Below are 72,089 nucleotides of genomic sequence, written 5' to 3' on the forward strand. Positions count from 1 at the left end.
GTTTGGATGATGCTGTGATGCATGGAAGGGAGTGGGTTGGGGATGGGGCGGTGAAGGAGTATGTGTGAATGATATTTTGATGCAGCCCAAAGGGATTTCTCCCTGTCTTCTCCTTTTCTGCATGAGGTAACAGAGAGGTGGAGTCACTGATTAAATGAAGGGGCCTTGATGTGGATGCGCTGTGTCTTGCTGCATTGCTTCTGACCCAGTGCAGTGGTCGAGAAGCAGGGATGACCCATCATCCAGGAGGAGTCAAGAAAAGAGGAAGGGAGGGATGGTGAATGGGAATGGAGTATGTGGAGATGAAATGGGTAGGAGTGGATTTATGCCTTTGACTTTGGATACCTCCCTTGTTAGGGGGAAAAAGCAGTTGGTATATGTATGTGTATAACTTCATACACAGTCCTCAAATACTAGAGTATCCACTGTCTTCATGTGACTTCTAATTCTTTCATTCATCACCAAGTTCTCACTCCCATGTATAACAATCAATACAACTATTGTTTCATACATTCCTTTAATTATGTCCATTGACATTCTCATCTTTCTCCATAATGCTGTTAGGGTACTGTATCTCTTTCCATCTCTACCTCCCTGATTTTATGATGTATATGTATGCAGATGTATGATATATATTGAATCAGATGTAAAACCTGTTAGATTATTGTATATTTATTTTATTTTATATTTTTTATTTTTTATTTATTGATCTATTTCAATCCTAATTGAATCATTGTCTGTCTTAAAGATTGCCTGCAGGTGTCTTCAATGTCATCACTGGTGGTGGTGCCATGGGCTCCATGCTAGCAACTCATGCTGATGTAGACAAGGTTGCATTCACAGGCTCAACTGAAGTTGGACAAATTCTTCGTCGAGCTACTGCAGGAACAGGAAAAAAATTGTCTCTTGGTAATACATAATTTTTTTTTGTAGTGTTAGGGTTTTACTTTTTATGTGTATACCTGTATTGGGTATTCCCTGCAGGTTTACATGCAGTCAATACTTGAGGGTACTATTTTAAGGCACCCCTCTGGACCAGAGTCACATTTCATGTCTGTGATAGAATAGGATCTCTTCATATAAATTGCAAATCTGTTGCCCCAGATCTCTCTTGCAAGAAAGCCATGATTGTTAACCAACAACAACCATTGGATTACCCTACAAGTAATGTAGTGAAGAGATGTTATTTTGTTGCATTGGTAAAGTGAGAGTAGGGTATTGTAATACGAGATATTTACCCAATTGTAGTGTATAGAAAAGGAGCAATGCTTTGTGGGTCCCATCTTTTACTCTCCAATTGATTATCATACCTAGCTTTAGATTCATGTATGGTGCTAACTTGGGGTATATTGTCCAATTATAATTGTTAGATTTGAATTCATGTATTGTTCCAGCTTGAGCTATTGCCTTCTAAGCTATTCCAGGTATTTGCACATCTGTATAGAAAGCTGTATTTCTTCACTTTCTATAGATATTTAGTCATCTTCAGTTTGTTATCATGGTATCTCAAAGCCCTTCTATCCCTAATCAAAAGATCTCTTCTGTCACTGTAGTCTTTCCCCATTAGCAACCTGAATATGAAGAGGTCACCTCTTTCTCTTCAATCTTTCATTATTGGCAGATCTAATGCTTCAGTTCCTCCTTGTATGGTTTATCTGCTAAACTGGAAACCACTTCGGTTGCTGCCCTTTGATCTTGTTTATGTCTTTCACTCTGTGTAAGGACTTTACCACTGATGTACCAGTTTTGGACAGATGAGGGTTACTATAAGTTTTTTCATAATTTACAGATGAGGGTTACTATAAGTTTTTTCATAATTTCTCTATCCATATAGTGAAAAGATGCCTTAATGTTCTACAGCAATCCATACATCTATCCCACAGTCTTACTGATATGTCTGTCAGGTGACAGGTTGTCTTTTATCAGCACTCCTAAATCTTTCTTCCCTTATGCTTTAGAAAATGGATTACTTTCCCAAAGAATAGTTCATTGATGGTCTCTCAGAGCTGTTGCCCATTTCCAATACATAACATTTTTGGTATTGAACAAAACAGGAAAACAATAGACAGACTATGGTAATGGCCAGTGTTTACCTAGTTGTATTATACGGGAAGGGAGATATGTTCGTGGTGACCCGTCTTTGTATCTTTTAGCATCAAGTTTTTTCTTAAAATCTTGAATAGTATTTGCACACACTGTTTCTTTATCTAAGTTATTCCATATATCCAGCATTGTGTTATGAGATGGGTGCACTGGAGATAAATCAGTACCAATGCTAGGAATGTGACCAAGTACAATTTTTGCATGATTTCAGCAAAAATTTCTTAATCTTTTCTTTTTCTGCATGAGGGAACGGAGAAGGGGAGATGCCTATTAAATGAAATGGCCTTGCTGTGGATGTGCTGTGTCTTGCTGCATTGCTTCCAATCCAGGGCAGTGGGAGAGATGCAGGGATAACTTGTCATCCAGTGGAGCCAAGAAAAGAGGGAGGGAGGAAGGGTTGGTGAATGGGAGTGGAGTGGGTGGGGATGAAATGGGTAGGAGTAGATTTATGCCTTTTGACTTTGGCTATCTCCCTTATAAGGGGGAAAAAGCCTTTGGTATATGTATGTATACATGCTAAGCAAGAGAGGCAAAAGGGTTAAGGATTTTCCTCTTTTAAGCCTAGTAACAGACCTTGGAATGTCTGAACAACATTAAGCAACTGTGTTCCATTCCTCACCTTGATAGAATTATTGCTAGCTGATTGTCATTTTGAAAGGTATGCCCATAAATCCTGAAACTTGTTCATTACGGATTACAGAGTTGGGAGGGAAGAGCCCTGTGATTATATTTGAGAATGCAGATCTGGACTCAGCAGTAGAAGGAGTTATTGATGCAATATGGTTCAACCAAGGACAAGTGAGTTACTCATCTGTAATTGTGTTGTCTTTTTCAGATTGATGCTAATTTTGGGTCTTGTAGAATTAGACTGTAGTTTACAAGAAATTACATTATTTGTTTCAATATATTTTATATATTTGATTCTTTTTAGGTTTGCTCTGCAGGGTCAAGATTATTGGTGCAACAGTCTGTATATGAGCGCTTTATAGAAAAGATAAAGTTGAGAATGAAGACATTACGAGTTGGTTCTTCACTTGATAAGGTAGTTTTTGTTTTTTAACTTTTGAATATGGTGTGTCAGGTCTCTTCTGTAAGGTCTTTGAAGCTTATGAGGCATATTAGCCTGCTTGTTGCATTTTACTGTATTCAGTTTTAATTTGTTTTTTCTCAAGTTTTTCTTGTTCAAGTTTCTTATCAATCATCAATCATGTCTTTACTAGTGACATTATTGGAAATTGAATGTAATAATTTCTATTTTTGATAGGTTTATACATATTTCTAATAATTTGTAACTAACTGTGTTTGCTCTTTATGACATTCTCAGGTGATGGATATGGGAGCTATTGTTGATGATTCTCAGAAGAAGTCTGTTGCAGAATATGTGGAAGAGGCAAGGCAAGAAGGTGCAGAGGTTAGTTGGCAACTTTCCTTGAGTCTTATGTAAATTGAATGCATGTGGCACAGTCATGAAGAGATTAATGGCTGTTCAGATCTTGAGAAAATTACTTAGATACAATAAGCAAAAAACTGCTAGGATTAGGCAAGAGGTTACGGATAGTTTTTCCCAGTGAATGTGAGAAGTACCACAAATGTGGGAATTTTACTCATTTCCTTCCCATACTCTCCCTCTCTCTCTCTCTCTCTCTCTCTCTCTCTCTCTCTCTCTCTCTCTCTCTCTCTCTCTCTCTCTCTCTCTCTCTCTCTCTCTCTCTCTCTCTCTCTCTCTCTCTCTCTCCTCTCTCTCTCCTCTCTCTCTCTCTCTCTCTCTCTCTCTCTCTCTCTCTCTCTCTCTCTCTTCTCTCTCTCTCTCTCTCTCTCTCTCTCTCTCTCTCTCTCTCCTCTCAGTCTCTCTCTCTCCTCTCTCTCCTCTCTCTCTTCTCTCTATCCTCTCTCTCTCTCCTCTCTCTCTCTTTCTCTTTCTCTCTCTCTCTCTCCTCTCTCTCTTCCCCGATCTCTCTCTCCTCTCTCTCTCTTCATCTCTCTCTATTCTCTCTCTCTCTCTCTCTCTCTCTCTCTCTCTCTCTCTCTCTCTCTCTCTCTCTCTCTCTCTCTCTCTCTCTCTCTCTCTCTCTCTCTCTCTCTCTCTCTCTCTCTCTCTCTCTCTCTCTCTCTCTCTTTGTAGTACATTTTATATAATGCAAAGTGAGCAAAGTTGTAGGCAAATTCACAGTTCTATTGATAAATTCATCATGTTGATACTTTTTCAATGATACTTCTGATATTTTCCAATGTATTAACAAAAATTTATATTCTATAGAATTAAATACTTACTCTTACAAGAGGTAGCCAAAGTCAAAGGCATAAATCCACTTCCAGTCATTTCATCCCCACATACTCCACTCCCATTCACCATCCCTCCCTCCCTCTTTTCTTGGGTCCTCCTGGATGACAGGTCATCCCTGCATCTTGTCCACTGCCCTGGGTCAGAAGCAATGCAGCAAGACACAGCACATCCACAGCAAGACTGCTTCATTTAATTGGTGACCCCTCTCTCTGTGTCCTCTCATGCAGAAAAAGAGAAGACGGGGAGATATCCCTTCCAGGTTGCATCAAAATATGATTCACACATACTCTCTCACCCCCCATCCCCCACCCACTCCCTTCCATGCATCACAACATCATACAAACACAACCATTCACCACTCCCTTCTTGAAACATCCCTATTCCTCCTCCATTACTAGTTCTACTCTGTCCTTAACCTCTTCACTCCGGGGCACATCGCATGTCTGGCAGCATTAGCTGCCCGACATGCGATGTTGCGTCATAATAATCCATACCATACCATATACCAAGGCTTTTTTCCCCCTTACCAGGGGGGTAGCCAAAAAGGACAAGGCACAAAAACATTCCCACCCATTTCATCCCCGACAATACTCCACACCCCTCCACCCTCCCTCCCATCTTAGCACCTCCTAGATGACGGGTCATCCCTGCACCCTGTCCACTGCCCTGGGTCAGAAGCAGTGTCACAGGACACAGCACATCCACAGCAAGGCCGCTTCATTAAATCGGCGACCCCCCCTCTCCGTCCCCCCATATAAAGGAGAGGACGGGGAGAAATCCCTTCGGGCTGCGTCAAAAATTTTGAAGGCAGCAGTTAAGATGATGAAAGCAGGTAAGGCACCTGGTCTGGATGGATGCCATGCAGAATGTCTTAAAAAAGGAGGTATAGTGATGGTGGACTGGTTGGTGAGGTTATTTAATGTTTGCTGGAGAGTCATAATAATCGCATTATAAAAAATTAAGTCAGTGCTCAATTGTTCGTTCTCTTTCACCAGTGAATATTGATAACCATAGAAAATATGATGAAACCAGTTTAGAGAGAATGGAGGTTACGTAGGTACGGTTACAATAAATATAATCAAGACACCGACGTCGGCATCATCGTGTACCCACTTGCTCCTCATGACGCCTACGTAGGCGTCACCGTATGGAAGTGGTTAACTCCCTCCCACTCTTCTCTCAGTTTCTTCTTGTACTCCTTTCTCATTTAAGCATTTTACTATAACCACTTCCCCACCTTCTGTCTTTTTCCTCTTTCTCCACTTATCCTCTACTTGCAACTTACCCTCCACCAAAAAATGATCTGATATTCCCCCACTTTCTCCCCTTAGAACATGTACATCTAAAACTCTTCCAACTCTTCTCCTGGTTACCACTATATAATCCATTAAAGTCCCATCTACCACCCTTCTATCCACCACCCTCTCCCATGTGTACTTATGCTTGACTTTCTTCCTAAACACTGTATTTGCTATCATGAACTCTCTAGACACATCTCCACCATCAACTCTCCACTACAATTTTTTCCTGACACTCCACACTTCCCAACAGTTTCATCTATTGGTTCATCTCTTACCCTAACATTGAGATCTTTCAATACTACTACTTTGACATTTTTTCCTAAACCCTCCATGCTCTTGTTTAAATCTATCCAAAAAGTCTCCCTTTCCTCTACACTGCTCTTACTACCCCATATTCACTTACAAAGACCCACATCTCCCTGCCCAGTTTTACCATCATCCACATTAACCTTGAAGAAACCTCCTTCCACTCCACCACATGCTTACCTATCTCTTCATTTGTATAGCCATCCTTTCTCTCCCTCAACCTCTCTTCACTCCTGACACCCTCCAAACTACACTCCGAAATTCAAACTCACCCTTACCTTTCAACTTTGTTTCACTTAATGCCACACATCCATCTTTCTTTTCACAAACATTTTGCCTATCTCTTCCTTTTTACTCTCATCTGTACCACATCCATGTACATTAAAAGACCCAAACCTTAGGGTTCTGGTTGAAAAACTCCCAGACCCTCTTATGCCTTTGATTTTTTAGGAATGTCTCCTTTTGGGCTACAGAGAGTAGGATGCGTAGTCCTATCCCCACCCTGTTTTTGTTGCCTTTTATGACTGAAGTGGGAACACTCTGTGGCAGTATTCTCCTTCTCCTTCCACAGGGTTTGGCAAAAAAGGAAATATATATTCAGAGAAATGGTACAGGACAGTATTAAGAGTGGGGGGACAGCATGACATAGGGACAGTTGCAGTATGATAAAGAAGCATCATTTCTCTATGAATAGAGATTTCCTCTATCACAGACAAAATGATGTGTGGCTCAGGTCCATAGGGATGCCCCATATATACCCTAAAGTATCAGTTGCATGCTACTGAGTAATTTCAACATTGCAATAACATGCAATTAATACCTCAGATGGGTTATAGAATGATGAAGCTTTAGAATTACAAAGCATATAATTAGATGACTGGTTAACCATAGGTCAGGAATTGTTCAAGTTTAAAGTTCATACTGAATTGAGACATGAAATGTTTTAGTATTATTTGGTTTACAGGTTTATCAGATTGAAGCTCCCTCGGGTTGCTTCTACCCACCTACCCTGATCACAGGGGTGGGCACAGTCTCCAGGGTAGTGGTTGAAGAAATCTTTGGGCCTGTCCTGGTGGCCATGCCTTTCAGGTGAGTAAATGTTTGAAGAGGTGCACTGTGCCTGTTCTTCTAGTTTCATTTCTATCATCCAAAAGAAATTAAGATTGTTTTAGACTGAGCTGATTTCAAACCTTATTGATATGGGATATCCCCATTGATAAACTGTATAGTACATCTTTACACTTGGGTCCAGTGATGGGTTCCCATATGTGGTGCCTCTTCCATCTCAGCACTGCTTGGTCTAAGGCAACTCAGCAAGCCATAGCATGTCCACAGCAGGGCCTCACAGCCAGAACAGCCTAACTACCCCAACTTCTTCATTATACAGCAACTCTTTCTTAATCCACTCTAAAAAAATTACTGAGATGATAATATCCCTTTGGCCAATGTCATTTCTTCCATTTACTCCACCTTATGCACTCCCTCTTCCATGGTTGACAGACATTCCTCATGCATCCAGTGCCCCTGTCCATCTGCTTCATGCTTAGTCTTCCACTCAGGTTCACTCCATTAATTGAGTTTTCCACACTTTCTTTCCTCGTTTATTATTTCCATGTACCCACACCACCTGGGCACTCTTTGATTTGCTGCTGGGCTGGTTCTGCCCATGAATGCATCACAAGATTGAGAGGGGATGCAAACGATAGAAGAAAATTCCAAGACATCAAAGATCGTCAATCACCTGGGTCACCATGCTTATCCCCAAATCCTGCACACTACTGCCCACCTCCACAAGGAGGTGTGGCCCCAAGGGGCCAGTACCTGGTATTTGGTTTGGGCCCAAAAACTCACTTAGCTTTCCCCAGTATTCAAACATATACAACAATTTACCACCTGTACCACACAGTACATCCACACTAAAGCACTTTCACATCCAGGTCACAAAACAAGTCCCAAAACAATCCACCAAATTCATTACTCCCCCACCCCCACCACAAAATTTTTTAAATTACCCCCACAGAAAAACTCCTTCTTAGAGAAACAAGAACCAGACTAGCATGCTTGCATTCACTGTACCATCCAACACTAAGACTGTACAACACAGAATATACCTGCCCACAGAATCAAATTGCCCTAGATACAACTGTCACACAGAAGACACAAAGTATCTCATCCTACACAGCTCCTTACAAACTGGTCCTAGACAACAACATAATACTGCTTCCTTGAGTGACCTATGGGCTTATCTGGTGGCTGCTGCTGGTTACTTGGGAGCTGTGGGTCTCCTGGATGAGAGACCTGGAACAACATATTGATTGATACATTTCTTTATATTGAAGTTCATCTTTTACTCTTGGCTCCATTCATATACCTCACATATGACTTCCTTTAACAGTTTACAGTCCTTATTGTTTTTTCACAATATGACCTTTGCTGCATTGCTTCTAACTCAGGGCAGTGGGTGAGATGCAAGGATGACCTGTCATCCAGAAGGAGCCAAGAAAAGAGGGAGAGAGGGATGGTGATTGAGAGTAGAGTATGTAGGGATGAAATGGGTGGGAGTGGATTTATTCCTTTGGTTTTGGCTGTCTTCCTTGTAAGTAGGAAAAAGCCCTTGGTATATGTATGTATATATGTGTGTATATATATATATATATATATATATATATGTATGTATATATATATATATATATATCATTATTGTATAGAATGGTAATATGGATAATTATATTGTGTTCTCTTTTTAAACAACAGGACAGCCAAGGAAGCTATAGCTTTAGCCAATAACACTATTTATGGCCTGGGATCTTCAGTATTCACTGAGCAAATGACATTAGCCATAGAAACAGCAAAAATGTTAAAGGTAATTTCTAATTGGAAATTATTTAAATATAAAGATGGAAGATATACATATGAAGAGTTTCTTGACAAGTACAGTCATAGTGAGTGATGATATACCATAAATTGTAATGTATAAATCAACTTTAAAAAAATCTAAGTTTAAATTTAGCTTTAGGTCTATATCATTAGTGTAAATGGTAAGTAGTATTAGAAACCACCATGTACTTTTACCAAAATTATGTTTGTTAACCTTCGTCCATGAGGAGGGAGGAAAGGATGGTGGATGGGGGTGGAATGGGTGGGAAAGTAATGCATAGGAGTTGGTATGTGCCTTTTGACTTTGGCTATCTTCCTGGTAAGGGGGGAAAAAGCCCTTGATATATAAATAGACTCTTAATCAATCTATATGTATACCAAGATCTTTTTTTCCCTTTTACAAGGTAGTTAGCCAAGTCAGAGGCATGTACCTATTTTCACCCATTTCACTCCCTTCCACCACCCCCTCCACCCCTCCCATCTCAGCTCCTCATGAATAACAGCTCATCCCTGTATCTGACAACTCCTCTGGGTCAAATGCAATGGAGCAAGACACAGTATATCCCCATCAAGGCCGCTGCTTTTAATTGGTGACACCCCCCCCCCCTCACTCTGGTCCCTCATGCAGAAAAAAGAAGACTGAGAGAAATCCCTTCAGGCTGTGTCAAAATATCATTCACACATAAGCACCCCCTGAGCCCCCACCCCTTATCCTTCCCTTCCATGCATAATAGTATCATCTATACACATTCTCCACTCATCCCTATCTCCTGCTTAACAGACATTCCCCTTGCTCAGTGCCCCCTTCACCCCATCCATCCATCTCATCCTCGGTTGTCCCCTCAAGTTCAGTCCATCCACCTTTGCCTTGTACACCTCTTTTACCAATCTTTCATCACTCATTCTTTCCATGTGTCCAAACCATCCCAATAATCTTTTGTCAGCTCTATCTGCCATCTCCTTTTCCACTCCTGTTCTGTTCCTTACCTTGTTTTTCACTCTATCCAACCTAGTAACCCCTACCATACTTTTCAGACATTTCATCTCAGACACATTAAAACTTTTCCTCTCTGCTTCTCTTAAATTCCAAGTCTCTACTCCATACAGTGCTGTCAGCACAATCATCTCTTCATACAATCTCCTGTTTGCATCCATCCCCAGTTGCCTATTTCTGAATGCTTTTTAATCCCCCTAGGCATTTACTTGCTTCTCTCAATCTACAATTTACCTCCATCTCTACTACTCCCTTACCTGCCACATGACCACAAATACCTAAAGTTATCCACTTCATCCAGCCTCTCTCCTTTTAGACTTACTTCCAACTCACTGCCACCCTCTACCCTTGTACATTTCATCACCTTACTTTTACCCACATTTACCTTCAACTTTCTCCTATCGCATACCTTCCCAAACTCTGTCACTAACTCCCTTAATCCTTCCTCTGATCCTGCCACAAGTGCAGTGTCGTCAACAAACAACTGGCTCACCTCCCACTTTTCTCCATTTTCTTTAACCATTTCCAGTCCCCTGTCCATTACCCTTGCCTTTACCTCATGCACCACCCTATCCATGTACACATTGAACAGCCATGGCAACATGGCACATCCCTGACACAGTCCAAATTTTACCTCAAACCACTCGCTTTCTCCATTTCCGATTCTAACACAGGCTCTGCTACTGTTGTAAAAACTCTTGACTGCCCTTAACAGCTTTCCTCTAATCCTGTATATTTGCAAGACCTCCCACAGTGCCTTCCTCTCTACCCTATCATAAGCCTTTTCCAAATCCATAAAAGCCCCAAAAATATCTTTACCTTTTCCTAAAGCTTTCTCAAATATATGCCTTACCACAGAAATCTGATCCACACAACCCCTACATTTCCTAAACCCACACTGTTCCTCACCAATTACTCCCTCTGTTCCTCTCCTAATCCTCTCAATCAAAGGTCTCCCATAAACTTTCCCAGCTACTCTCAACAAATTGATCCCTTAGAGACTACTACACTCACATTTATCCCCTTTTCCCATGTAAAGTGGAACTATACAGGCATTCCTCCAGTCCTCCAGCTACTCTCCCTTAGACATACATTAAAAAATCTCACTAGCCAGTCCATTATTACTGTACCTCCCCTCTTCAGACACAGTATGACACCCATATAACTCAGGTGCCTTACCTGTTCTCATAATTTCCAGAGCTACTCGCACCTCATCCCCTCTTTTTTCTCCTCTATTCACCTCTCCCATCGCCGTCATTTTCTTAGTGACTCCCACTGCTACCACCAGTCCCTCCCTGTCCTCTACATTCAACAACTCTCTTAAATACTCTGCCCATCTTCCCCTTACTCCTCCTCTTCTGTTAAGATCTGTCCATCTGCACCTTTTACCTTTTCTTCTTTACTTGACTCACCTTCCTCTCTTCTTTTGATTTCCTTCCAAAATATATTTTTATTGCCTTCAAAATTTTCTGTCATACTCCTCCCCCATTTTGTATCTGCTCTCCTTTTTGTCTCCTTTATCTTTTGTTTTGCTTCTCTTCTTTTTTCTTTATATCTCTCATATTTTTCTCTCATCCTACTTTGCAACTAGCCCCTGAAAGCTCGATTCCTCTCTTCTACTACCTTCTTCACTCCATCATTCCACCATTCACTACCCTTCCTTCTATTCCGTCTCATCCTTCTTGCCCCACATGCCATCCTTTCACACCTTGTCACTTCCTCCTTGAAACACCCCCATTCCACTTCCACACCTACTTCCACTCTATCCTTAACCTCCCACACTTCTCTCAGTTTCTTGTATTCCTTCTCCTTTTCCTTCTCATTTAAACAGTTTGTTCTAAGCACCTCCCTACTTTCCACCCTTATCCTCTTTCTCCACCTATCCTTCACTCTCAACTTACCTTCCAAAACATTATCTGATATTCCCCTACTCTATCCACGAAGAACATGGACATGCAAAACTCTTCCTACGCTTTTCCTAGATGCCACTACATAGTCTATTAATGCCTTATCAACCACCCTTTCATCCACCACCCTTCCATGTGTACTTATGCTTGATTTTCTTCCTAAACACTGTGTTAGCTATCATCAACTCTTTCTAAACACATCTCCACCATTAACTTTCCATTGTGATTTTCACCAGGAACTCCATCTATTAGCTCATCCCCTACTCTTGCATTGAGATCTCCCAATACCACTACATAGACATTCCTCCCAGAACTTTGTACCCATTAATTTAAATCTGTCCAAAAAGCCTCCCTTTCTTCTATACTCTTCTCACTACCAGGCCCATATGCGCTTACAAAGACCCACATCTCGTTTCCCAGTTTCACCTTCCACTCCACTTGCTTACTTACCTCCTCACTTACTAGTAGAGCCACCCCTTCCCTTCCTCTTCCTCTTCCTCTCCTCACTCCTGACACCCTCCCCACTACACTCCCATTATTATTAATATGATTTTTTTTAAATACTAGTAATAAAGATGGTTTAGAAGGAAGTGATAAAGGTAAGGGTAGAGTGAGTCAGGTAGAGAGAAGGTGAAGGATACTGCTGAATGAAAATACCTGGTGGTGGCCAGAACAAATGTATGTCATCAGCAGGAGTGAAAGGGTGAAGTGAACCAACATCCCTCCTCTTGTCCATTGCAGTCATTTCAGGGGTCATCTCAAGAGTTAAATGAAATCATCTCTCATTTACCAGAACAAAATAAATGAAGAATACTGTATATTGAAAAGTTTAGAGAATATGCTCATACCATTGGATGGTGATGGCAGTTTCAGGTAGTTTTGGTCGAAAATTAGAAATTATTTTCATCTGTTATTACTGTGGTTTCATTACAACTTGCCCTGTTTCTCTGAGGAAGGCTGGAGCTGTTTGGATCAACTGCCACAACATGTTCGATGCTGCAGCAGGATTTGGAGGCTACAAGCAGAGTGGTTATGGAAGGGATGGTGGCAAAGAAGGTGGGTTTCATTTTATTCTTTGTTCCTTTCAGTCACCACAGAAAAGACGTGGAGCACATTATACTAGAAAAGTAAGAGATGAATTGATAGTGAAGTTCAGGACATGAAAGGGAGTAGATAAAAGTAGATCTTAAGGTCAAGGATGAGAGTCATGTGATTAGGAGAACAAGTAAAAAGAAAGAAAAAAAATGGAGAAAACATGTGGATGAGGAGGGAGGATTTGACATATTTACTTAATTTTAGTATACAGGAAAGGAGCATATCAGAGGTACAAAAAGAAAAGAGGTGAAACAAAATGTAAGGTGAGGAAAGCCAAGAGGAATGTGGATGAGGGGGAGTGGGTGGGGGATGGGGGGGTGAGGAAGTATGTATGAGAAAAAAATTTGACGCAGCTCGAAGGGATTTCTCCCCGTCTTCTCCTTTTCTGCATGGGGGGATGGAGAGTGGGGGTCGCTGAAGTTATGAAGCGGCCTTGCTGTGGATGTGCTGTGTCTTGTGACACTGCTTCTGACCCAGGGTAGTGGACAGGATGCAGGGATGACCCGTCATCCAGGAGGTGCCAAGATAAGAGGGAGGGTGGAGAGGAGTGGAATATATAGGAAATGGAATGGGTGGGAGTGGTTTCTATGCCTTTTTCTTTTTGGCTACCCCCCATGTAGGGGGAAAAAGCCTTTGGTGTATGTATGTATGTATGTATGTATATATTGCAGCTATTGAATTAGAGCACAGTACTACATTTTTTCTAAAGAGTAAATCAACTTGAAAATCTTGGTATGATATAAATTCTTTTATCATATGTTAATACATCTTTGGTAGTGTAGTCACACTTGCACATAATAACAGGATATATTTATTTTCCCACAGGATTATTTGAGTATGTAAAACCATTATGGCAGGAACGATTGAGCTTCAAGGTGCCACAGTTTGACTTGTCCAAGTTTGGTGCTGGATACATGGCTGACCGTCCAGCTCTCAATCCATCACAGCATGTATGTTCTTCTGCACTTGGTTTTGTTATATAATTGTCTATATACCAAAGGCTTCTTCCCCCTTGTAGAGCAACCCTGGACCCACCACAAACTACACGTCTGTCTTGCTTCAAATCCATCATCATGAGCCATCAGATAAAGGTCTCAGTTCAATGTATCTTATACAAAAACTGGGCCCACCTTGCACAACACTTGCTGACATAAAACACTACACAAACACCTTGACCAGTTCTTCATTCCCACCCCTGACATCACCCTCATCTCCCCACCCTCAGCGTGCATCTCCACCCACACCTCTACCTGTACCCTCCCCTCTACCCCCCCCTTCCCCCCACCCACTCCCCCTTTTTAATTCTGATCCTAATCCTTCCCTACCTGTACCCCAACCCCATGGAGCAATCTCCAACACCTATAGAACACACAATGTCAGCATATTACAATTAAACAATGGCATCAACATGAAAAAAACATGAACTCAAACACTTTCTCAAACAACACAACGTACACATTGCTATCATTCAAGAAACAAAACTCTGACACTCACAAAAAAACACCCTCATTTCACAATATCACCACCATCAGTCAAGACCAGACCAATGGCAACAGCGGATGACTTGTCATCCTAGTCCACCAATCCATTTGCTTCATGGACACAAGTTCCCTCACCAGAACTCTCCTCACCTCCCACCAACAGCACCACCAAAACCCAATCAATCCAAATCCAAACAGGTAACAAATCCATAATTACAATAGTCAACATTTACATCCCCCCCAGTCTTCCCCCATAGTTCCTGATAACTTCAAGCCCATTCTCAACCAACTCACCACCATCCCCAACCAAATTCTGGGTGGCGACTTCAGTGCCAAGTTGTTGGCCTGATATGTCAACAACTCCAACACGGACAGCTTGGCTTGTTAATAATCATGAACAACACCCATAATGACACACATATCCCTCATCAAGTCCTCTACACCCCCTCCTCTCCTGACATTACCTTTTGTTCCCCCTATTTAACCTCATCTCAAATACATTCAAACTCCTCTTCTCTTCCTCTCTTATGTTCCATGTTTCTGTCCCATACAGTGCTGTCGGCACAATCACTCCTTGATACAATCTCCTCTTAGCATCCATTCCCAAATGTCTATTTCTCATTACACTTTTCAATCCCCCAAGGCATTTACTCAGTTCTCTCAATCAACATTTTACCTCCACCTCCACTCCTCCCCTTCGTGCCATATTCACACCCAAGTACCTAAAACTATCCACTTCCTCCAGTTCCTCTACCTTAACACTCACTTCCAGTTTGATGCCACTTTCTCCTCCTGTACATCTTATCACCTTACTTTTACCCACATTTATCTTCAACTTCCTTCTTTTGCACACCTTCCCAAACTGTCACTAACTTCCTCAATCCCTCCTCTGATCCTGCTACAAGCACAGTGTCATCAGCAAACAACAACTGGCTTATCTCCCACTTTTCTCCATTTTCTTTAACCATCTCCAATCCCCAGCTCACTACCCTTGCATTTACTTCTTGCACCACCCCATCTATATATAAATTGAACAGCGAGGGTAACATAACACATCCCTGACGAATTCCCACCTTTACCTCAAACCACTCACTCTCTCCATTTAACCCCTTCCATACGGTGCCGCACACGTAGGCGTCATGAGGAGCAAGTGGATTCGCGACGCTGCCATATCGGCGTCTTGATTATATTTATTGTAGTCGCCCCTGTGTTTTTACATTCTCCCAAATGCGCCCTTAATCCCATTCTCTGTGGTTTTCAAAATTCGCGGGTGAAAGAGAGAACGATCGATATAAGCGGCGACTATATTTTATGATGCGAATATTATTTCGTTACGTCGTACGGCTGGCATTGGCTGCTGCCCGCGAGATTTAAGTCCCGTATTGAAGTGGTTAACACATGCTCTAATACTCTCGTAAAAACTCTTGACAGCTCCTAAAAGCTTTACTCTTATCCCATATATTTGCAATACCTCCCACAGTGCATTCCTGTCGACCTTGTCATAAGCCTTTTCCAGAGCCATAAAAACCCATAAACATCTTTACCTTTTCCTATAGCTTTCTTACATATCTGTCTTACCACAAAAATCTGATGTACACAACCCTTACCTGTCCTAAACCCACACTATTCCTCACCAATTACTCCCTCTGTTCCTCTCCTAATCCTCTCAAACAAAACCCCCCCATAAGCCTTCCCAATTACACTTAACAAGCTGATCCCTCTGAAACTACTACACTTACCATCCAGATCATTAATAAATGTTATATCACTTTCCACCTTTTTCATTTTAATACACTATTTTTAATAATACTACATTATATTACTTGTCATAGGTCGGGACCCCATGTTTCTCTTTCAACTCCAATATTTTGACAAGTTGCACCTGCTCTTTCCAACTGCCAACACACAAATGTTGTGTCAAGTGACACAAATATGTGTGACACAAGTATGTGTCATAAGTACATGAAGTGGCAGGGGTAGATTCCTCTTTTACCTTAGCCTCAGTTTCATGAAGCAAAAATGATAAAAATTGGGTATTCACTCTTGATGGATATTGTAAGGACAGAATGCAAATGTCAAGGATTGTAATATTTTAACTTTTTACAGCAGATTGTTGGTAGTCCAGGAGATCTTCCAAAGGTAGATCGAACCTACAAGTTGTACTATGGAGGAGCACAGAAGAGGCCAGATGGTAACTATTCCAGAGTGGTCAAGGATGCAAAAGGCGAAGCATATGCACTTGTTGGAGAATCAAACAGGTTGGTAAATATTACTTGATTGAAAATGTCTCATTCAGATGATTTCATGTCAGCATTTGTAACTGAATATTATTTTTCTTCTACAGTGTTGGCATGGATTTTTTTTTTTTTTTTTTTTTTAAATAGTTATGGGAGGTATTGCAGATATCTGGGATAAGGGGAAAGCTGTCAAGGGCAGTCAGAAGTTTTTATGTGGATATTAGAGCTTGTGTGACAGGAATGACCCGTCATCCAGGAGGTGCTAAGATAAGAGGGAGGGTGGAGGGGTGTGGAGTGTATTCAGGGATGGAATGGGTGGAAATGATTTTTTGCCTTTTTCTTTTTGGCTACCTCCCTTGTAAGGGGGAAAAAGCCTTGGTATATGTATGTATGTGTAACAGGTAATGTGAGAGTGAGTGGTTTGAAGTGAAGGTGGGCCTGCACCAGGGTTGTATTATGTCACCATGGTTGTTCAGTGTGTGCATGGATTGCAGTGGCATGCAGAGGTCTGGTGATACCCGGGGCCAACTCCTTGATTGTATGCCCCAAAGATTAAAGTATAAGGCATAGTACTAAGGAATATTATGAGAAAGGAAGATATTTTGAATATATAAATACAGATGAAACATAAAATAAACACTATTTGATTTGAATATAAATCAACCAAATATGTTAAGTTATTTTCCCCAAATGATCTGATTGGATGCCCCTCCCCATTTGGGTACCAACATTTTGCCTCATTTTCCTGTCATTTTCCTAGCACCTGTCATTTTCTTAGCACCTGTCCATCCTCCTTCACATTTAGCTACTCCCTAAAATACTCTGCCCATCTTCCTCTTACCACTGCCTCTTCCATTATCATCTATCCATCAGCATCTTTTACCTTTTCTTTTCTACTTGATTTGCCTCCTGTTCCTCTCTTGATTTCCTTTCTAAACATCTTTTTATTACTTTCAAGGTTTTTTTGTCATACTTTTCCCCCCATTTAACATCTGTTCTCCTCTTTGCCTCCTTTATCTTATGTTTTACTTCTCTTCTTTATTCTTTGTACTTCTCATGTTTCTCAACCTATTTTGTAACTAGTCTGTGAATGCTTTTTTTTTCCTCTTGTGCAACCTTCTTTACTTATCATCCCACCACTTGCTACCCTTTCTATTTCCTCCCATCCTCCTTGTTCCACACACCATCTTCGCACACCTTGTGACTCCCTATTTGAAACATCCCCACTAAAGATGTACCATAAAGAAAACACACATAGAAAATATAAAGCCACCCATTTTAGACATATGTGTTACTGAATGCTTCACCATATAAACCAGCCCTCAGTTGACTTTTAAAGTGCTATTCTGACCATCTTATAAACCAAATTTTCTGAAAAATTGTCAGGAATTTCCCCCCAATTAGATTGGTTTTTCGATGTTTAACTATACTGTTATTGAAACTTTAAAACACCAATTGTTAGTATTATATTATTTTTTTATTCCTTAGTTATATATAGTTGTTATGTTTTGATAATTGCAGGAAGGATGTTCGTAATGCTGTGGAGGTAGCAGGCAAAGCACAGCCAGGCTGGGACAAGCGTAGTGGATTCAATCGTTCACAAATTCTCTTCTACCTTGCTGAAAACCTGGAACAGAGGCTTGACGAATTTGTCCAACAATTGGTGGATGTAATGGGGACAACAGAGGAGGAAGCCAAGGAAGAAGTAATGGCAGCCATTGCAAGGCTTTTCTACTGGGCATCATACTGTGATAAACATGGTGGTGCTGTACAAGAGACACAGTTGTATGGGACAGTCCTGCGTATCCATGAGCCAGTTGGTGTCATTGGGATTGCATGCCCAGATGAATCTCCACTGCTTGCATTTGTGTCACTTGTGGCACCAGCTATTGCAAGAGGAAATTCTGTGGTGGCCATCCCAAGTGAGAAGCATCCAACCCCTGCACTTGCTCTCTACCAGGTGAGTCTGTTCATGAAAGTTTGAGAAAGTAATGAGCCATTGAATGAAGATGGCATAAGTATAATTATATAGTATTTATTTTTTATAGTGGGTGTTGACTACATAGATGTTTTGGGGTACAACAAAATTCATCTTGAGGTCAAGCCTTAGAGAAGGCTTTTGAAAAAGTACCTCATAATCAACTTATGTGGAAATTGGAGCATGTTGGATGGAAGATTTTTTTTAAGGGAAAGATAATGAGGACAGAAGTAAAGGATAAGATATTAGGATCTAGAACAGTAACCAGCAGAGTTCCACAAGGTTCAGTGGTTGCACTAATGTTTCTTATCTATGGCAGTGACCCCAAAACGGATTTTGACAAAAATTGTCAGGTCACCATCTTGGCCCAAACTTATTCCAGAAGGGGAGAGTCGTGCACAAAAATTGCCAGATCACCAGTTTGGCCCAAACTTACCCCAGAGTGGGAGAGTTGTGCACAGTGCACTGTATGCTAGAAGGGAGGAATGTGGACCCAAGGGTGTATATGTGTGGTGACCTGTCAAATTTGATTTTAATGATTTTTCACATTTCCACCTGTGGCACCCGTACCTTTGGCCTGAGTGGTGTCCAAGTGCAATTGGCAGCAGGCCTGGTGGCCCTCCACCTTTGGGTGAGATAGCAGGGGCCAATGGAATTGGTTGAATGTTTAATTTATTTGTCTTTATCAATATGTTAAAATGAAAGGGGGGTGTCACTGATTGAATGAAGCAGCCTTGCTGTGGATGTGCTGCATCTTGCTGCATTGCTTCTGACCCAGGGCAATGGGCGGTATGCAGGCATGACTCTTCATCCAGGAGGAGCTAAGAAAAGAGGGAGGGGTGTTGAATGGGAGTGGAGTGGGTGGAAGTGGAATTATACCTTTTGACTTTGGCTACCTCCCTTGTAAGGAGGAAAAAGCCCTTGGTGTATGTAAGTATGCATGTATCAATAAGTAAAAATTTCTTTTTCATTTCAAGGTGTTGGAAACTTCTGATCTTCCCGGTGGTGTGTTAAACATTCTTACAGGCAGCCGAGACCACATTAGTAAATACTTGACTGAACATCAAGATATCCAAGCTATGTGGTATGTATTTTTTCCTCACTTTTCTATCTTGTTATTGGTTCATGTTTATGATGCATATCTGAATCAGCTGAGAAATGATCTCAGAAGTATGATGTTTTATGGAGGGCAGATGTGGAGGGAGTGAACATGAAGGGACGTCCTAGGATGAGGTGGATGGATGGGGTGAAGGGGGCTTTAGGGAAGAGGGGAATGTCTGTTGAGGAAGGACGGGAGAGGACAGAAGACAGGGGTAAATGGAGAATGGTTGTATATGGATGATGTTGTGATGCATGAGGTGGAATGGGTGGGGGGATGGGGGTGAGGTAGTATGTGTGAGCAAAATTTTATGCAGCCTGAAGGGATTTCTCCCCGTCTTCTCCTTTTATGCATGGGGAGACGCCGATTTAATGAAGCGGCCTTGCTGTGGATGTGCTGTGTCTTGCGACACTGCTTCTGACCCAGGGCAGTGGACAAGGTGCAGGGATGACCCGTCATCCAGGAGGTGCTAAGATAAGAGGGAGGGTGGAGGGGTGTGGAGTGTATTCAGGGGTGGAATGGGTAGGAATGATTTTATGCCTTTTCCTTTTTGGCTACCTCCCTTGTAAGGGGGAAAAAGCCTTGGTATATGTATGTATGTATGTATGATGTTTTAAGTATTCTTACCACCTATGTCAACTGTGGTGATTATGTTAGAGTTTTTTTGCTCATTGTCATGCCAAAAACTTTTGTATAGATTTTGCTTTAATGATGCTGTAAAACATGAATTTTTCTGCAAAAATGTGTCAACTCATGGATTATCCCTAATAGATGTCAATCAGCTGTTTTGAATCTACTACTGAACAGAGGCCTCTCAGACCATTCTGAGTCATATAACTGTGCCAACATTTGTGTATCACTCCTGCAAACTTCCCTATCATGGCTCTCCACTTATCTGGTCTCCCTCTTCCATGTTTCTCATCTTGCACATCTAGTGACAATTACTTCATTGCTCTTCATTCTTTCATGCTTAATTCCCTGTCCAGTTCCATTTCCTTTTTCTTACTGTCTCCACAGCATCTTTTACTCTAATCTTCTCTTTCACTCGGCATGCCCTCTTCCTGTCTTTCAGCATTATTCCCAGGATTGGTCTTTCCATTTTCCTCCGTGCATTCCTTAGTGAATCACTTTTGTCAATTTCCAAGTATCACATCCTTAGATTATAACTGGCATTTTACACTGTAAACTTTGCATTTCAGAAATATAAGTAGAAAGTCTCTCACGATCCTATATTTAACATTTTCCAACCAGCTGTGATTTGTGATGTATATATGGATATATATATATAATATATTTATATATATATATATATATATATATATATATATATATATATAGACACATATATATATACATACATACATATACCAAGGCTTTTTCCCCCTTACAAGGGAGGTAGCCAAAAAGAAAAAGGCACAAAATCACTCCCACCCATTCCATCCCTGAATACACTCCACACCCCTCCACCCTCCCTCTTATCTTAGCACCTCTTGAATGACATATATATATACATACATACATATACCAAGGCCTTTTCCCCCTTCCAAGGGAGGTAGCCAAAAAGGGAAAGGCACAAAAACACTCCCACCCATTTCATCCCTAAATACACTCCACACCCCTCCCACCCTTCCTCTCATCTGAGCACCTCCTGGATGACAGGTCATCGCTGCACCCTGCCCACCGCCCTGGGTCAGAAGCAGTGTCGCAAGACACAGTACATCCACAGCAAGGCCGCTTCATTTAATCGGCGACCCCTCCTCTCCGTCCCCCTTTGCATATAAGGCGAGGACGGGGAGAAATCCCTTCGGGCTGCGTCAAAAATTACTCACACATACTACCCCCCCCCCCCCACCCCCCCGCCCATTCCTCCTCATGCAGTCACAACATCATCCATATACAACCATTCTCCACTCACCTCTGTCTTCCGTCCTCTCCCTTCCTTCCTCAACAGACATTCCCCTCTTCCCCAAAGCCCCCTTCACCCCATCCATCCACCTCATCCTAGGACGTCCCCTCATGTTCACTCCCTCCACATCTGCCTTCCATACCTCTTTTACTAGTCTTTCTTCACTCATTCTTTCCATGTGTCCAAACCATCCTAATATTCTTTCATCAACCCTATCTCCCAGCTCCTTTTTCACCCCTGTTCTCCTCCTCACCTCCTCATTTCTCACTCTATCTAGCCTAGTAACCCCCACCATACTTCTCAGACACCTCATCTCAAACACATTCAAACTCCTTCTCTCTTCTTCTCTTATGTTCCATGTTTCTGCCCCATACAGTGCTGTTGGCACAATCACTCCTTCATACAGTCTCCTCTTTGCATCCATTCCCAAATGTCTATTCCTCATTACACTCTTTAAACCACCAAGGCATTTACTCGCTTCTCTCAATCTACATTCTACCTCCACCTTCACTCCACCTTTTCCTGCTACACTTGCACCCAAGTATCTAAAACTATCCACTTCCTCCAGTCGCTCTCCCTTAATGCTCACTTCCAGTCTACTGCCACTTTCACCCCTTGTACATCTCATCACCTTACTTTTACCCACATTTATCTTTAGCTTTCTTCTATCACATACTCTCCCAAACTCTGCCACCAGCTTCCTCAATCCCTCCTCTGACCCTGCCACAAGCGCAGTGTCGTCCGCAAACAACAGCTGGCTCACCTCCCACTTTTCTCCATTTTCTTTAACCATCTCCAATCCCTGACTCACTACCCTAGCATTCACCTCTCGCACCACCCCATCCATGTATAAGTTGAAAAGCCAGGGTGACATAACGCATCCTTGACGAAGTCCCACCTTTACTTCAAACCACTCACTCTCTCCATTTCTAATCCTAACACATGCTCTACTACTCTCATAAAAACTCTTGACAGCTCCCAAAAGCTTTCCTCCTATCCCATAAATCTGCATAACCTCCCACAGTGCCTTTCTGTCTACCCTATCATAAGCCTTTTCCAGATCCATAAAAGCCAAAAAAACATCCTTCCCCTTTCCTATAGCTTTCTCACATATCTGTCTTACCACAAAGATCTGATCTACACAACCTCTACCCGTCCTAAATCCACACTGTTCCTCACCAATTACTCCTTCTGTTCCTCTCCTAATCCTCTCAATTAAGATCCTCCCATACGCCTTCCCTACTACACTCAACAGGCTAATCCCTCTGAAATTACTACATTCACACTTGTCCCCTTTTCCCTTGTAAAGAGGAACTATACAGGCACTACTCCAGTCCTCCGGCACTCTACCCTCTCTCCAGCAAACATTAAATAACCTCACCAACCAGTCCACCATCACTGAACCTCCCTTTTTCAGACATTCTGCATGACATCCATCCAGACCAGGTGCCTTACCTGCTTTCATCATCTTTACAACTGCCTTCACCTCATCCTTCCTTATTTCTCCTCCATTCTCCTCACTCATCACTCTCATTTTCTTCTCATTTCCCACTGCAGCTATCTTTCCTTCCCTATCCTCCTTCACATTCAGCAACTCCCTAAAATATTCTGCCCATCTTCCCCTCACTGCCATCTCTTCCATTATCAACTCTCCATCTGTACCTTTTACCTTTTCTTCCCTACTTGATTCGCCTCCTCTTCCTCTCTTAATTTCTTTCCAAAACATCTTTTTATTACTTTCAAAATTTTCTGTCATACTCCTACCCCATTTCACATCTGCTCTCCTCTTTGCCTCCTTTACCTTTTGCTTTACTTCTCTTTTCTTTTCTTTGTACGTCTCATATGACTCCCCTGTCCTCTTTTGTAACCAATCTGTGAATGCTCGCTTCTTCTCTTCTACAACCTTCTTTGTTTCCTCATCCCACCATTCACTACCCTTTCTTCTATTTCCCCCTGTCCTTCTTGTTCCACACACCATCCTTGCACACTTTAAGACTCCCTCCTTGAACCATCCCCATTCCTCCTCCACACCCATCTCTGCTCTATCCTTTACTCCCTCCCACTCCTCCTTCAGCTTCTTTTCGTACTCCTTCTCCTTTTCCTTTTCATTCAAGGAGTTCACTCTAAGAACCTCCCTACCTTTTGTCCCTTTCCTCCTCCATCTATCCTCCACTCTCAGCTTACCTTCCACCAAAAAATGATCTGATATTCCCCCACCCTCTCCCCTTAGCACATGTACATCCTTAACTCATCCTATCATAATCCTATTTACCACTACATAATCCATTAGCGCTCTATCTACCACCCTTCCCTCCACCACCCTCTCCCATGTGTACTTATGCTTGACTTTCTTCCGAAACACTGTATTTGCTATCATCAACTCTCTTTCTAGACACATTTCCACCATCAACTCTCCACTACGATTCTTTCCTGGAACTCCACACTTCCCAACCACTCCATCGATTGGACCATTTCCCACCCTAGCATTAAGGTCTCCCAGTACTATTACATTGACATTTCTTCCTAAACCCTCTATGCACTCATTTAAATCTATCCAAAAGGCCTCCCTTTCTTCCATGTTCTTCTCACTGCCCGGCCCATATGCACTTACAAAGACCCACATCTCCTTTCCCAGTTTCACCTTCATCCACATTATCCTTGAGGAAACCTCCTTCCACTCCACTACCCCTTTACCTATCTCCTCACTTACTAGAATAGCCACCCCTTCCCTCCCTCGCCCTCTCTTCACTCCTGATAACCTCCCACTTACACTCCCAAACTTACACTCACCCTTCCCTTTCAACTTAGTTTCACTCAAAGCCAACACATCCAACTTTCTTCTCACAAACATACTACCTATCTCTTCCCTTTTACTCTCATCTGTACCACATCCACGCACATTAAAAGACCCAAACCTTAGGGTGCTGGCCCGAGGCCCTCCAGCACCCCTTATGCCTTTCCTTTGCTTTTTAGGATATTGCCCCTTGGGGCTACAGGGAGAAGGATGCCTAGTCCCTCTCCCCGTCCCTTTCTTCTCGCCTCTTACGATCCAAGTGGGAAACTTGGTGGCAGTATTCTTTTCCCCCACCACAGGGACTTCCCCCAATCAGAAAGAGAATACTCAGAGAAATGGTACAGGACAGCAACAAGGGGTTGGGGGACAGCATAACGGAGGGACAGTCGTAGTATAAAAGTGTCATCATTACTCTATGAACAGAATTTCTTCTATCATAGACAAAATGATGTGTGGCTCTGGTCCGTAGGAGCGCCCCATATATAGACCCAAAACTATCGACTGCCTGCGACTTTGCCACAATAACAAGCACCCACAATACCCCAGACGGGGTATATATGTATATATATATATATATATATATATATATGTATATATATGTATACATATATATATTTAATTTTCATGATCTTTAGTTTTAGCATCTGTCCCCTCATGTGGAAAATAGAGAAGATGGGGAGAAATCCCTTCAGGCTGCATCAAAGTATCATCCATACACAGCTATTCTCCACTCACCCCTATCCCTTGCCTTCTCCCTTCCTTGTTCAACTGTCATTTCCCTCTTGCTCAAAGCTCCTTTCACCCCATCCATCCATCTCATCCTCTATTGTCCCATCAAGTTCACTCCACCCCTGCCTTCCAATCCACATCTTTCTTCACTTATTGTTTCCATGTATCCAGACCATCCTAATGCTCTCATTAGCCCTATCTGCAATCTCCTTTTCTACCCCTGCTCTTTACATCATATACTGTATATCATACTTTGCCTAGCCTATTTATATAGATATTGGAAAATACTACTTACATACACATACATATACCAAGGCTTTTTCCTCCTTACAGGGAAGGTAGCCAAAAAGAAAAAGGCATAAAATCATTCCCAACCATTCCATCCCTAAATACACTCCACTCCCCTCCACCCTCCCTCCCTTCTTAGCACCTCCTGGATGATGGGTCATCCCTGCACCTTGTCCACTGCCCTGAGGCAGTGTCACAAGTTGCAGCACATCCACAGCAAGGCTGCTTCATTAAATCGGTGACCCCCCTCTCCGTCCCCCCATGCATAAAAGGAGAAGACGAGGAGAAATCCCTTCGGGCTGCGTCAAATTTTGCTCACATATATTACCTCACCCCCCATCCCCCACCCATTCCACCTCATACATTACAACATCATCCATAACCATTCTCCATTCACCCCTGTCTTCTGTTCCATCCCGTCCTTCCTCAACAGACATTCCCCTCTTCCCCAAAGCCCCCTTCACCCCATCCATCCATCTCATCCTAGGACGTCCCCTCATGTTCACTCCCTCCACATCTGCCTTCCATACCTCTTTTACCAGTCTTCACTCATTCTTTCCATGTGTTCAAACTCTTTCATCAACCCTATCTCCCAACTGCATTATACACAATCATGCACACAAACAATACAACATACACTCTATAAAGGATTTGTGGGAAAACCCAGTTTCGGCTGTGGCATTCCTTGGGGAGACGGGACTGCTCGGACAGACAGTCTAGGGAACGACAACAACAACAGCTCCCTTTCCACCCCTGTTCTCCTCCTCACCTCCTCATTTCTCACTCTATCCAGCCTAGTAACCCCCATCATACTTCTCAGACACCTCATCTCAAACACATTCAAACTCCTTCTCTCTTCCTCTCTTATGTTCCATGTTTCTGCTCCATATAGTGCTGTCAGCACAATTACTCCTTCATACAGTCTCCTCTTAGCATCCATTCCCAAATGTCTATTCCTCATTACACTTTTTAATCCACCAAGGCCTTTACTCGCTTCTCTCAATCTACACACTACCTCCACCCCCACTCCACCTTTTCCTGCCACATTTGCACCCAAGTATCTAAAACTATCCACTTCCTCCAGTCGCTTTCCCTTAATGCTCACTTCCAGTCTACTGCCACTTTTACCCCTTGTACATTTCATCACCTTACTTTTACCTACATTTATCTTCAGCTTGCTTATTTCACACACACTCCCAAACTCTGTCACCAACTTCCTCAATCCCTCCTCTGATCCTGCCACAAGCGCAGTGTCGTCCGCAAACAACAGCTGGCTCACCTCCCACTTTTCTTCATTTTCTTTAACCATCTCCAATCCCTGACCCACCACCCTTGCATTTACCTCTCGCACCACCCCATCCATGTACAAGTTGAACAGCCAGGGCTACATAACATCCCTGACGAAGTCCCACCTTTACCTCGAACCACTCACTCTCTCCATTTCATATCCCGACACATGCTCTACTACTCTCGTAAAAACTCTTGACAGCTCCTAGAAGCTTTCCTCCTATCCCGTATATCTGCAAAACCTCCCATAGTGCCTTCCTGTCTACCCTATCATAAGCCTTTTCCAGATCCATGAAAGCCCAAAAAACATCCTTCCCCTTTCCTATAGATTTCTCACATATCTGTCTTACCACAAAAATCTGATCTACACAACCTCTACCCGTCCTAAATCCACACTGTTCCTCACCAATTACTCCCTCTGTTCCTCTCCTAATCCTCTCAATCAAGATTCTCCCATAAGTCTTCCCAACTACACTTAACAAGCTAATCCCTCTGAAACTACTACACTCACACTTATCCCCTTTTCTCTTGTAAAGTGGGATTATACAGGCACTCCTCCAGTCCTCCGGCACTCTACCCTCTCTCTAGCAAACATTGAATAACCTCACCAGCCAGTCCACCACCACTGTACCTCCTTTTTTTAGACATTCTGCATGGCATCCATCCAGACCAGGTGCCTTACCTGCTTTCATCATCTTAACAACTGCCTTCACTTCATCCTTCCTTGTTTCCCCTCCATTTTCCTCACTCATCATGGTAATTTTCTTAGCATTTCCCACTGCAACTATCTTTCCCTCCCTATCCTCCTTTACATTAAGCAACTCCCTAAAATATTCTGCCCATCTTCCCCTTACTGCCTTCTCTTCCATTATCAACTCTCCATCTGCACCTTTTACCTTTTCTTCTCTACTTGATTCGCCTCCACTTCCTCTCTTAATTTCTTTCCAAAACATCTTTTTATTACTTTCAAAATTTTCTGTCATACTCTTACCCTGTTTCACATCTGCTCTCCTCTTTGCCTCCTTTACCTTTTGCTTTACTTCTCTTTTCTTTTCTTTGTACCTCTCATATGACTCCCTCGTCCTATTTTGTAACCAATCTGTGAAAGCTCCTTTTTTCTCTTCTACAACCTTCTTTGTTTCCTCATCCCACCATTCACTACCCGTCCTTCTGTTTCCTCTTGTCCTTCTTGTTCCACACACCATCTTTGCACACTTTGTGACTCTTTCCTTGAACCATCCCCATTCCTCCTCCACTCCTAGCTCTACTCTATCCTTCACTCCTTCCCACTCCTCTCTCAGCTTCTTCTTGTACTCCTTCTCCTCTTCCTTTTCATTTAAAGTGTTCACTCTAAGCACCTCCCTATTTTTTGTCCTTTTCCTCTTTCTCCATCTATCCTCCACTCTCAACTTACCTTCCACCAAAAAATGATCTGATATTCCCCCTCCCTCTCCCCTTAGCACATGTACATCCTTAATTCTTCCTATTATACTCCTATCTACCACTACATAGTCCATTAATGCTCTATCTACCACCCTTCCATCCACCACCCTCTCCCATGTGTACTTATGCTTGACTTTCTTCTGAAACACTGTAAGGTTTTTCTGGTCCCCTTTCTTTTGAAGTAAAGTTCAGGATTGGTGTTTTCATGATATTGCATATTTGTTTTGGTTATATTATTTTTACTTTTATGGAGCTCAAAGCGATTTCTCCCTGTCTACTCTATTTTCTGCATGAGGGGATGGAGAGGAGGGTTGCTGATTAAGTGAAGCAGCCTTACTGTGGATGTACTGTCTTGCTGCATTGCTTCTGACCTGAGCAGAGGGCAAGCAACAGGAATGACTCTTCATCCACAAGGAGCTAAGATCAGAGGGAAACCAGGGTGGTGGATGGGAGTGGGTGCATGTCTTTGACTTGGCTACCTCCCTTATAAGTGGGAAGAAGCCCTTGGTATGTAGGTAGAAATTTTTACTTGGATTGATCTCAAGAGAAGGGAAGAAATGGTGAGAGTGAAGTTTAAGGTGAAGTTGGGGCTTCATCAGAGCTGTCATGTTGCCATGGCTATTCATTGTGTACATAGGGTGGTACTAGAGGTAAATGTGAGGGTGATGGGCAGGGGATTGGAGATGGTGGTAGTGGTGGTGATAGTGGAGATACTGGAGGGTAGGTGAGCCAGTTGTTGTTTGTGGATAACACTGCTCTTGTGGCTGGGTCAGGAGGGTCTAAAGCAGAACTGTACAGGCACTTATCCAGTCCTTAGGCTTTCTCCCCTCCCTTACACACATATTGAACAACCTCATTAGCCACTCCGCTAGTGAGGTTAGGTATGATAGATTAGAGAGTATGAGACAGTATTCTGCTAGGATTGCTACTTTCCTGTATACTACAGTTAGGTAAATTCACATGTGATTATTATAGCACTGTTTAAGGCAGATACTTGAACGAGGGATAAGTTTGAAATGAAGTGTTTAAGAATCATGGATGGGGTTACAAGGATGGATAGAGTGACAATGTCGAGATGTGGTGGAAAGAGCTGGGAGATTGTGTTGAGCAATTAGCTGAGATGTTTTGGGTCTATGTAAAGAATAAGTGATGGAAGCTTAGCAAAAAGAGTGGAAAGCAGAATTGGATGGAAAGTGCTTGAGGGTAAGACCAAAAGTAAGGTGGATGGACAGGGTGACTAACTTGCCTGATTGATTGACAGGTAACAGGTATTTGTAGTTGGGATTTTCAAAGGCAGTGGTAATATCACAGTAATCAATTTTTTTTTCTGTCTTCATGACTCTGGTGAAAAGGATGAAAATATTTTTTAATTTATTTTTATTATTATTTTTATTATTTTTTTAGAATGCTTGTTCTCTCTCTCTCTCTCTCTCTCTCTCTCTCTCTCTCTCTCTCTCTCTCTCTCTCTCTCTCTCTCTCTCTCTATATATATATATATATATATATGTATGTATGTGTGTGTGTGTGTGTGTATGTATGTAATTATTATTCATTTTTTTCAGGTACTTTGGTTCCCTGGAAGGATCTGCATTTGTGGAACATACCTCTGCAGTGAATGTGAAGAGAACTTGGGTCAATTATGGAAAGACAAGGGACTGGCTCAACAAACAACAAAGTCAAGGAGAAGAATTCCTCTATCAAGCAGTACAAGTTAAAAATGTTTGGCTTACTATGGGAGATATCTTTGCCAATTAAGGGGTGCAGAATGATGAATTGATCAGTTTATGATGGAGTTGAAAATTCTTGTGGTAATGAGTAAAGTAAAAATGTCACAAAGCTGTTATACCACTGTGCCAAATTTAATTATTGTGGTGCTAGAATTCTCTTGTTGGTGAATCAGTGATAGTCAAATTGAACTTAGAGGATATGTAGTTCTTATCAGAATAAATTTAAAGAATTTTGGTTTTGATGCTGGCTCATAAAACAAAGCAATAGTGCCTTAACAGTTATATATGTAACTTATCAAACTAGGAAGTTTAGAATTTTTATTCAGCATAGTTTTCAATATTTTTGTAGAAATCAGTCCACTAGAATTTTTTTTTTGTGAATCTTACTTCCTATTTTACAAAAAATGGTATAAAACACTATGCACTACTTAGTGATGTAAAGAAATGTACAGTAGTGTGCCTGACATCATGAAGTATTTGAAACTAAGGGGACCAATGATGTGTACCTGTTGGTAGTGCAAGATTGATGGCAGAGAGAATCATAATCTTTATGCCCAGTTTCAAAACTGTAAAGATGCTCATCTCCATCCATCTAGAGGTGAAGCACAAATGTATAAAGATCTTCTTCCCACTTATAAGGGAGGTAGCCAGCCAAGGTATGCACCCACCCCCACCCATTCCATTTATAATGATATGTTATAATAATAAGGAATGATTATCTGTAGACCAAGGGGCTCTTCCCCATTATAAGGGAGGTAGCCAACCACTGTATCGTCTAGCACATATTGTCTTTCTTATCTTAGCTCCTCATGGATGAAGGGTCATCCTTGTCTCCTGCCCACTGCCTGGGTAGGAAACAGGGATGAGTGGAAAACGTGCAGCTCATAACAGGTTGCACTGTACCTCAGGCCCACCCACAAATCTCTCTGGGAAGAAACTTGTGTCAGTTTGTGTTTTATTGGTGTGGAATAGTTTTTGTGCCACCAGCTGAAACAAAGAAGAGTGGACCAGTTACGGGTTTTCAGCTCTGTGTGTGAAAAGGTGCAAGATATACAGTAGAGATTTTGAGCCCAGTCTGGAGATCAAGTATCAGCCCCTTGGATTGCACCTCCTGATGGAGGTGAAGGATTGACAGGATTTGAAAATGGGCCGGTACACATTCCATCTTGCAGGACCACTATATGTAGGTACAGTACCTGTCATTGCTTCCTCAGTCTCAGTATTGGGTCTAAGATCTCTATGAACTTCAATTGTATTTCTTCCATCTTATCACTCAAGAAAAGCTGACAACAGGTGAATAATACCTTCCTACTACTTCCAATTGGTGACATAGAAATGGTCCCACATGAATACAACACAGACAACAGTCCAAAGTTAATTCTCAGAAATCTTTAGGACCCAAGGACTGTTGCCAGCTAATTTGGGGCTGCAGGTTTCCTGTGGAGCTCAAAGCAAAATTATTGTAATAATTCTATTATTATTATTTTTAGGTAAAAGTAAAGTGAGATGTACAAGTTTAGGTATTTGGAGTCACATGGCAGGAAAGGGCCACATATAGGAGGTAGAATGTAGAATGAGAGAAGCAAGTAAATGCCTTGGGGGATTAAAAAGTATAATGAGAAATAGATGTTTGTATGAAGGGGTGATTGTGCAAACAGCACTGTATAGGGCAGAAACATGTAATGTAAGAGAAGTTTAAATGTGTTCGAGATGAAATGCCTGAGTAGTATGGTAGAGGTTACTAGGCCAGATAAAGTGAGAAATGAGGAGGTGAAAAGGGAGTTGGGAGATAGGGTTGATGAAAGAGTATTGGGATGGTTTGGACATGTGGAAAGAATGAGTGAAGAAATATTAGTAAAATAGGTGTAGAAGGCAGGGGTGGAGTGAACATGAGGGGGCAACCAAGGATGTGATGGATGGATGGGGTAAAATGGGCATTGGGAAAGAAGGGAATGTCTGTTGAGGAAGGGAGAAGTCAGAAGATAGGGTGAGTGGAGATTGGTTGTGTGTGGATGATGCTGTGATGCATGGAAGAGAGTGGGGCAGGGGTGAGGTAGTATGTGTGAATTATATTTTGATGCACTCCGAAGGGATTTCTCTCCATCCTCTCTTTTTCTGTATGAGGGGACTGAGAAGGAGGGTTGCTAATTAAATGAAGCAGCCTTGCTGTGGATATGCTATGTCTTGCTGCATTGCTTCTGATCTAGGGCAGTGGGTGATATGCAGGGATGACCTGTCATCCAGGAGGAGCCAAGAAAAGAGGGAGGGAAGGGTGGTGAATGGGAGTGGAGTATCTGGAGATGAAATGGGTGGAAGTAGACTTATGCCTTTGATTTTGGCTACCTCTCTTGTAAAGGGAAAAAACTCTTGGTATATGTGTAACAAAAATGAAACTGTCTGGTGAAACTGAGACATGAAATACAGAAGAGGTACTTTACTACAAGATGGACATCTTGCAGTTTATATAGGGTTAGGCTACTCCAAGTTGATTTTAGTTGTTATATTTGTGTGTGTTGAATGTTGAAACACCAGTTAAACCAATTGTTACTGTTTCATAGTATTTCTATATGTGTATGACTTCTCTGGAATGATTTCTTTGTATTTGATGCTTGTTCAAATAAATTTCACTCTAAAAGAAAAAAATCCTCTTAATTTTTCCTTATACATTTTTACTGAATAACATTCATATTTGGATTTAGAGGTGTATAAATCTGAGGAGGCTGTTCAAAACTTTTATGTGAGGGTAGCAATGGAGTGAGAGAGGTTTGAGGTGAAGGTGGCACTGCACCAGGATTGTGTGATGTCACCATGGTTGTTCAACATGTGTATGAATGTGGTGGTGAGGAAGGTCAATGTGAGGGTACTAAGCAAGGGTTTAGAGCTAGTGAGAGTGGAGGGAAGTGGAAGGTGAGCCAGTTTGTGTATAGCAGTACACTTATGGCAGAGTTGAAAGATAAGCTGAAACAGTTAATGCTGGAGTTTGGGAGGATATGTGAAAGGAGAAAGCTGAAAGTTAATGTGGGGAAAAATAAGGGGCGAGATGAACATGGGTGATGGTGAAGGCAAGAGGCTAGAGGGAGCTTTAAGCATTTTGGGTCATATGTAACTGGGTATAGAAGGGTGAGGGTGGAGGTAAATTACAGAGAAAGGGGACCAAATAAATTGTCTGGTGATAATAAAAAATACACATACATATACCAAAGGCTTTTTCCCCCTCACAAGGGAGGTAGCCAAAAAACAAAGGCATAAAGACCACTCCCACCCATTCCATCCCCAACATACTCTACTCCCATTCACCCCTTCCCTCCCTCTTATCTTGGCACCTCCTGGATGATGGGTCATCCCTAATTCTTGCCCACTGCCCTGGGTCAGAAGCAGTGTTGCAAGACAGCACATCCATAGCAAGCAAAGATCGTGAAAAGTATTATGAGAAATAGGTATCTGAGGAGGAGTGCAAAGAGTTGATTGATTAAAGGTTATCTGGCATCGTAACTGCAGAGGTCATAGATGGAGTGCAAAGAGAAGACTTTAATGATTATGAGGGTGTTTTTTGCCTTGAGTTTCAATGTGTGTAAAACCTGCAACTAGCAACTACTGACATCATCTGGTCTGCAAAGACAATGGATGATATCAACTTTACATCAATCTAGCACTCACTGTACCTTTTGGACCAGCATGAGAGGTTTGTAACATTTCCCTGGATCTCCAGTCACATCAAGATTCCAGGTAACACTATCGTGGATGATGCTGCCAAAGCAGCAACTAGGTTCAGCAACATCACACTGGCCTTGGCACCCACACTCACACAGATCAAGGGTGTTACCATCAAGTAAGCTAGATTAATGAACAGGGGTAACCACAGAAGCAAACTTCATACTGCAGAATCAGTGCTGTGGTACTACTTCCTCACTAGGTATGAGGCAGTCCATCTGCCTTTGAGTAGAAGGGTGGAATCTACCATCCACAGTGGCAGGGGTGGCGCAGCACTTCACCGTCTCCCCTTCCAAGTAACCCTCAGCCTCTTGGAGGTACACTGGTACATCCTCCTCCTAGAGCCGCCTGAAGTTGTGGGGTACCCTTCCCTGAGCTCAGGATATCACCGGTAATAACAGTGGCATCGTGTGGACAATCACCCCTCCCTTCCTTGTTCGACATATAAAAGAGATAGTGATAAAATCTCTGGGCTGGATCAACTTATCATCCATACACAGCCATTCTCAACTCACCCCTATCCCCTGTAAAGTTAGAAAAAATAAAAACAAATGAAGCTATCAGTAATATTTATATAGTTACTCCTCTACTATTTTTGTTTTCTCTAAATTTCTTGCGTAAAAAGCATGTTCACAGTAGGGCAAGAGACTGACTACACTATCTTACATATTAATGTCTAAATATTAGATTGACACTGGGTTGTTTTCTATTGCTGGTTTTACTATACCAGTCTGTATCTTAGGCTGACTGTGATACTTGAAAATAGTGGGTACTTCTGAATCGAAATGGTCCTGTCTGATAATACGATTTGATCCTCAAGCCTTCTGTGTGGGCAGCGGCGGCGCCAGGAATTTTTAGTTGGGGAGGCTAAGGGGGGGGGGCTGAGCAAATTTTTTGGGGGTCTAATAAAAATATGATAATACACATATATTATCCTCATTTCAGAAGGGGAGGGGGTTAATGGTAGGGCTAGCACTGATGGCTGAGAAATCTTTAGCCCTGGCAATTAAAAATTCCACTTAATAAAATTATTTCATTGAGTGTTTTAAATTTTCAATTTGCTCATTTCAGTTGGGGTGGCTAAGCCCCCCCCAAGCCCCCCCTGGCGCCGCCACTGTGTGTGGGTTATTGGAGGAAAGGCGTTATGCACTGTCATATATCTATTGGGAGCCTTAACTGCTTAGTTGTAGAGACGCAACGGGGCGTCTAGTTTCTACCATGGTTCGTCTCCAACTCCCTTGTGACGCTGCGAGTCATGAGGTGGTCGGTGGGGGCGGGGGCTCATACATCCCTACACTCACCCCCCCCCCCATTACACAAAACGCACGCATTGGACGGTGTGATGACAAAACAATGGTACAAGCAGCAGAAAGCTGTAAGACTGAGATGATAAATTCAGTGAGCCGGTGCTACTGTACTGTATATGGGTGAGTGGGGTCCAGTGTGTTGTCTGAGGAGTGACGTCGCCCAACACATAGTTGAACAGGTGACAAGCCAGACAAGGTGCTCGTCTGGCGCGCCGGTGCCTTCCTAGGGCGGGCTGGGTTGGGTTGGGCATAACGGCTGCTCCGTTGCTAGGCGCCTGGATGCACGTCTCGCAAGAGAGAGGGTGTAGGTGGCGCCGGTTCCTGATAGAGGCGCGCCCACTGCCGTCGAGCCTCACTAAGTACTGTCTGGGTGTAGTGTTTTCCGGGACGGTGCCTGCACGATCCCAACGCCCATCGCTGGGGTTCTGGATGAGGGTACGTTGGCCGGGTGTGTGGGGTTCGAGGTTGTGGGCCGTCTGGTCATGCCGAACGGCTGCACTGCACCCAGAGCGAGACAAATCCCGTTCCGGTAGCAGCCACGCCCAACGCTTGCCCACCTCGTAGAGAGAAGCGTCGTCGGGTATGGCGTCCCGCAGCTGACGACCGTGAGCAGTTGGGCAGGGGGGGGGGGCTCTGAAACCTGCGGGGGGGGGTTATTAAGATACTGCAAGATGGCGCTTGCAGCAGCGTCGGTGTCCAGGGTGCCGTTCCAGGCGGAGTTGCCGCAGGGCAGCCTCTTGGCACACTTGACTGCCACCTCTGCACGGCCGTTGGACTGGGGGTAATGTGCAGACCAAGATCTAAGAATATAAGGTCTAACCACTTCCGACCGAATTTCGAGGGAGTTGGCGCAGCGGGCCCGTGAACGTCACCTGGCCGGGATTTGCGGCAACACTGCCTGGCCGTTCAAAGTGGGGTTAGCTGTCAGTTGAAGCTGGTCCGTCGTTGGAAAATGACGTTGCCTTCGCTCGCACCGCTCCACGCAATTAGTTATATTCTGACAAATATTATATAATATATATATATAAATATATATAAAATATTATAGTTCCTGTCTATATATATGAATATATAATATATATGATATATAATATATGTGATATATAATATATATGATATATAATATATATGATATATAATATATATGATATATAATATATATAATATATAATATATATGATATATAATATATATATATATAATATATATGATATATAATATATATATATATAATATATATGATATATAATATATTTATATATATATATATATATATATATATATATATATATATATATATATAATATATAAATTATTACAGTTCCTGTCTTCCTTGGCGTTTCACAGTTTTCTTCAGTGTATCACGAAGAGAAAATGGACTCAGACAAATGACGTCAGAAGCTGCGCAGAAGAATTCCAACGGTCTGACCTGTATATTTAGACCTTGGGGCAGACGAGACCCTCATCCGCACACGCCAGGCGCTGAAAAAGTCCCTGGATTTCTGGCTGGTAAGGTTCGTACCTCCGTCGCATAACATCTCCTCTGGGATGCCGAAGCGCCTGAGCTACCGTCGAAATACTACGATAAGGCGTGCGCTAGTGACATCCACCGGCAAGTGCTCCACTTCAAGCCACCCCAGTAGCCTGTCAGCGAAGGCGATGTAGGTGTGGCCGTGTAGCTGGAACATGTCCCCCACCATCTGCTGGAATGGGGACCATGGGGATGGGGTGAGCAGTAGGGTCTCCTCGGGGCTGGAGGTGGGGTGTGTATTGCATACCGCACATTGGCGCCTCTTCTGCGCCACTTCCGTGTCAATCCCCGACCAGTAGACAGGCTGCCTCGCCCAGCACAACATCGAGTTTCAAGTACTTTCTATGATGTTTCAACTTCGTAGAAAAAAAATCAACCCAATATACTGTCAGACGGTCGTAAGATTATATGGAAGTTTATGGGCTCTTACAAGCTCTAATGACCATTTTCAAAAACGCATTTCAGTAAAGACTATATATAAAATAGAATAGCTAAACTATATGGAATAAGTATAAACGCTTCTCATATTTCATCAGTGACTACACCAAGATCATTTCTAAGAAACATTCTTGTGTTCTATGGCGATTTTATTTACCACCTACCGTGACAAATCATCTGGCGATCACTGGCAACTGCAGAATTAGTGACGACTCCCATAACTGAAAATATTAGGTTAGCAATCTTGCTTCATTTGATCCAATATCGGCATGATGAATTCATGAAATAAGAATGATTTCTTTTTATTTTCCTTTCCTTTTATCCCGAGTTTCCTGCTGTCCTTGGAAACTGCAGAATTATTCATCGTTTAGAAATTAGAAATTATAGACTATGTAAGATACACGAAAAGGGATTATGTTCGTCTTTCCCTTTGACAGTCGGGGAAACCTCTGTTTCTCAATGGCTTAATGTGAAACCACATGTTGTTCAAAATAGTATATTTTTCCATAATCTGTGATTCAATAGGGATGTTAGGGAATCGAAGATTTACCACTTTGCAAACACCTATTAAGTCCTCACAAATATCTGAAAACCAGAGACAGAAAATACATTTAGATATGGAATTGAGAAATACTTGTAAGTGATTAGGAAAAAGAAGTTTATCCATATACGGATTAAGAAAAAAATATCCCAGCTTTGTTCGATGGATACTGATATTTGCTCTTCATACGGAAAGAGCGTCCTTTAATCATTCTTGTTGTATGGAGGTTATCTATCTCAAAATTTATCAATTAGAATTTAGACGATACTTATTTCTTCAACCAGTTGCGAAGCGAAAGCCTAAATTTAGTCTGTGCACGCTTGATCAAAACCGTCGGAGTCAATATGACATCACGAAGCCCTCAAACGAACTTTGTTTTCAGATCAAGACGGCGCTGTGCGTCATATATAAACCTCCACTCCCCTCTCTCCGCGTAAACATATTTTGTATACTTAGACGTTGTGTAAGGCATTGGTATCCAAAGTAGGGGGTAAGACCTTCATAAAAAGCGTGAGCTCACCTCTGTGGTAATTGTTGTTACGGGAATTGCATTGTTTACCTTGAGTTACGGCGGTTTCCCGAAGGCTTGTTTAATTTCGAACCGGGAACCTTTCCTGAAACTCCGTACCACACTATCGTAATTTTAATTAAGATACTATTAAAATCCCCTCCCTCTTTATTTTTATTAAACCTATGTTGTAATTTTGATTAACAAATCGGGAACTTTGAGAATTTGCTTAAAGTATTATGCCACGTCCACACGGTCGAGCATTGTACCCCGGGCTCGAGGGCTTTGCTCGACAACGGGCAATTTCATCGGGCAAACCATCAAACTGTCCGTTCCCGGCGCCATTTGCGGGCAGTGGTTGGAGGGCTGACATCACTGCCAAACGCACGAGGCGAGGTGCGAGCAAGGTTAGCAAACCCGCTCAGTACAGACCGAAGTTACGTTTTCCACCATGTCCGCACCTAGTATTAGTGTGTACTGGTCTCGACAAGACGTGCTGTTGGTGCTATGCTTTTTCTCATATTTGTCTCTTGCCTTTGTATATGTGGCTCCACTTTCGAAAGGAGAACAGAAAAGCTGCGTATGTTCATTCTCAAGTAATTGCAAAACAATTGTTCATTTTCATCCTGCAATTCACGTAGGATTGTCACTGAGCTTCCCATTACTCCCGGCATCAGACATATCTCCGTGATTTCTTCTTTTTCTTTTTAATGCAGGCAGCAATTACAATGCTGTAAAGTGCTACCTTCTTTCCAAGTATGGCGGGAACCATGGTTATCGTACCGCACTGAACCACTCCCTCCCAACCTCTGCTTGAGGCCAACTAACCTCCAACCACCATCGTCAGCCGTGTGGACACTTCGCGGGCAGAGTCTGCGGACTTTGCCCGGTAAGGGGAAAGTCTGCCAGGCACAGCTCGACCGTGTGGATGCGGCATTAGTCGTCCCGTGGTTTCGAAGCTTTTTATGAACTCTCAATAATCCCAGTCGAACGACACTACGTTTCGTGAACTGAATGACAGATCACCTTCAGCGGTGGTACCAGACGCTTCTCATAGAAACCTCGGCTAAGGAATTCTACTGTTCGCACGAAGCCTCAAGAATTCACTTCAAGTTCAGACCTAATGTCTGAGAACTCGACCAGGTAAGTTCTCGGACGTTCTTGTAATAGATGAATCTTAATTACCATACCTCATGGTATGACTGCATAATTCACCCAGGATTCATATTTTCTTTTGGGACTATGCGAGTTTTCTCGGCGTTATGCATTTTTTTTTTCTCTTTTTCCAAGTGTGGAGACATTTCTGGTGAAAAATATAATTTTGCTGATAGAAGACGAGCCGGGAGGGTGATATGCATATAAAATAAAGAAGAACACAGTAACACTAAGTTTAATTACTGGTGCGGGGCAGTGCCCATAGTAACATATCCATAAAATTAAGTATACATCATTACATTCAGCAATGGTCCGCAGGCAGGTAATTTACATACCAACAAGTATCAACTAGTTTACATTAGCCATACTACAGTATAGACTTTGTGCCAATGCAGTATGTCAGGCACACCATTTACTAAACAATGTTATCAATCTTATCGTTAAACAATTTAGAATATCGTCACCCTCATAAAGAAATTGCCTAAGTCATCCTTTCGTTGATTTTTGCCTAAATAAATTCTTCATCGCGTGGCAGCTCCTAGTGGTACAATTGCCACTGTCACTGTTTGAGTAGGTGAAAACTACTAAGGAGTAACGTTACGTACATTTACAAAATAGAAAAAATAGGATTTTTTGTTGTGTTTTCTAAACGTTAGAAAAATAACTTTGGAACTTTATGAGGCTGACGATTTATGTTAGAGAACAACACGACAATGGTGATATCCTAATGTATAAGAACAACGTGCATTGCATCTTAGGAAAGAAAGAAAAAAAAATGCAGTGAACAAGAAAATTCTTTATCCTTTCGTCTTTTGTACCCTCTAAAGACAAATATATCTATCTTGATAAAAGAAAAGGGAAACGGAACCCTTTATAAATGTGGTAAAAATCAGATTAGATAAACATCCGTACACAGATGAAATAAACCAGGAAATCCGAATTATCAACGGAAAGGAAAAACATATATGTAACGAAAAGGCCAATAAGCTATAGACGAAGCCATTTCTAGACCCCAGAGTATTTTTTTTTTTAGTGATCAAGTCGGTGATAGAGAAATAAAAATATAACGCGCAGTCGACCACGTCTTTCGTTTATACTGCATTCAGGTGATTTTACCTAGCTGGAAGGAACATTCACAATTAAACCCTATATCATTAACATAACTCTTCATAAACTAGTGTACAAACACTTGAATGTACACACACATACACATACGCACGCACACACACATGCACAAACGCACACGCACAAACACACACGCACAAACACACACACGCACAAACACACACACGCACAAACACACACAAACACACACGCACAAACACACACACGCACAAACACACACACACGCACAAACACACACACACGCACAAACACACACACACGCACAAACACACACACACGCACGCACACACACACGCACAAAAACACACGCACAAACACACACACACACGCACGCACACACACACAGGTCAAGGGCCTTATTTCAAAGGGAAGCTTGGGGAGAATCTCCCTTATTAATGTTATATCAAGAGGCAGGGGGCTTAACATTTTTTAATATCATCTAAAACTTTCCGAGTAGTTCAAGCAGTTTGTATGACATTTCATGATTTCAGTAGAGGCATTTAACATACTGGTCTCCTGTGGGAAAGAAAATGATAGTTTTTATTTTGTTGGTGTCATGGGAACGAAGGAGAGTTGAGGAGTGAGATTTACAACTCATGACTTAGACATGATCCATTGTTAATTTACTTCCGTTTGCCGATGGTGGGATCTTTATACTTGCAAGTATCAACGTGAAATATTTTGATGCCGCAGCCTCGTAAGCCACACTTTTTCTAGCAAACAAGGTCACTGACTGACACACACACACACACACACACACACACACACACACACACACACACACACACACACACACACACACACACACACACACACACACACACACACAACTCGTGGCGCAGTTGGTAGAGTTCCCGGCTGCCACTACGGAAATCCGGGTTCGAATCCCTCCCAGGTCTGAAATAATTTCGGTATCGCTGCGCTTGGGATTGTTACTCCAACTCTCGTGGGCGGGGAGTTGGGTGTGTGTGTGCGTGTAAGGTCACAGTATTACATCCATAGATCGTTCATATGAGCTGTGAGCTCTCTTCCGGGAGGGAAATAGCTGTCGATCACGAGTCCAACACGTAATACAAGACCATGGTGAATATCTCACCCACTCGCGCACACACGCACACGCACACACACACACACACACACACACACACACACACACACACACACACACACACACACACACACACACACACACACACACACACACACACACACACACAGAACCTGACCCATGCTAAATCAGAACTGAAAATGTGTCCTTTTGTTGCATTAATACAATGTTGCTTAAAAGAAATCACATTTACTGTAAGAGAACTAAACCACAAAGAAATATTCCAAATACTCAATAAGGAATGATATACTTGCATAGTTTTGACATAGCATGAGTTAGGTTCAGGTGTCCTCAATAAACGTGAAGAAGACAGGAGAACACTCAAACCATTCAGGAGTTCGATGGGTATCCATTTCCCTAATCTGTAGCACCTTTTTCGGTTGCCCTAAAGACACCTTCCGACTTCGGGTGCCAAGAGTGAACAAAAGTTTTGTAGCGTCTCGGTGTGACGTCATCGTGGATGTATAGAAACGTCACAGGTTATGTTAGGCCTTGAACTCGCGCCCCTGAGGTATCACAGCTCTTTGATACAGCTTTATATGCTGGGTGTCGTTTTTCTTTCATCCTAACTGCTGCTAGATGATTTCAATTAATTTCCGTGGAACCTCACCTCGGTAGCGATGGGGTCAAGTGTGTCGGGGAAGGCTCAGTGGGTCGTCGTTCTTCAGGTCATCGCTCTTCTTTCGGAGAGACATATGGGCAGCCTTCATGTCTCTCAGCTTATGAAGCCAAAGTTGCTCTTCCTTTGTCAGATGCATAACCTTTCTGGGAGATTTGTCTTTCTTCTTCTTTATCTTGTGCTTTCCATCCTGGTAAAAAAGGAACATGGATGAATCAGATTAAAGCAGAAGAGGCGGAGGGTGAACAGATACCTTAGTGATAGATTAGATTAATAATTTTTGTTATTTTTATTACTGTTATTATCAGTTATCCTTCATTATTGTCATTATTATTACTATTACATTCGTTGTCATTATTATAATTCATTATTGGCATTATCATTTCATTATTATCATTATCATTATAATTATTGCCATTGTTAGCATTCATTATTGTCGTTATTATTACTACTACATTCGTTGTCATTATTATTATAATTCATTATTGTCATTATCATTCAATGTTATCACTGCTATTATTATTACCATTCATCGTCATTATTATTAATTATTGCCATTATCATTATTATAATCATTGCCATTGTTATAATAATTAATTGTCAGTCATTTTTATTATCGTTCATTTTTGTCAGTGTTTGATCTTTTGATTTCAAAAGTTTGATCTTTTGACTTCAAAAGTCCATCACTCGTTCACCGAATCTCATTAAAGATATTGACAGATTGGAAAAAGTACAACGGCGAGCCACAAATCTGATTCCCAAATTTCAAAAATAAATAGTACGAAAATCGATTAAAACATGAATCTGTTTTCCCTAAAAAAGTGTGGACTCAGAGGTGACTTGATACAGGTCAAGATTCTAAAGGGAATTGACATCAAAAGTGACAAAATTTTCACACTGAGAATCAGACAAGAACCAATGGTCTCAAACTGTCCGGAAATAGATTTAATTTGGAAGTGGGTAGAAACGACCTCGCCAACCGTGTAGTTAATGAATGGAATAAACTTCCTGCAGAGGCAGTGCAATGTAGTTCAGTTTGAAGCTTTGAGAATCATTTGTAACACCTAAGCAAGATGCTGTAATGGCTATAATTTATTTTATATTTTGTTGTAATTTGTCCATTTATTATTAATTGCTTGATTCTCATTTATTATTAGTTATGTCAATTTATTATTTACTATTTACCTGTTTATTATTTAACTATGTATTTTATTTATTAATAACATTATTATAGTTTTTATTTATTCGTTTATTATACTTTTTTTCGCATCCGACCTAGATATGGACCAAAAGGTCTCCTGTCGGCATGCTCCGCTTTTGTAATACTTTATGCTATCATTGACAATAATGGATAGTAACTGAGGAGGCGGCGGTAAGGGGAAGATGGGCAGAGTTGCTAAATTGGGAGGATGGAGGGATTGGTAGTAGCAGTGGGAAGCGGTAAGAAAATTACAATGATGAGGAAATTAGAGGAGAAATAAGAAGAGGCGCAAGTAGTTATCAAAATTATTAAAGTAGGTGAGGCACCTAATTTAGATGGATGTCGTGTGGACTGGCTATTGACATTGTTTAATATGTGTCGAGTGCCACTTTACAAGGGGAAAGGGGACAAATGTGAGTAGTAGTTTCAGAGGGATCAGTTTGTTGAGTTTAGTTGGGAAGGCTAACGGGAAGGTTTTGAGATGATTAGGAGAGGAACAGAGGAAGTAATTGGTGAGGAACAGTGTGGTTTTAAGAAAGGTAGAGGTTGCGTGGATCAGGCTTTTATGGTAAGGCAGATGTGAGAAAGCTTTAGGAAAAGGAAAGGATGTTTTTTGGGCCTTTATAGATTTGGAAAAAACAGGAACTTTACGGGGTTTTGCAGATATATGGGATTGTGGAAAAACTATTACGGGCAGTCAAGATTTTTTTTTTTTTTCTTTTTTTTTTTTAGAGCAGCAGAGCCTGTGTTAGAATTAGAAATGGAGAGAGCGAGTGGTCTGAATGGACTGCGTCAAGAATGTGTTGTCTCCGTGGCTGTTCAATGTGTACATTGATGGGGTGGTGCGGAAGGTAAAGAAGAGGGTAATGGACAGGGGACTGGAGATTGTTAAAGAAAAGGGAGAGAAGTGGGAGGTGAGCCAGTTGTTGTTTGCTGACGACACTGCTTGTGGCAGGGTCAGAGAGGGGGATTAAGGGAGTTAGTGAAGGAGTTTGGGAAGGTATGCGATAGGACAAAGTTGAAGATAAACGTGGGTAAAAGCAAGGTGATGAGATGTACAAGGGGAGAGGATGGGAATGAGTTGGAAGTAAGTCTTAAAGGAGAGAAACTGGAGGAAGTGGATAGTTTTAGATATTTGGGGTCGCGTGTGGCAGGAAAAGGAGTGGAGGTAGAGGTAAATTGTAGATTGAGAGAAACAAGTAAATGGATTGGGAAATTAAAGAGTGTCATGAGAAATGTGCATTTGGGAATGGATGCAAAGAGGAGATTGTATGAAGGCGTGGTTGTGCCGACGGTTTTCTATGGAGCAGAGACCTGGAATTTAAGAGAAGTTGGATTGAGTGAGAAACGAGAAGGTGGGGAAGAGAGCGGGAGTGTAAAAGATGACAGATAGGGGTGACGAAAGAGTATTGGGATGGTTTGGACATATGGAAAGAATGAGTGAAGAAAGATTAGTAAAAGAGGTATGGAAGGTAGAGGTAGATGGAGTGAACTTCAGGGGATAACCTAGGATGAAATGGCTGGATGGGGTGAAGGGGGCTTTGAGCAAGAGGGGAATGCCTGTTGAGTAAATAAGGGAGAGGCAGGATATAGGGATGAGTGGAAAGTGGCTGTGCATGGGAGGGGCGGGGAATAGGGGTAGAGGGTGCTTATGTGTGAATTATAATTTGACGCAGCCCGAAGGGATGTCTCCCCGTCTTCTCTTTTTCTGCATGAAGGGAAGGAGAGGGGTGGGGGTCTCCGATTAAGTGAGGGAGGAAAGGGTGGTGGAGGGGAGTAGAAGGGTTGGGAATGGTTGCGTGCCTTCGTCTTTGCTACCTCTCTTGTAAAGGGGAGGAAGCTCTTGGTATAAAGATTCGTTGTTATTGTTTTTTATCATTATCAATCATTATTATTATCAATCATTATTATTCTCATTTATTATTGTCAGTTATAATTATAGATAATTGTTATCATTACTATCATTATTGTTATTAGTATTAGTATAATTTTATCGTCAGTATCAGTATCGTCAGTATCGTCATCGTTATCATCATGAGGAAAAGAAAAGTAAAAAAGAATGAAAGAAAACAGAATAAGTAGCTACAGCAGGTAAAAAGAAATGGTCACTGAAAAATTATGAACCGACAAAACAAAATACATACATATACCAAGGCTTTTTTCCCCCTTACCAGGGGGGTAGCCAAAAAGGACAAGGCACAAAAACATTCCCACCCATTTCATCCCCGACAACACTCCACACCCCTCCACCCTCCCTCCCATCTTAGCACCTCCTAGATGACGGGTCATCTCTGCACCCTGTCCACTGCCCTGGGTCAGAAGCAGTGTCGCAAGACACAGTACATCCACAGCAAGGCCGCTTCATTAAATCGGCGACCCCCCCCTCTCCGTCCCCCCATATAAAGGAGAGGACGGGGAGAAATCCCTTCGGGCTGCGTCAAAATTTTTTGCTCACACACACTACCTCACCCCCATTCCCCCGTCCAATCCACCTCATGCATCACAACATTTTCCATATACAACCATTCTCCATTCACCCCTGCCTTCTGTCCTCTCCCGTCCTTCCTCAACTGACATTCCCCTCTTCCCCAAAGCCCCCTTCACCCCATCCATCCATCTCATCCTAGGACGTCCCCTCATGTTCACTCCCTCCACATCTGCCTTCCATACCTCCTTTACTAGTCTTTCTTCACTCATTCTTTCCATGTGTCCAAACCATCCTACTACTTTCATCCACCCTATCTCCCAGCTCCCTTTCCACCCCTGTTCTCCTCCTCACTTCCTAATTTCTCACTCTATCTAGCCTAGTAACCCCCATCATACTTCTCAGACACTTCATCTCAAACACATTCAAGTTCCTTCTCTCTTCCTCTCTCATGTTCCATGTTTCTGCTCCATACAGTGCTGTTGGCACAATCACTCCTTCATACAGTCTCCTCTTAGCATCCATTCTCAGATTCCTATTCCTCATTACACTTTTTAAACCACCAAGGCATTTACTCGCTTCTCTCAATCTACATTCTACCTCCACCTTCACTCCACCCTTTCCTGCCACATTTGCACCCAAATATCTAAAACTATCCACTTCCTCCAGTTGCTCTCCCTTAATGCTCACTTCCAGTCTACTGCCACTTTCACCCCTTGTACATCTCATCACCTTACTTTTACCCACATTTATCTTCAGCTTTCTTCTATCACACACTCTCCCAAACTCTGTCACCAGCTTCCTCAATCCCTCCTCCGATCCTGCCACAAGCGCAGTGTCGTCCGCAAACAACAGCTGGCTCACCTCCCACTTTTCTCCATTTTCCTTAACCATCTCCAATCCCTGACCCACTACCCTTGCATTCACCTCTCGCACCACCCTATCCATGTATAAGTTGAACAGCCATGGTGACATAACGCATCCCTGACGAAGTCCCACCTTTACCTCAAACCACTCACTCTCTCCATTTCTAATCCTGACACAAGCTCTACTACTCTCATAAAAACTCTTGACAGCTCCCAGAAGCTTTCCTCCTATCCCGTATATCCGCATAACCTCCCACAGTGCCTTCCTGTCTACCCTGTCGTAAGCCTTTTCCAGATCCATAAAGGCCCAGAAAACATCCTTCCCCTTACCTATAGCTTTCTCACATATCTGTCATACCACAAAAATCTGATCTACACAACCTCTACCTGTCCTAAACCCACACTGTTCCTCACCAATTACTCCCTCTGTTCCTCTCCTAATCCTCTCAATCAAGATCCTCCCATAAGCCTTCCCAACTACACTTAACAAGCTAATCCCTCTGAAACTACTACATTCACACTTGTCCCCCTTTCCCTTGTAAAGAGGAACTATACACGCACTCCTCCAGTCCTCTGGCACTCTACCCTCTCTCCAACAAACATTAAATTACCTCACCAACCAGTCCACCATCACTATACCTCCTTTTTTAAGACATTCTGCATGGCATCCATCCAGACCAGGTGCCTTACCTGCTTTCATCATCTTAACTGCTGCCTTCACTTCATCCTTCCTTATTTCTCCTCCATTTTCTTCACTCATCACTCTCATTTTCTTAGCATTTCCCACTGCAGCTATCTTTCCCTCCCTATCCTCCTTCACATTAAGCAAAGGAAATTCACCAAAACAAGAGCAGAAATATGAGGAAGTAAAAAATATTTTTTCTTTTTACATTGATATGAAAAATGTAATGGAATAGCTAAACTGTTCTTTTCCTTTGGAATGGATGAGGAGGTTGAAGGAACGAGTCAAGCAGTAAAGCCTTGGTCACACTATCACGACTCAAGTGAGTTCGTTTGAGTAGAAACAACTTCGTTTATAATTTTCATTTTTCGAATCTCCAAATGTCATATTACCTTTGCGTCATATGTTGAGAAGCTGAATGACGAACTAAGAGAAATTAAACCTATACAAATATTAGATGCATCGTTGAATTGTCCTTAGTAAAATCTAGAATAGGCGAAGTCGTCCCGCAGCTTTTTAAATCCACAATATTTGACGAGAACCGTGTTAGTATGACTGGGGATTAAGACACGGATAGACGGATGCAAGAAGGGTGGTAGGAACATATGGTATATAGGGAATGGGGGTGGGCATAGTATAGAGCACAGTGAAACAAGTACTTCTGTGGAGGAGCAAATTGCAGATTCGGGGAATCAGATTGGTTGTTTGTTTGAGGAGTAGAACTTTTCCCACTTAATCTGGATACCACCAGGCTATTTTGTCCACATCCGTGGTACCTTCTTGGCAACGAAAAGGTTAAGGTCAAGGTCCACCCCGTCCTTATCGCGTTACTCCATCACTTGGACATCGTTCAGGCCGACAGTTCGGGCGCCACAGTTGGAAATGTGAAAAATCGGAGAAAAGGCTCAACTTTGGATAGTCGCCACGCACAGGCTCAGGCTCCTCGCAACTACAAGTACCTCGCTGTGCAGTGCGCCCGACTCTCTCCCTCTGGGGTAAGTTTGGGCAAAATCTGTGACCTGATTTTGCTCAAAATCCGCGGGCAACTGTAAGGAATTTCCCTCTTTGCTACCAAGAATGTACCAATTAACAGTCTGGATGTCTGCATGCAAAATAACATTTGTTTTGTTTTTCATACAAGACCTGTTCGATATGGGTGACCTTGGGGAGATTTTTATATCTTGATCGACATAGCTCTAAGATACTCAACAAAGTCATGGTGTTATCTCTATGATAGGGGAAAGGTTGAACAATAATGGATGGCATTTCAATCACCTGAGGTTTGGGGATGGTATCGCTCATATCAGATTTGCAAAATATGTTCAGTGATTTCAACAAGGAAAGTCGCAAAGTGGGTTTGAAGATGAATGAATATAACCAAAGCCATATTTACTTAAACTTTAAAATTAACACTGAAAAATAGAAGTGGTGCAAGTAGGGGTAAAAAGAGAAGACTGGAGTAAAATATATTGTGGAGGGGGTAAAGAAGCGGAAGTAGAACTGGGTTTGGTAAGTAGCCAGTAAGGAAAATGAGAGATTGGAAGCCGCGAGATTGGAAACATGGAGGAGGAAGACCTGACAGAAGGTGTAGAAACGTAATAGAGAGGTTTGCAGGAGTGATATAACAAGGGTTGGCGCAATCATAAAAACACACGAAACCATCCATATACCCCCCACCCACACACACACATACCCTCTGTTGATGATAAGGATAAAAATAATGTATGATACTGATGATGATGAGAGAGGAAGATATAAGTGATAATGATGATAGTAGTAATGACGATGGTAATGACTATATATTGCGTTGATGATGGAGTATGAAGACAGGGAAGGAAATAAGAGTAAAAAAGAAAAAGGAGGAAGGTGAGGAGGAAGAGGAGTAGAAGGAAAGAGAAGGAAAAGAAGAGGAGGAAGGAAGGGTGAAAGAGGAATTGGGGAAGGGGAAGAAAAAGGAGGATGATAAAGGGTAGGAGGAGAGGGTAGAAGGAGGTAGAAAAATAGGGTACAAGGTCGGAAGAAGCAGGAGGAGAAGAACGGCAAGGGATAGAAGGAGAAGAGTAAGGGAGGAGGAGGAGGAAAGGTAGGAGAATAATAAGGAGGAATAGGTGGAGGAGGGTCCTGTAAAGAATAAGCTAAGTTTCGCGCAGGCATCAGTTCTCTCACCTTAGACTTCTTCCTTTCCTGAGCTTTGGCAACTCTTCTTTTGTGTTTCTTCTTCATGCGGGGCTTGCGACGACGCTTCCGATTGGCGCTTCTGTTCACCAGAAGCCTTGTGCTATGCTTCTTCTGAAGTCTCTCGATCTCGGTCATGTCCATCTGTTTCAACTTGTTCTTGAGGTAGAGGTTCGTCATGATAGACCTCCGAAGATTCTCTGGATTATCCATTCCAGTCCATTTGTGAAGGATGAATACTGTGAGAAAGACTATGACCACAAAGACACAGAAGAGGAATAGACAATCGAAATAGCTCATTCGATCGCATCGTTTCATGGTTCTTGATGTCCGAAGGTTCCGAGGTGAAGGTAAATGATTCTAGACTCTTCCTGGTTCTTCGAAGCACTTCAAAACCGGTGTCATCTCGGTCTCCTGGGGGCAGCAGCTGTAGGAGACAAAGGGTGACAGTCTTAGTGATCAGATCTTTATAGGGCGTAACAGATTTCGTATTGAGGTGAGGACCATATTCATAAAGATTCTTTGAGGTATTTGTCCTTGTGTCGGAATTCAATTGTAAGTTTTCGCAACTAGAATAGGCAAAGGGTTAAATCTGATTTAATTTTTTACCACATTTTTACAACATAATGAAATCAAACCACATTATAACATCCTGTCAGATTTATAAATTTGCTGAAATTAAAAAGGTGGAGTGTTTTTACACTAAAAGGCATTTTTGTGTCGTTCATTCTTTACAAACATAACCTCAGATTTTTGAATTCACATTTTGCTTTCAAGTTACAATACCAGTGAACTAGGTAATTGCGTAACTGCAATTGCCAGAATGGATACGTTATGTTTGCACCCAAACTCCAATCACTGGTAAGGAAGGTAAGCCAGAACATGCGACTGGTACTTTTAACCTGTCCCACAATCATATGCTCTATCTCACTTATGAAGAGAAGGAAGAGAGTAAGAGGTCTAACAGAAACCTACGATATATCGGAGATTAAAAGCGTGAGAGGAGAGTAGTGATTGTTTACGACAACAGGTCTGCAGCTATAAGGATGCATGAACATTTTATGCTTAACTACGGTGGTTAGAGTGTGATCAGGGAGGACACTTCCTTATTTAGGGTTCAGATTTCTTTTAAGTTTAAGATAAAGGGGAGAGCATCCTGAAAGGAAGACAGGAGGAGAAAGAAGACGGGGACGACAACCATTGATTACTTATTTATTTTTTGTTTTTATTAATGCAAAGTTTCAACTCTTTCGTATTTTGTTCTGGTCCTTAGAAAGTATTGGTAAGTTTTATGTTGTCGTTGACTCTTGTTTGCTTAACTTTAAGAGAAAGAGAGGGGTTACAGTGGCAAATGAACTAGTATTCTTAGCATCTCATCAAAGATGAGTTCCTAAAAGAGGAGGGAGATTTTGAAATGTGATAGGAATGTTACAAGATATTTGTATATTTCTATTTATATAAGGGAATTTCATTATTGTGGAGAATATGGCGTCCTGACCTTCGATCATGTGTAATTTTAGTTGGCGTTTTAAATATGTGTATAGTGGAAATCGATACATCATAAATCTATAAACTTAAAGGTAAGTGAAACCAACTGGAACGTGGTTTAAAACTATGGCGACTGAAGATCGAGGACATTGAGAATTGGTCATTGTTAACGAACAAGAACAAGAGCGTGATTACAAAAAAGCACATGAACGAGTTAAGTAATATAGATCGGTCAAAGACGAGAATGGCAATCATGAACGAGATATGAGAGTAGTGGAAGATATAGTAAAGAGCAAAAACAAACTAAAAACGCTAAAAAAACAGACGATTCTCGCCGAGGGTCAGTTGCAGCGTGCATGTATGGTAATTACGTGGGGGTAACGGGCGTCTGTTCAAATCCTAACCACAGGTCAAAGGTGAGGAAGGGTATTCTGTGTAATGTCCCCTCAACTGCTGCTCACTTTGGCTCTGAGGTGATCTGAGCATCACTGCATCAGCTTCCTCCGGGTACCGTCACTTCAGTGGTATACCATTGACCCCTCTCTGTGTTCATGGAGGAACTCTTCTGGACCACCTGCAAGGTTGACGTAATGGGGGATACTATAATCCCGCAGACCACGAAACTAGTTCTGACGTTGGCATTCTGACGAGTAGAGGTCTCGCCTCTCTCTCTAGAGATTAGAGAATTACGGTAGGGGGAGTGTCGGAGGTATATATAACTGATATTCTGAAAAAAAGGGACGGCTTCATCTAGGCCTCATGTGAAAGTGAACGTGAAAAGTGCCATAGTAGATGAATAAATTGCTATGAAAAGTGCTGGGGGTACCAATAGGTCTAAGAGAACAAGGGTAAGCCTTAGCAGCCCTGTACTTCCCTCCCTCTACGAATGACCCCCGCGTGACATTGTGCGTGTGTGTGCTGTAAAATGCACTTTGAACATCGACGATTCTAAATCAGTTAGAATTATTGTGTATGCCACCCTCACCACGATTTATTGACCTTAGTGCGCTTGAGTTGCGGCGTCGGTTCGACCCGATGAAAGTGCCGTGTGTTGAATTTGAATTTTCGGTGATCCGTGTCTACCCGAGTTGCGAGGCTAGGGTTCTCAAGATGTGAAGCTGTAAGAGACGCTTGTCCTCGTGCGCGCGAGCGTGTGCGCGTGTATTTACCTAGTTGTATTTACCTAGTTGTGTTTTACGGGAAGGGGAGACACGCAATTATTTGAAGAGCATCTGCATCCTCGATGGAAAACTAGTATCCATTGTCAGGCTCCGGCCGGAGGAAAAGCCGGTAAGAGCAATGCTGGTGTTGCTATCCGGTGGATTTCTCACTGGACAAAGGGCAGCAGTGCCAGAGAATTTCGACAACCAGGAGATGTCTAGGCCTAACGAATGAAACAGTGAACCGCGTCATAGTAGATATGCAGGGACCGCTCCCTGGGGGAACTGGGGCTAGTACAGTACAAGCTCACCTCACCTCGCTTCTGGGGGAGATACCAGAGATCACCCTATTGAACTTAGATGTGAGTGCCCCCCCCCACCCTTTGGGGTAGGGGGGGGGCGCCTGGATCTCACCATGCTCTGCACGTGCATTGCTGATCGTGCTCATTGGATGGTGGACTCTCAGTTCACTAGCGACCATTTTGCCCTACTCATGACTTTAGCCGTGAACCTTCCCCACTCCACTCCCCTACCTCGGCGCTGGAATACAGGGAAGGCCAATTGGATACTTTTTCAGGAGGAACTAGACCGCTGGTACCAGTACTACGTCCCCACACAGAACATAGACGGTCTACATCAAGACTTCGTCGCAGCCGTCCACGCCGCTGCGGAACGAGCTGTCCCCAAAACAAAGCTAGGTGTAAATCGGTATGCTGACCGGTGGTATTACAACGGCATCGTAAGAGAGCAGAATCACCGAATCAATGTATTCCGTAGCTTCCTATGAGGCCATCTATCCCTTGAGACACGAGCCCTCCTGCGCTCTGCCATTAGGCATGCACGGGCGGTCACCCACAGGATCTGGGAAGAAAAGTGGCTGGGATGGTGTGCCATTTTTTCTGCCCAAACTTCTGCTGGCGCCCTCTGGAGAAAGCTCTTTTCGTCCGACTTTTGAGCGGTCCAAGGGTGAGTGAAATAAAGCCCTCTCCCTTGAGTGTCCTAGAAGCTAAAGGAGACCCCACTAGTCACTACCGGAAGATCCATGTGGTGAATGTGATCCGTACCTTTGAATTCCGAAAATTGGTTCGGCAGCGTGCTCTAGACGGCTCTTGTCCAAAATATGCCCTCCCTCCCACGTGGCGATCTCTCTGTGTCAGCTTTAAATTTTTCCACCACAATGAAAGGATGTTTGATCACGACCCGGCACGGCTGCGAACCATGGTCCTTGAGGCCATAAGGTCCATCACCCCTCCAGCAAGCCTGTCGCACTACACGGACGGGTTTGTGGATCCCTTCACGGGAAGGTGTGGCGCGGCTTTTACAACCGCCGATGGGATGACTGCGCTATGGAGAGTGAGTGACGGAAGCTCTACTCTTCAGACGGAGCTTGCTGACATCTCCAAGGCCCTGGACCACGCTCTCTCTGCTGGGCAGGGGAGCAGTCGTGATCCACAGGGACTCAAGAGGTGCTACTGACGTCGTCCGGTCCGAGAAGACAACAGAAGACGTCTACTTAACGATATCAATCCAGAACTCGCTGCACTTGTTGGACCAGCATGGAAGGTCTGCGACATTCCACTGGATCCCCAGTCACATCGGGATTCCAGGGAACACTTGCGGATGATGCTACTAAGGCAGCGACGAGGTTCAGCACAATCACACTGTCCCTGGCACCTACGATCACATGGATCAAAGGAGTTACCAGCAAGAAGGCCAGATTAATGGCCAAGGCCAACCACAGGAGCAAACTTCATAATTATGAATCAGCGCTGTGGTACTACCTCGTCACTTGGTACGAGAGAGTTCATCTGCCTCCGGGTAAAGAGGCGGAATCTACAGTCCACAGGATCTGCGTAGGATATCGCTGTGGGTGGTAAGTGCTACGTGCGGGAATAGACAATTACGAACGCTGCAAACTCTGGGGTACCGAGGTGCAACAGCCCCTCCATCACTACCTAATAGGGTATAGAACCACGGCTATCCTTTACCTTGGACTCAACCCGTTACTCTCCTCGGTTGGGGTGGCGCGGCACCTCACTGTAGGGTGCTCCCATTCCCTGAGATTGGAGTGGCATCCCCCGTCTCCTGAGATCGGGGTGCCACCCTCCGTACCCTGAGATCGGGGTGGTACCCCCACTAATGACAGTGGCTTCGCGGAAGCCACAAGCCGTGTATATGAGCTGTTGCGGACCATCTGTAAGGTTAAGGTCCGAGCGGGTGCTGGACCCACAAGTCAAGAAAAAATAATGTAAAAAAAAAAAGAAAAAGAAAAAAAAAAAGAAAAAAAAAAGTTAAAGGTTAGCTATAGTAAGTCAAAAGAAGAGACAATTAAGTTGGAGGAGAACGTGAAGCAAATCAATAAGGCCAGGGAAAACGAAGAAAATACTAGAGGAATCAAATTAGGACAGAGAGGGTGAGTTAATCTACATAAAAAAGGAAAAAGTTCATTTACAAAAAATCATGGAACAATAAAAAGAAGAAAAGGAAGATGTAGAGAAGGAACTGGTAAGAATACAAGTGTAGAGAAACGTTGATAAGAAAAGTAGTAGACAAACGAATTTTTTTTATAGTTGTAGGATACAAGAGGAACAACTATCAATAAAAAACGACATAGAAAAGGAAGAAATAAAGAAAAATAATACAAGCAATAATTGGTAATGAGCAAGGAATATATATATGAAAAAACATGTGAAGATAGTTGTTCCTGTGAGTAATTGGAATGTTCTACAAGTTAAAAATCGTGATACTAAGACAGTCGTGGCTCTTTGAAACAAATCACATCCAGACCGTGTCGTATGTTTTCTTTCATTCAGAAATACAATATTGGTGTGTTGGTTGTCGGAAAATGTAGTGGATATTATTTTTGTTTGTACTATGATATCTGTAGCGCCGCGACCAGTCCAGTATCTTGAATGGGGTTCTAGTGACCATGAGAGTCGGAACGAGATAAAAATTTTTAGGAGTTTGCATAGGCAGTTTGTAAGTGCAATGGGTCGGTAGTTGTTTGTAGAAGTTTTGTCTTTTTCTGGTTTGGGGAAAGGGATGATGACGACTTTTCTCTAGGGGCGGCTGGGAGAGTGATTTCCGTCCATATTCAGTTGAAGTTTAGTGTAATTGATGTCGCGGTTAGGTGTAGGCGTATCATATATCTGGAATAGGAGCAGTTGTCTTATATTTGGAGTGGGAGGCGTGATATTCTGGCTGTTAATGGTTGGTTGTAGTCTTGAAGAAAGTGTGGTGTCTCAGATGATGGTTCTGATTCAAGGATGAATAGTGGTCTATTGACATACGAATTTAGGTCCACATTTTGTGTGGCTAGGTTTAGAGATTATTTGATATTGCTTCGGGCGGAGCTGAGGGTTTGACCGTTGGTTTGGAAAACGGGAAAGGGTGGTATGAGGGGGTTTTATTAGATTTTTTCTTCAATATTTTGGAAACAGGGGCTTGGAGGGTGATTGATGTATAAGTTTGCCAAGTTTACATATGTACATAAATGCACACACACACACACACACACACACACACACACACACACACACACACACACACACACACACACACACACACACACACACACACACATTTGTGTGTATATATGTATATTATATATATACATCTACACACACATGACAGAATTGAATAGACACAAAGAGAAATCGTTTAATTTATTAAACAAGCAATTGATACAATTAAAATGCTTATAAATGGTCACAATGTGAATAACTAATACTTGGTTGACATCCCCTTTGCTTTTTTTAATGCAAGGACCCTTCTAGGCATGCTAGTGATTAGTTCACGAATATCATCTTGAGGGATTTCTTGCCATGTTTTCCGTAGTAATCCTAAGAGTTCGGGCTTTGAAGATGGCTTCCTGTTCTTTTTGCGAAGTTTTCGGTCTAATATGCCCCAGAGGTGTTCAATAGGGTTCATATCCGGGGACTGACTTGGCCATGGAAGTTTCCTGATCCCATTTTGGCTCAACCAATTTTATGTTGCATGAGCAGCGTGACAAAGAGCTCCATCTTCCATAAATAGGAAGACATTTTTACTCATTCTACCACTGGAGAATATTGGAACAGGTCCTTCCTTTAATATAGAAACATATTTGCCTGAATTGCTATTTCCTTGACACTCCATAAGCTCTGATCCACCATCACTCCAAATTGCACCCCACACCATTATTGAAATGCCCCCATGTTTCACTGTTGGCTGCAGTCTTTTGACTACAGAGAAAATGACAGTGCTCAAAAAGGCCACAGGTCTCTCCACCATCTCAACAGCCCAATACCTTCTGCGCTTGATATTGGCTGTTACTAACGAATTTCTCTCATAGTTCGAAAAGCGTGAAAATGATTTGTTCCGATCCTTACCCCTTGCCAACTGGTGGGCTTGGGCCTTGTGTAAAACAGGAATTGGGGTCACAGATTAGTGATCTTTCCTATCCTCGGGAATCAGTTCGATTCCAGGTTTCAAGGCTTTTACAGTCTCTGTTGGTGTAGTGGGTTAAGGCTCTGTGAAGGTGATCTTACGGGTGGCCGAAAGCAGTGGGTTCAAATCCTGCATGCGACTGTCATAAAAATGATCAGATTGATGTCGCTGTTACTAGCGAATTTCTCTCATATACATATATATACATACATAAACATATATATATATATATATATATATATATATATATATACATATATACACATATATACATATATATATACATATATTATATATATATATATATATATATATATATACACAAAAAACATACATATACCAATGGCTATTTCCCTCTTACAAGGGGGGTAGCAAAAAATAAAGAAATAAATTAATAAATAAAATAAAATGAATATAATCCACTCCCCCATTCATCCCCCTCCCCCCTCTTATCTTGGCTCCTCCTGGATGACGGGACATCGCTACATCTCGTCCACTGACCTGGCTCAGAGGCACAAAGCACAGCACATCCACAGCAAGGCCGCCTCATTTAATCGGCGACCCCACACTCCGTTTCCTCATACAAAAAAAGAGAAGACGGGGAGAGATCCCTTCGGGTCGCATCAAAATATCATTAACACACACTCCCTCACCCCATCCACCCCACTTCCATGTAACACAGCATCATCCATACACAACCATTCTCCATTCCTATCTTCTGTCTTCTCCAATCCCTCTTCAACAGACATTCCTCTCTTTCCCAATGCCCCTTTTACTCCATCCATCCATCTCATCCTTGGTCGCCCCCTCATGTTCACTCCTTCCACCTCTGCCTTCCACACCTCTTTTACTAATCTTTCTTCACTCATTCTTTACATGTGTCCAAACCATCCCAACACTCTTTCATCAACCCCATCTCCCAACTCCTTTTCCACCCCATTCTCCTTCTCACCTCCTCGTTTTTCACTCTATCCAGCCTAGTAACCCCTATTATGCTTCTCAGGCACCTCATTTTAAACACATTCGAGTTCCTCCTCTCTTATGTTTCAGCCCCATACAGTGCTGTCGGCACAACCACTCCTTTATACAATCTCCTCTTAGTATCCATTCCCAAATGTCTACTTCTCATTGCGCTTTTTATTCCCCTAAGGCATTTACTTGCTTCGCTCTATCTATATTCTACCTCCACCTCCACTCCTCCCTTTCCCGTCACATTTGCACCCAAATATCTAAAATCATCCACTTCCTCCAGTCTCATAATACTCGCTTCCAATTTGCTACCACATTTTCCCCTTGTACATCTCATCACCTTACTTTTACCCACACTTATCTTCAACTTCTTTCATACACCTTCCCAAACTGTCACTAACTTCCTTAATCCCTCCTTTGATCTTGCCACAAGCGCAGTGTAATCAGCAAACAACAACTGGCTTATCTCCCCCTTTTTTCAAATTTCTTCAACCATTTCCAATCCCCGACCCATAACCCTTGCGTTTACCTCTTGCACCACTCCATCCATGTATAAATTGAACAGCCAAGGCAACATAACACATCCCTGGTAAAGTCTCACCTTTACCTCAAACCACTCACTCTCTCCATTTCTGACTATCACAGGCCCTACTACTCTCGTAAAAACTCTTGATTGCTCTTAACAGCTTTCTTCTTTTCTCATATATCTGCAATACCTCTCACAGTGCCTTCTTGTCTACCCTATCACAAGCCTTTTCCAAATCCATGGAAGTTCAAAAAACATTCTTACCTTTTTCTAAAGCTTTCTCACATATATGCCTCACCACAAAAATCTTATTCACGCAACCCCTACCTGTCCTAAACCCACACTGTTCCTTACCAATTACTCCCTCGGTTCCTTTCCTAATCCTCTCAATCAAAACCCTCCCATAAGCCTTCTACACTCCACTCAACAAACTAATCCCTCTGAAACTACTACACTCACACTTGTCCCTTTTTCCCTTGCAAAGTGGAGCTATACAGGCATTCCTCCAGTCCTACGGCACTCTACCCTCTTTTAAACATTTATCAACCTCGCCAGACAGTCCACCATCACTGTACCTCCCTTTTTTAGACACTCCACATGACATCCATCCAATCCAGGTACCTTACCTGCTATCATTTTAACAAATGATTTCACCTCATCTTTCCTTATTTCTCTTCCATTTTCCTCACTCACTGTCATTTTCTTAGCACTTCCCACTGCAACTACATTTCCCTCCCTATCCTTCTTCATATGTATATAATGTACATACATAAACGGATATATACATAATACATACATATAGACACACCTTTGTATGATATGAGGTGTATTAAGATTTATGTTAAGTAATGCATCGTTCTTTAAGGATTCTTGAAAGCGCATGCTCTTACAAGTTCCACACAAGATTACATGTGTCATGCGTCTGCGTGGCAAGCGTCTGCGTGGTATGCGGCCTCGTGATATGCGTCTGTGGCAACACGATGTCCGTACAATTACTCCCTGTCGCATGCTTGAATAATTGCTTTGCAAAGTCCAGTTAATTCATCGAAATAGTCGATACAGAATTTTTGAACAAGCAGAGTATATACACGAGGAATTTGGCATTGCCTAATAACGGAAAAACAATATCTGAGCAATATTACTACCTGTAAACAGTTCTCTTTCCCACTATAGGGGTATCCTTTTATTGTGTAATATACTCGTGTATCGATTATCTGTTTATCTATTTACTCATTTATTTATTTATTTATCTATTTACTTATCTATTCTTCTATTTACGTATTATTATTGTATTTATTTATTCATTCATCTATTTAGTTGTTTTTTCTATCTATTCACCTATTATTATTGTCTTTATTCATTCATTGAGGTTTTTACGAACGTGGCACAGTATCACATACTCAGAACTGGAAATCGTCTCCTGTTAAGGCAACATGTCTCCAGGTTGAAAGCCGCATTCAACATTCAAATCTTGCCCTGGTGGTCACAAGCCCTCAGGGAACAGTGCCACGTTGCAGTTGCACAAATGAGGGCAATATTCGACCTCTTTCTTTCGACTCAACCTTTTCAACGCCTGAAAATAATCAATTACCTTATCTGGAGGAAAACTTTAGGGATGTTATGGTTCTCCCAGCTGAGGATGGGTGTGGAGGTCCTAGGATGGAAGAGTAACGCGGCGTGTTCGAACACAACACAGTACTCGGGTGTATGAGTGGACTGGGAACAAGATTCCAACGACTACCGTCCTGCAACACTTGTCTTTTTGTATTATGCCACAGCTGTATTATTCTTCCCCCCCCCACACACACAAGTGCACGCACATGTGTGAACACATGTACGAACTCACGAGTAAACCCTGACAGTTGTGTACATGAGTGTGTATATAAGCACACCCTGTAGGGTGAGTGTAGACTAGTGTGTATCAGCGAATATGTATCTACTGTATAATTATTTACATCAAGTTATTAACATACGCGTGCGCGGACATATGCGCGTACTGACGCGCGCGCACACACACACACACACACACACACACACACACACACACACACACACACACACACACACACACACACACACACACACACACACACACACACACACACACACACACACACACACACACACACACACACACACACACACACACACACACACACACACACACACACACACACGCGCGCGCGCGAGAAAAAAGGGCGTACAGGTAGTGAGGATCCCCAGAGGAGTTGTCCTGCCTTGTCGAGGGAAGATGATCGTAATGATGAAGGCACCACACCTGTTGCCCTCCAGACCCTGGAGTGAGTTCCCCTCTTCCTCGTTCGTTGCTCACGCTCTCCACGTCACAGACGGGACACGTCATTCGATACTTTATGAAACAGATGCAGGCGGGAAGGTTTGTGTTGATATCACGTTTTTCTTTATGACATTAAAATGTACATAGTTTTTTCTTTCTGTTGTCTGAAAGAGACAGCGTCTTTTAATAAGGGTAATTCTAGTCGTATTGAGTGTTTTTATATTAGTTCTTATGGGTTATTTGCTTGTAGTTAGAATCGAGTACAGGAAATAAAAAAAAAAGGATTCAGGTGTCGAAGACACCTGATTAAGAATGGGACAGATACTTCCGGCAGTAGAACTCTTCTAAAAACACAACTCCACAATTGTTCCTGTGCTATCCGTCTGGAAAATGTTAAAATAGAATAGAATATGTTAACAAGAAGAACAGATAAAAAAGAAATATAGATAAAATAGAATGAAGAGAAAAATAACCATGAACATTAGGCTCGTTTGTCTAATGATAAGTCACGAATGATTGGGCATTTTGATTGATAGGTTTGCATCATTGTATACATATAAAAAAGAAACTCGTGTGAACAGGAATAGCTGTAAAGTATACAGCTGCATGTTGAATTTATATAGTTTGACAGTGGTGATGCTTTCCTTCGTGTTTATATGTATAACTATTTCACTAATGGCATATCTGCACACTGGAACAACCCCGAAGATATCACATGCAGCCATAACCTTGTAGAAATGAATCTTGTTGAATGCAGTCTATTTAATACTAGATAGGGTGACAATGCAAATTTGAAAAAAATACGTAACTGGGATAATTGTATGTGGAAGGAAATGTTGACGTGATTCAGACTGTAGGTAACCTTGAAGCCTGTACCATCTCGATACGTCGTATACCTCGTACCTGCTCAGTGTTCCCTGAAGATGCAGTTACACCAAAACACATGACTTCGTTAAGTTTCTCTTTCCTAGTGGTTACTCCTTTAGTTCAGAACACAAATTACAAGTGTATCATATCGCATGTACAGTATGTATGTATATATATATATATATATATATATATATATATATATATATATATGCGTACATACACACACATGTATATGTATACATGTGTGTGATTCACAATGGTCTTGGATCACGTGTTGGACTCGTGATCGACAGCTATTTCCCTCCCTGAAGAGAGCTCACAGCTCATATATAATCGATCTGTGGGTAATGCTGTGACCTTACACGCACACACACACCCAACTCCCCGTTCATGAGAGTTGGAGTAACGACACGCAGCGCAGCGACACTGAAATGATTTCAGCCCTAAGCGGGATTTGAACCCGGACCGTCGTGGTGGCGGCCGGGAACTCTACCACTGCGCCATTGAATCATTTGTTTGTGTGTTGGGGGGGGAGGGGTGGACAAAAGTCCTTATCTTCTGAGGAAGAGTTTTTGTTCCAAACATTAAAGAAATAATCTCAGACAAGCTAATCTCTGTGTTCCCCCATCCCTACCAATACTTAACATGAATTGTTCGTTTTCATATGTATCTATACTCTAGGAACAGAAAAACAGTGTGGCAATTTCTATGAAATAAAGGGGCAATTGTTTGGAAGGCTTAAACAATACATCTGCTCTGTTGACCAACATTTCTTTTTTTTCAACTGTACCAGGGCAAGTCCAAAATGGTAAACGTAATTCTGAGAGCACATTCCAATGGCATTACGCAAGGAGTTAAGATGAAGGAAGAGGTGAATTCGTCCACAATCGAACGCGAATCAACTCCGACGATGTCCCTTTCACGAGCAGGGCGGTTCCGAACGAGAGCGAGGCGCCTGACAATGGGTCCGGGTAGGTCTGGGAGAAGCTGAGACTCCTCCGGAAAATGTCCCCGGCCGTTGTATACGGGGCATACAATGAATTTTCTGATAACAGGATGTGGATTTCGTCAGAGGCTAATGCATTCAGTGTGAGAATTTTTTCACGTTCGGAAGAGCAGAAGGAACGGGTTGTAATTGTATCATCTGATTCATACATGTTGTTTCGCATTATATATATTAGTGGTGTCATAAGGCTGATGATACAATAACTGGGAACACAAGAGGTTATTTCCATCACAATTGTTTTTAACATTTCAACACTCTTATTACTCTTAATAGTCGTTGCATGTCACCAGTCATGTGATGCAGAACAGTGGTTCTAAACATGTTACCCCGTCTTTACAAAACTGTCTATCTGAAAGGTAAATACTAATATTCATACGTGTTTAAGTTAACCTGCGAAAGAAATGTGATGTCCAGTCATTCACATAATAGAACTTGTAGAGTCGTACTCCACAGACATCAGTATTCTGAAAGTTGTGGTTCCAGTCAGTTCCACCTCCAATACAACGCCCGCCCCCCTCCTCGTGTCTAAGCTCATGATATAAAGCAGGGGGACTCAACCTGTGAGTACATGTGCCCCCATTGGTACATTTGCACTTTTCAGGGGGTACATTAGGCTATTCGAGCAATTTTTATATCAATATAGATTTGTGAGTCAGCCTTTTCAAGGGCGCTGGGAATTAAATCAAAATACAGATAAAAATTCGAAACACCTGTATATGATCTTCGTTGTGTTATTGCTAAAGTTCCCTCCATCGTATTAATGAGCTTGTTACCAAAAATCAAGCTTAATCATCTCATTAGTACTGCTTTGTTTTTGGTTACAATGCTTTGAATAGTTTTGTGTACTTTTACTTAGTAATGATCATTATGGATAACCATTAAGAAGATAGGTATATGATGGATCAAATTATTCTATGAATTACCAGAGTTTAGTCAATTAATGTTGTCACCATTAAGATTCTAATTCAGTTTACATATATATTTCATAATACAATAATATAAACCTCATCGATTTTTTTCCATTAATTAATTATTAGGAGTACACGGGAATCTATAAAACTGTCCAGGGGTACAGGGGAGACCCCGATGTAGAGAATCCAGTGCCCCATTTCGCCAAAATAAGTAACAAGTCTGTTGCATATTTTCATGAACCCTTTCGCTACGTTGGCGCCTTTACATATTTTGTTCTGGCTGGCACCAGACGACTTTATTTATTTTAGGGTAATAACCTCTTTGATTGCCTGGAACCAGCAAGAATAAACACGAATCAGATATTGATTGAATTATAAAATTTTTGGCTTGGTAGAATCCGGATTTTTTTTTTAGCCATACATACATACATACATACATACATACATACATACATATATATATATATATATATATATATATATTGCAAAAATAATCACAATAACGCGTGACGAAAAAATATTGCAGAAACCACAGGGAAATTAAAGTCGGAATACTGAACGTTTTCGTCTATTACGACATCCTCATTTCCATGTGTAATTGAATGTGTATGTATAATGTCCGAAGGTTTTATGTGACTATCACCTCTCCCAGTTTTCTTACTTCTGTATAAATATTGTTCTATTTTTTTCTTTCTTGTACTCTGAGGATGTCGTAATAGACGAAAACGTTCAGTATTCCGACTTTAATTTCCCTGTAGTTTCTGCAATATATATATATATATATATATATATATATACACGGAGAGAGAGAGGGGGGGAATCATCTGGGTGTCATAGCAACTAAATGAAACGGATTGAGAGTACTGGGATCTCTCATTCTGTATTTGACTGAGGAGTTAAACACCATATGAGGACGGAGCCTTTATTTGTACGACGTTTCGCTTATTACAGCTTTTTCAAGTACAAGCTGAGATACATATGCTTGAGATTAAAAATAAGGGGAAAGGAGGGGACGTTCCCTCCTTTCCCCTTATTTTTAATCTCAAGCATATGTATCTCAACTTGTACTTGAAAAAGCTGTAATAAGCGAAACGTCGTACAAATAAAGGCTCCGTCCTCATATGGTGTTTAACTCGTCAGTCTTGTCGGCAACTGCTACTTTCATGAAAAATTCTGTATTTCAATCCTACGAGAAAGTAAAGGCATGTAAGGGTCTAAGAGCAGGACTTCAACCAGAACCCAATTAACTGGGTCATTGATTGTGTGAGGATATGGTTCGAGTGAGAGCAAAAGAGAACAGATTAGTAGCATGTTTGTATGAAGAAGGATAGATGCGCAAGATATGGTGAATGAAAAGAAAATTGAAAGGGAAGGGCGAGTTCGAGTTTGGGAGCGAGGTGGGTAGGGTGACGGGAATGACGAGAATGAGTTGGAAGGAAGGAATGGCACAGTTGCTAAGTGATGAGATAGGTGTGTGGTGGAACGGAAAGAAACGTCTTCAAGAATGTGGGCGAAGGTGAGACTGTGCTGGGAAATATAGGTATTTGTGAGTGCACATGTGGAAGGTTTTGGGAGTAATGTAAATGCACTGGTGTTGGGGGATCTCGGTGATATTGATGAACCGATGAATAAATTGCGAGGGAGGTACAAGGTGGTAGGATGGGATGGTGAGCGAGGTAAAGATGAGGGTTCCAGGCAGGGGTTTGGTGTTGGTGAGACGAGAGAGAAGTGGAGGTTGAGTCAGTTGTTGTTTGCAGATGACACTGCACTTGCAATTGAGTCGGAGGATAGACTGGAACAGTTGATGGAGTTTATGAGGGTATGTGGGATTTGTGTATGTAAATGTGAGCAAAAGTAAGGTGGTGAGATGCATAACTGGTAATAGTGGAGATGGTCTGGAGATTTATTCAAAGGGTGAAGAGCTCTAGGTATTTGAGGTCACATGCATCAGGCAATAAAGGGGTTGGGGTGGAGGTGAATTGTAGAGTAAAGGAAGCATGTGAATGCCTGAGAGCAATGAAAAGTAATGAGAAACAGGTGTTTCGGGGATGAACGCAAAGAGAAGACTGTACGAGGGAGTGATTGTGTCCACGGCACTATATGGAACAGAAACTTGGAATCTGAAAAAAAAAGAGCCTAAACGCGTTTGAGATTAGATGTTTAAGAAATATGGTGAGGGTTACAGGATGAATATTATGAAAAATATGGAGGTGAAGCGGAGAGCGTGGTGGAAGGAGCTGACAGATAAGAATGATAAAAATAATATACATATCCCAAGATATGTGAAGATATGTGTATGTGAAAATATGTGAAGATATGTGCATGTGAAAAAATCTGAATGTAGAAAGACTAGAGCTTCAGCTTCTTGTCCACCACAATCTTTCATTTTTGTTTCTTTTTCTTTGCTATAAATTTCATGAATACTTCTCTTCGGAACGCATTAACTGCATACCTTTCCTTCTGAGGAGATCACGTACAAATATATTTTCTGAAACATTTTACCCTCTTTCAAAACAATTATATTTGCCAAGAGTCAATTACTATGTATGCTCTGTCCTTCTTTCCCTCCATTGGTATTTTCTTCTTCCTGTTGCATTTTCATTTATCTACGAGTTCGACTCTTATGAAAGGAATCTCAAGATACCCCACCACCCACCACCCCCACCCCGCCCGGCAGCACTTGGCTTTCATTTGGAATACTTTTTTCAATTTGTTTTAGCTGCTCTTCGAAACGTGTCCACAAAAATGTGTGGGGAGCAGAAATGGATGGAGGGAACTTCAGTGGAAGACCAGGAATAACGTGAATGGGTGGAGGGAAAGGAACATTGGACACATGAGGAATATTTGTGAAGCAAAGGGGAGAGAGTGCCAAAAGACAGGAGTGAATGGAGAGTGGTTGTAAATGGATGAGGAAATGACACAGACCGAAGGGAAATTCTTGTCTGCTTCGTATATTTCTAGAGTGGGGAGGGGGTTCACGATATAATGAAGCGATGGAGTAAATTGAAAGGTCTCCTTATCATAGTAACTTTTTGAAACCAGTTCTGGCTGTCGGCTCTACTTTGGAAGTGCTGTGTCCTGCTGCATTGCCTATGGCTTGGGCCGGGTCAGGGATGACCCTTCACACGCGAGGCGCAGATATGGGAGAGACAACGAATGTGTTTTTAGATGGGTGGAGGATGGGTGTAGGGTTAGGGATAAGACTTTTTAACCTTTTTTTCTTCAAACTTTTAATTTTCCTGATTTTGCTTTTGATGAATCTTTGCTTCCATTTAGTATTTTTATGTTATTTCATTTTGGTTATGTAAAAACCTCCCGCACCCAACATTATTTAATTTTTGCTGTACACAGGAAGAGAGGGCTTGAGGGGGGTGTCAGCAGTAGTATTGGTAGCAACTGTCTGAAGTCAATTTTACTAGTTGAAGTTTTGAGTGTGTACTGTGTAGACAAAGAAATAGTGACTTTACAACTTTACAGTTCTGTATTATGGAAGTTTTCTTACCATGTAGCATTTTCAAATACATGTGTAAAATAGGTGGATAATAGATATTTACATATCACTGGATAGCAGATACCTTTCGTGCATTATGATTAAAAATAAAAATTGGTTTGAATGCTCTTTGCAGCAGCTGTTGTATTCTTCATTCTCCTTTTTCATTGCATGTATTCTGCTTTCAGATTCAAACATGTCTTTTAAAAGTAAACGATCCAAATCAGTGGTGGAATCAGCTGGAAAGAAATGGACATGGAATTTGACAACTACAAAACGCCGTCCAAGCATACCAGAAATGAAAGAGGACATAAATGAGATCATGTGCAAAATGCCTTTGAACAGAGACATTGTTGGTAGATTTTTGGGGTTGTACAATGAACTCAGAGGGCGAGCAGACCGAATAAGGAAGATATCTAAAGAATTGCTGAAGCTTTAGGATAAACTTAGCTTCCATTTTCTTTCTAAGCAGCAAGTTTCAGCAAAGGTTGACATGATAGTGAAAGTGTTTGGAAAATATAGAAAGAGGCAAAATGAAGAATTTGAGAAAAATCTCACTCATGTTTTCGATATTACAAAACCGAATGGAAACTGGCTTTGCAGTGAAGAAAAAGAACTTTACAGAAAACAAATAGAATCAGGAGGCCGAGTGGGATACACGACTGAGAAAGTGGCTCCTGTGTCAACGATCCACCCTTCGAAACGGCCAAGAAATTCATCAGAACCGTCAACGACCCAAGTGCAAAAGATGAGTAGTAGTAGTGAAGAAGAAAACAACAGCACTGGTTCTGATGTTGTAGAAGAGTTTCCTCTCATGAAACGAAAGTATCACGCAACAAAATCTGCTGTCAAGCTGGTATCAAAAGTGTCATTGTCAACAAGGAAAACATAAAATTTTCTTCAAAACTTGTTTGAAAAAGGAATAGATGTCTCCACACCATCATAAGGGGAATTTGGCGTCGAGTGATAAAAAATGCAGAAAGAGTCAAGAACCGGGTGAAAGAAACCATTGGTGAAGAGGAATAACACTTTGATGGGAAGAGAATTGATAATAAAGAATATCAAGTGGTCTGTATAAATTATTCTGCAAGAACTCTTCACCTCTGCGTTTTGGTTTGTGAAAGCAGATCAGCTGAGGACATCTTTATCACACTGCAAGCCCTGCTAGATGAATGCAGTGCATGGAAGAATGTCAAAATGATTATTTCCGACACCACAGCAGTCAATACAGACCAAAGTGGCGTTGTTGCTAGACTTCAGAGACAGTTCGGACAAAAGGGACTAGTAGAGCCTCAGTTTATTGGATTCCAACATCATATTCTCGACTTGGTTTTACGGCACTCGATGAATTCCTTTTTCTCAACAAAATAGCGGTCATCCAGCATAAACTATTATTTCATTGATTATGTTTTGGCAGGCTATGAGAACTTACAAAAAAGTTATTCTAGTATAGAAATGATGCCAATACGAGAAAACCCTGGATGGAGAGACGACTTCAGGTTTTTCTTTTTGAATTCTGTGAAGCATACAAGTATTACCACATGGAGGGAAAATGGCCTCATATGAAATAGCGGAAGCTGCCCTCCCTTCATAGTGCCAGGTGGAATTCACGGGCAATCTTTGGATTGATTGCTTTTGTTCTCCTTCCGAAATGGAGAGAACGGCTGAAAGCTACTCGTGACTTCATCGCAGCTATATGGACGAAGGCATGGTTCTCAAATCAACACTTATTTAGAAGACATTTACAATAAGCTGCATCCTACTATCTCCAAACAGAAGTGTACTAAGACTTTAAAATGTTTTTCCATCCACTGGATAAAGGAACGATCAGTGCTTGATGTGCCTCGCTCAAATATGGTGACCGAGCGAGCTGTGAAGCTGATGGAAGAGCTTCACAGCACTTGCAGAACTGACTAATATCTCTACAGCATGTTCATAAACATTAACTCACAAACTTAAAAGCATTTTAAAGTTTACTGTATGTTATATTCCTTTGCAAATAAAGGCTTTTGTAAACGTCAGAATTTTCTTTTGATATTTCAGCCTAATACAAATTCTCTTTAGGTGCGGGAATTTTTTTTCACAACTTGACAAAAAGAAATAAATTTTTGTGAGTTTTAGGCAAAAGTTCATCGTTTGCCAGTACAGGCTTTTAAATCTGAAAAAAGTTGAATCCCTAGTGTAGGGTGGTATTACTCTCTGAATCAGACATCCCTGTATAAGGGGGAATGACCTTTTAGTATCCACACACACGTGCACACACACACACACACACACACGCACGCACACACACACGCACACACACACACACACACACACGCACACACACACACACACGCACACGCACACGTGCGCACACACGCGCGCGCGCACACACACGCACAGGCACACACACACACGCACGCACGCACACACGCACACATACGACAAATAATAGAACTTGAGCAATTCAAATTAACTAAATTTGATAATTGCAAAATGTTGCTAAAGTTCTATGTTTTCATTAATGCTATATTTAGGGGTTGCGCACATTGTATTCAGAACTTGTGTGTATTCCAGCAACACGGCATTTTGAAACATGCTAGAAATTATTATCCGCAAAGCCATCAGGAGGATTAAAAAAATAATAATAATGATAATAAAAGAATAGTAGATACAAGGCTAAACACTGGCTTGGTATCTGGTAGGTGTATTCGGAACGATATAATCCTTTGAAGGGATTCCAGAAATATGGATTCGGCTGGTTTGACGCTAAACGTTCTCAGGATGTCTGAGAAGTTGCTATGGATATCAATCACCCGGACCTCGTCTTCGGTGAGGCCATGACAGAGGTGAGGAATGCAGGAAGTTGATGGGGGAGCTCAACCCTTGAAGCGCCTGTATTACTTTTAAATTTTTTGTATTGGCTAACACAAGTTTATTGCCTTCATCTTAAAGGTGAGGTATGAGCTTTTGAGAAATCTCGATTAACTTTTGACGATTTTGTTACGATAAAAGACTGCCGTTTTCATTCAGTTGGAGAGGAGCTACTGGGCGTGATTAGATAATAATCAGGTTGATGTGGGAAGTTCTGGCATAACTAGACGAGTTCCGGATTCGAAGGAGTTATGTGTCATTAGACGGGTTCGGGTATGTTTGGATATTGCGAACTCGTCCGGATAACGGATATAGAGATTGCGAACTCGTCCGGATAACGAATATAGAGATGCAAAGCAGATCTACGTGGGTTTTAAGTATTTGGGGGTCTGAAGCAGATTTTGGTATGGGAGTCTTGGGACGGATATCTGCGTGGGTTTTTGGATACGGTAAGTTTGAAGCAGATGTCTTGGGTATGAAAGGTTTGAAGTGGATTCCTGTGGGATTTTGGCCACGAGAGTTTTTAATTGCTTACGTGTTGACTTTTAATTATAAGAGCTTTGAAGCAAACGAGTTATTTTTTTAATGTGAGAAGCTAAAAGTAGATCTGTGTGGGATTTGTGTATGGAACGATTGTAGTAAATCTGTGTGGGTATTCAGACATAGGAAGTTAGATGCGGACTCTTTTTTAGTGGTTAAGGGAAATTCGAAGCAGATCTGTACGAGTTCTCGTTTACGTAAGACGCAGCGGGATCGTAGAGTGGCTTCCAGGCACGTGGAATGTGCCTCCTACACTCGAGATATGAGAAGGACGACATCCGGATATGATTCAGAGAGGTTCCTGGAATTGGAGATTCATGGTCTCTGGAAGTTGAGGCTTTCTTTTCGAAGGCAGAGAGCCTCGGGTTCCGGAAGGGTTTAATTGAGATAAAGCAAAACTCCTTTGCTAACAAGAGGTGCCACGGTGATTAAAATAGTCCGTCGAAAAAAAAAAACTCCGATATGGAAGGGGTAAATCCTTTAATGGTCAAAGGACCTCTGGAAGCTGAATAAAACCGTCTAAGCGATGGGTTTAGCACTCTCTAGGTAAAGGGTTCTCAGGAGCCAAATTAAATCTCTTGGTAGTAGCCAAAAGAACTACTCAAGATCCTGCTGCCGATGAAAGTGTTAACATTGTATTCATTTCTGGAGGGATGAAGCTCCTGGAACACAACGATTGTGGCTTCCGATGTCGAAGGATGACTTTAAGTTTACCCAGTGACGTGTCTGAGTCGGCTCTTGCACGATCAATATTAAAACCGTATATTGTCTCAATACTACCTGGCAGCAGTCAAAAAGCCCCCCCCCCCCGAGTACATACACACACGCACATGATAGTACTTAAAGGTTTTGTACTGAGCTGATTGAAACAGTCCGGCGATAGCAGGAAAAAAAGCAGGAAAAAAAGAAGAAAAAAAAAGTGGTACACAATAAGGAATTGGTTACTGTGGATTTTTTTATACCGATTATAACGCCTGACATTCGATTGAATTATCCAACAAATAATTCTCTAAACTTTACAGAAACAGACGAACATATACATTGTAGCAATGTACGCCATATAACGGTTACTTCACATGCATAAACATGGTGTTATTAGAAAAAGTACGTGATATTAAGAGAAAGAGAGACCTTCACACTTTTGGTCCGGTTTTATGACACGGGTCCGAAATTGCGTCATGTCAACGGTTGGACACGTAACGATGTTATCCACTCAAACTCTCTGTGGAAAGTCTCTTCGTGACGAACCTTTAATTGGGAAGAATTTGCATGACAACCTACTCTCAGTCTGAACGGCGGATTGCGAAAGCCTCTATGCTGACGTCACAGCGGGATGACGTCAGTGCTGTGAGGAGGGGAGGCGCGGGGGGGTGGGGTGCATACAGTGAGTTGTTGTCGGATCTTTTTTGTCGGGAGGCTGTCGAATGCAACATTGGATAAGTTGAGTCCTGCAGAAAAAATGTCTTTCTATATGATATTGAATTTTATGTTTGTGTGTCCTTGCTTCAGAATGAAGAATTACGTATCTTAGCTGAGCTAGAGAACCCAGTGAGTTTAATGTTTGATTTACTGAAAAAATATCAGTTCTGATTAATACGCCAACTCGCACAGGATAGCAACCAATGAAATTTCATGCATCATGAAACATATCTGGTGCACTTGTGATTAATAAACTCGCTTCTGGCATTCTCTCTCTCTCTCTCTCTCTCTCTCTCTCTCTCTCTCTCTCTCTCTTTCTCTTTCTCTTTCTCTTTCTCTTTCTCTTTCTCTCTCTTTCTGTGTGTGTGTGTATTTACCTAGTTGTATTTTACGGGAAGGGGAGCTATGCTCGTGGGGTCCCGTCTTCATATCTCATTTTATCTAAACAATTTTTAAAATTATGTATTGTTTTTGCACACACCACTTTCTCATCTAACTTGTTCCAACTGTCTATTACTCTGTGAGGAAAGCTGTTCTTTTTCACATCTCTTCTATAGCTGTCTTTCTTGATTTTCTTTCCGTGTCCTCTTGTATTTCTATCATCCCATTTTATCAGATTCTCTCTATCAATAATTTCTAAGCCTTTCATGATTCTGTAAATAGCTATCAAATCTCCTTTCTTCTTTGCTCTAGTGTCTGTAGTTTGCTAGTCTCTCTTCATATGATAGTTTTGAGAGTGTTGGTGCCAATTTTGTAATTGCTCTTTGTATTCTTTCAAATTTTTTTTATACATTTTTTTGTACTTGGTGACCATATCGTTGCTGCATATTCCAGTCTTGGTCTTATCAGAGTGATTAGAATTTTCTTCACCATTTCTTCATCCAGGTATGTAAATGCCACTT

General features: G+C 41.9%; 2 protein-coding genes across 3 annotated transcripts in view; one reads left to right on the plus strand and one right to left on the minus strand.

The window, feature by feature from the left end:
* LOC143032539 (aldehyde dehydrogenase family 16 member A1-like) overlaps positions 1 to 30,513 on the plus strand; it is a 43,599-nt gene extending 13,086 nt beyond the window's left edge. The window contains exons 5-16 of one of the 2 annotated variants that reach the window (XM_076197410.1): positions 749 to 909; positions 2,804 to 2,901; positions 3,035 to 3,145; positions 3,428 to 3,514; positions 6,959 to 7,083; positions 8,749 to 8,857; positions 12,729 to 12,828; positions 13,693 to 13,817; positions 16,455 to 16,606; positions 18,107 to 18,545; positions 19,541 to 19,647; positions 29,672 to 30,513. In XM_076197410.1, coding sequence (XP_076053525.1) covers positions 749 to 909; positions 2,804 to 2,901; positions 3,035 to 3,145; positions 3,428 to 3,514; positions 6,959 to 7,083; positions 8,749 to 8,857; positions 12,729 to 12,828; positions 13,693 to 13,817; positions 16,455 to 16,606; positions 18,107 to 18,545; positions 19,541 to 19,647; positions 29,672 to 29,864 — 1,807 coding nt within the window. In that variant the 3' untranslated portion in view covers positions 29,865 to 30,513. The remainder of the gene's footprint in view (positions 1 to 748; positions 910 to 2,803; positions 2,902 to 3,034; positions 3,146 to 3,427; positions 3,515 to 6,958; positions 7,084 to 8,748; positions 8,858 to 12,728; positions 12,829 to 13,692; positions 13,818 to 16,454; positions 16,607 to 18,106; positions 18,546 to 19,540; positions 19,648 to 29,671) is intronic. The other variant, XM_076197415.1, reaches the window with a different exon arrangement.
* A 9,936-nt stretch (positions 30,514 to 40,449) lies between these two features.
* On the minus strand, positions 40,450 to 59,539 carry LOC143030383 (uncharacterized). Its single transcript, XM_076193535.1, has 3 exons — positions 59,391 to 59,539; positions 49,220 to 49,655; positions 40,450 to 42,069 (listed from the first exon to the last, which is right to left on the minus strand). The coding sequence occupies exons 2-3, from the start codon at positions 49,544 to 49,546 to the stop codon at positions 41,887 to 41,889; spliced, it is 510 nt and encodes a 169-aa protein (XP_076049650.1). The 5' UTR covers positions 49,547 to 49,655; positions 59,391 to 59,539; the 3' UTR covers positions 40,450 to 41,886.
* Positions 59,540 to 72,089: the final 12,550 nt, after the last annotated feature.

This window comes from Oratosquilla oratoria, chromosome 1 (genome assembly GCF_046742065.1).
Source record: "Oratosquilla oratoria isolate Oo_2021 chromosome 1, ASM4674206v1, whole genome shotgun sequence".
NCBI classification, from domain to species: Eukaryota; Metazoa; Arthropoda; class Malacostraca; order Stomatopoda; family Squillidae; genus Oratosquilla; species Oratosquilla oratoria.

Coding starts and splice junctions, on each gene's coding strand:
- LOC143030383 (XM_076193535.1), bottom strand. CDS start 49,546: ATGAAACGATGCGATCGAATGAGCTATTTCGATTGTCTATTCCTCTTC. Junction 42,070..49,219: donor AGGAAAGGAAGAAGTCTAAG/GTGAGAGAACTG, acceptor CTTTTTTACCAG/GATGGAAAGCACAAGATAAA.